Genomic DNA, 72089 nt, shown 5'->3' on the forward strand with positions numbered 1-72089 from the left:
GAAAAGGTTCGTACTAAAAACGGCGGTTTGATAATTTCAGAGACATGACCGGCTGACGCAAATATGAAAAAAAATGATGGTTCAATCGTCAGTTCAGTTTATTTGATGTTAAGGTATTTGAATTCTGGAACCGAATCCAAGAACTCAATTCAGAAACAGTGTTGGTGCTAGATTCAAGCACTGAATTCTGAATTCTACAATAATTTTGGATCTAAATTCGATACCAGGATTCCTGCTCTGAGTTCTGAACTTGATTCCTAGCACTGAACTCTGAACCTGGATGCTGGTCTGCAGCTGAATTTTAGTTAAAGAATTTTGGTCCAGTCTACAAATTATGATTCAGAACTCAGCTCCGAAATTCAGTTCTAGAATCCAGATCGGTAATTGAGTTCAAAAATCTTCAGAATTTAATTCTTGAATTCAGCTGCAATTCTGGAACTGAATCCTGGAAATACTACTGAACTTTGCATCCTATTTTTGATCCTGGATTTTTATCTGAAATTCCAGAACTTTTAAAACCTCTATCAAGAATTTTGGTCCTGAATCTTCTAGAATCTAAGAACTCTGGTCCAGAATCGAAGTCTCGAATTTAGGTTCAGAATTCAGATTGTGCACTTTGATCTCAAATACATATATAGAGGCAGTGGCGTCTTGTCCTCATGTGCATCTCGTGCACTGCACAACTGGTCAAATTGAAGGAAATCACTGCATCCCCTTCCGCATTCAATTGTTTTTTAGATTCTATTTATTCGCCGAAATTGCGTGTATTTACACATATACATCCAATTTAAAATTTCCAGTATCTCTTGTCGCCGTATTAGTGTCTTTTCCAAAGGAAAAAGAATCGCTCAGTTCAGCTTCGGAAATTGTTGTTCTCTCTGGCACGTTTGGCTCTGTGAGAACTTGTATGCACACCGTCAGGAGAGGTAGTAGTGGCTTATGATTATGGCAGATAAAAACAAAATGCTGTCTCTCAGCTGCAACGTTGAAGCGGTTTTATTGATGTTGTTATTGACAGATTTGTTCGACGGAGAGAACCGAATTATTCTGGTATATTTATGATACGAAAAAAGTTTAATAAAAATTATCCCATCCGAAAGTATATCGTTGTTTCGTTGTATTGAAACCCACAAGCCAATATTCATTCCTCGATCTTTAGTTTTCGCTTACAATTAATTGTTACATCTGATATCATACCACAAAAGTAGTGCCAACCCAAAAATTTTGTCCCGAGACGCCACTGCACAGAGGTGAGGTCAAGTTACTCCATTCATGTTCAGGTTCTGAGTCCAAGCAGAGAATACTGGTTCAGGATCAAAATACAGATCCAAGGTCAGAATCTTTATCCAGAATACAGGTACAGAGCTCAGATCCAGAATTAAAGTCCTTAATCGTGTTACAAAATTTGTAAATAAAATCCATGTCCAGAGTTCTGTTCCTGAATCCAGGTTCAGGTTCAGAATCCAAAATCAAAGTTCCAGGTTCTCAATTCTGGTGCATGTCAAATTATCAAAATAAAAAAACTTGTGTAGAATCCTGAATCCAGGCCTATAATTTTGACCATACCTTATGTTCAAAAAAGAACAGGATGAAACTCATTTTAAAAATTTCCCGCGTTTGTCCAATCGGTAAACTTTTATTCTCTCAACGTTGGCAACACTTTTATACACATTCTGTCAAATTTTGACGCATATCGTACGATTAGTTTTTGTTTGGCGTCTATACAAAGAAGTTGAAATATTTTCGTGTGGCGATTTTTATAATATATGAAAATTTAGAACAACGTGCGTGCACCAAATTTTGTGTTGCAAATGAATTTAAGTGTTCCGAAACGTTGAAAATGTTAGAAAAGGCCTTTGATGAATTGTGTCTAGGAAAAACACAGGCATACGAGTGGTATAAACGCTTCAAAGGTGGTTGTACAAGCTTGGATCATGATGAGATCCCTGGCCGCCCAACAGCATCTGTTACTGAAGAAAACATTGAATCGGCGAAGCAAATCGTGCTGCAAAATCGTTCTGTACCGATTAGAGAGATTGCTGTGTTGTTGGGCATCTCTTATGGATCAGCCGAACACATTTTAACTGATGTTTTGGGTTTGGAACGCGTCCCTTCTCGGCTGGTTCCAAAAAAGCTGATTTTGATTCAAAAACAGCGTCGTGTTGATGTGACCAAAGATATGATTTCCAACGCAGATAGTGACCAATATCATCAACCAAGCACCGTACTCTCCAGATATGGCCCCGTGTGACTTTTTCCTCTTCCCTAGACTCAAATTGCCATTGCGGGGAACGCGTTTTGAGACCAAAGAGACCATAAAAGAGAATTCGCTGCGTGAACTAAAGGCCATACCTTCGGCGGCCTATAAAACTTGTATGAAAAATTGGATCAAGCGTTGGCATGCATGTATTGCCGCAGGAGGAGAGTACTTTGAAGGCAATAATAAAGAAATTTATTAAAAATTGAAATTTTGCGGTTCTTTTTTGATCATAAGGTATTTAGACTCAAAATCTACGTCGGTAGTTCAAGTCAAGAAATTAGGTTCAGGTCTAGAATCCGAATCCATGCTTCGAATCCAAGTGCAGATTTCTGCTTCGGGTTCAGAATTTTTCTGCCAGAATTCTGGTTCAAAATCCATGTCAAGATTCAGTATTAAGATCCAAACACCTTGCTCGATAACCAGATCCAGTGTTCAGGACCAGAATACATATCTAGATGGCGCTTAATTATTATTGAGTGAGAGGAAAACTAACATCCTAACAATTATAGACCCAAATACTGACAAAAGTAATACACACAATCATTCACATCTTTATCCCCAAAACCTTATTTTTCTTCGTGAAAGCTTGTGGGCCGCAAATAAACTGTTTGATTTCAAATGTTTTCAGTTTTGTCTCTTACACAAGTAAAACCAAAATAATAAATGTCTCGAAAAGTTACTTTTTGAAGAGCACCTGAAAAAAATTCACAGTGTTGTCTACATACGCCACAAGAAAGCACACCTAAGGCAGAGCTTTTCTCTATTACCCAACAAAAAGACAGACTGAACGATAGACCCAACGAAATTATAACTGATAAAATGAAAATAACGAAATCCAAAAACTGACGTCGCAAGCTCTCAGACACAGTTACGAATCGAATCGTTCTGCCAACTGAACTACTGTGGATGTGATGATGCACAGAAGAATTTTAGAATCAAGAACTGAACTTCAAATCTGAGTTCCGGGCAGGCATTTTCAAACTGTATTCTGGTCTGAAAATCAATTTCATTTTCAGCATTCACTTTCGAGATGGCCAATCCAGAATTCATTTTCGAAGTTAAGCTCCAGAGTCCAGGTCCTAGAGTCAAGTTCTGAAATTTGGTTTCGGTTCTAGACTTCTGGAGCTTCATTTTGGCCTTGGATTATGGAATTCACCTCCAATAATTCTCTATGTTGATCTGCCGGCAAAGTGCCTTGAATTGTCACGACAAACAGGATCTGTATTTAGACAGAACGGAGATGGCTCTCGGCGTGTACAATTTGACTCGGAATCCATTGAGAAGATGAAACAATCCATTTCGGACGGAATCAGTAGGTGCATTTGTAACTCAATGAACTCCGACTCGAATTCCGGACAACCTAACTGAGCAATGCCTTTGACGACTGATGACTCCCACTTGTAGGCTTTCGGTGTGGTTTTGTTGTGTGCCCGGCTTCATTCCAAAAGCGTGAGGTCTTCGATGTTGCTCTCCCGTACGTCTTGCTTCGACAACCGTTACTCAGAAAATGATGGGAAATGGTGGAATGTTCATCTTTTATACCGATGCGATGCAGTTGTACAGTAGCAAATATTTTTTTTCTCTTCCTCAGAACGCGTTCTGACCGACTGGTACTGGAATGGGTCAAATTATACGGGTTTTTAAATGCTGCTTTTCAAAATACGAGAAAGGGAAACTCTTAGATTTCTACCTGCGGCTAACAGAAAATGCGAAAAAATTTATTTCACAAAAGAGTAAATCTATGTTTAATTTCTTTTTGTAAATCCTTAACTATGATTTTATTTTAGGGCTTTGTTAAGACGTAAAGCCGCCTTGAGCTAGTTTTAATATAATCAGTATCTAACGGGAAACAGATTGGAAAACCGACATGTGAACACAACGATGTAATGAAAACCGCGAAAATGTTACCGCAGAGACGGGACTCGAACCCGTAGCTAACTCCTAACCGGGGAAATTGTTTTACCAATTAAACTACCCTGCATATGAAAACACATGAAGAGAAAGTCCAATTGATTGGACGAAACTAAGCATGCTTCGCTCTACTTAGCCACTACAGTATTCACTTACAGTCCCGTATCGACGGAAATAAATTCAACAGAAACACATGTTAACAATGTTTTTCATAGCAGGATCACAAGAACGTTGATATTGTGGTCGACGAACATTCTTCTTACTATTATTTTGCTTACAATTCCACTGGACATGCTTAGCATTTAAGTCCCCTATTACGAAAAATTTCGTTCGATATCTTGTGAGTAGCAAAAGCAAATCGCCTTTAAAGAAATTTAATTGTTCTCCGGTGCATTGGAATGGCAAATATGCTCCAGCGATGAAATAAATTCCATGAATGGTTTCAACTTCGATTACCAAGCTTTCAATAACTTTAGTATTGAAAGAAGGTAAAATTCGATGTTTAATTTGCCGTTGGACAAAAATGTCTACTCCACCACCCATTCCAGTAAACCTGTCAAATCGATGAACCACATAATGTGGATTGCTTTTCAATTTGACATTTGATTTAAGAAATGTTTCTGTCACAATGGCAATTTGAATTTTGTGAACTTTGAGAAAATTATAAAATTCATCTTCACTCGATTTTAAAGATCGAGCATTCCAATTTAAAATATTCAAATGATTATTTAACACCACTGTTAAATTTTAAACTCATTATAATATTATTTGCAAATTGCCATCCGATTTGAAACGCTTCAAAAAGTCGTTAAGTCGAATTCATTCGGATGATCATTTGAAAAAGTTGATCTTGTAGGTAGATCATTTTATTTTCCGTTATATCGCCTAAATCGACTTCGTTTAAAGAAGCGAATGGCATTGAAGGAATATTGGTAGATAGAACTGCCATTAGAAGAATCCGATCTACCTATTAATAAATTGTTTTCGTTAGCAGATGAACTGCAAGGCGTTCTTGTGTTTTGATTATTTAGATTAGAAGAATCAAGTGGAAGATTTCTACCTGTCACACTAGCGTAGCTGACATTAGAAGTAGATGATGACGAGGTCGATCTACCTGTCAATAAATTGTTTTCGTTGGACGAATTGGAAGGCGTACCTGTTTTTTGTTTTAAATTCGAAGAAATAAAGTGACTTAGAAGAATGAGGCGTGGAACTTGTAACGGTTTTTTGATTTTCAGGTATGTTCTGTAAATTTAAGGTCGTTGATTTGACTTGTTGTCTAAGCGAACGAGCGTTTAAATTTTTTCCCTGACAGGACATTTCAAATAATTGGATTTATGATTTCCATCGCAATTTGAACATGAAAATTTATCAATGGTTTCATTCATTGGACAAACGTCTTTCGAATGCGATTTACCACAATTCAAACACCGTATATCCATATGACAATTTTTGGTTCCATGGCCGCAGCCTTGGCAACGACGACATTGCGTTAAGTTTGCAATACGATTATGCCGTTTATAATGTTCCCAATGAATTTTAATGTGGGAAATGAAACGTACTTTTTCTAAATATTACATCACTTCGATTGAAGTGTATTAAGTAAAGTTCATGGGAAATTCCAGAGCGTGGTTTAGAAGTACCATTTTTAATTTCATCAGTACTTTGATCATTTGATAAGCCTTTCAAGACAGCCTTGAAGGGTATGTCTGATTTTATATCATATGAATAAGATTTATGAAGTTTCTCGGGCAAATATCGGATAAGACGTTCATAATCTTCCAATCCATCAACCAAGACTCGACATTCTCCTCTTCGTCCGATTTAAAATGATACTTTTACTTCCGGGAGAAAAGTAGAAAGCTCAGTACGGAATGCTTTGAAGTCGGAAATCATCACCGTCACTGGTAGCATAGATTGTTGTTTCTTCCCAGAACGACAAGCGTCAATTTTGGGAATTTTTGAAGAATTTTCTTCTATGTCGCTACAATCGGATTCAGGAAGAATCTCGTAAATATTGTTAGACGGCATAGAATCAACGGAAGGGATATCCGTCCGTTGTCTTTTATTTTTACATTCAGATTCTATAAGATCGTGAATGTCATTAGAAAAATGTTGAATAACGGATTGTGATTTATTCCGTAGTTTGGACGTAGTTTGGAGTTAATAAAGACTGATTAGTTCGAAGAATAGTTCTTTGAATAGCTAGCCTTAAAATAGGCTGAATATTTTCTTTGTCTTGAAAAAGACTGATTATATTAGAATATCACTCTTTGTATAGCCTTGAGAAAGGCTGACTAATTGTTAGTCTTTAAAAAGACTGTTAGTGATTCAGGTAGACTTGAAAAAGACTGAAGCCTTGAATCAATGAAACTATAGGTAGCCGGAAAAAATTCCAGGAGCCAAGAGCTATATGCGTGCGGTGCGCACTGTGCGACTGTTCAACACCGATTGATCTATGAGCTTTTCAAAATACGAGAAAGGCAAACACGCGTCATAAGTTTTCCTCTTCGATTCTCGTTGATACTAAACATTTCAGAACATTTAAAAAAAATATGATCATATTTCCGATGACATGTAGCAAGAATTATGTTGATTCGTTAGATACAACAAGAGATATAAACGATCAAAAACTTATCACTCTCTCAGGGGGTAAATTTTGAAAAAACACCCCATGCTAAAGTAAGTCTGGGATTAGGAGGGACTTTTTCTAATATTTACTGCTTCCCAGTGAATTTAGTACGAGCCACAATTAGTGCTCAATCCACCATACAAATAAATTCTGATTTGGTTTTATACGAAACTGGCAAAACCTCACGAACTGAGATGGATGAACATTTTTTGACAGCTGTCCGTCGATTGGTTCCATGTTCATTTCGTATCATTTCACTCTGTTCCATGTTCATTTCATACCGTTCCATAGTGTCATTTCTCGCCATTCTAGGATAAACAATTCACTTATTTTTTGATACATGATCTGCTCAAATGTTTTTTTTTGTGACTACAAAATATTATGTTTTATTTCAAATGCTCTTTTCTATCAAATGCTTTGATTTTTCTCTGTGAATATAACCCTTTTGTTTGGTAGTATCCTGTGACATCATCAGTAGAGTGTGAAAGCCAATCCATGCTAAATTTTTAAACACGAACCGGACCCGAATCCGATTGAAAATAAAAATCATTATCCGTACCCTGGTTGCCTGGATTTATATCAGAATGCATTCCGATGAAAACAGTTCGACGATTTTTTGAGATGTAAACCAGAGTAAGAATAAATTTACCACTGATTGGAGACTCCAAATTCCTGTTCTAGAATTTACAAGAATTTTTTTTTTCATTGAGAAAGCGGTTAGATCTTATTGGACGTTGAGCGTTAAACAAGTCTTCATATTGAAAATGGCTCAACAATGGACCGCTGTCTGTTAAGTTTGTTGCACGAAAAAAATGGCACCCGGTTCAAAAGTCTAAGCGAGGACTTCCGTTGGACGTTTTTTGGCATTAAAAATGCCTTACTCTTCACTATACGGGGCCGGGTGTCAATTAAAAGTTCCAAAATTAGCCGCGTAACCTTTTTGTGTCATAATTTTGAACGTTAATAACTCGGTCATTTGTTGATGGATTGTTATAATTTAACAACCAATCGATTCGGAAACTTTTAACTTAAACATGTATGACGACGTCGTTTCAGTATTTCAATAGCATACTATTGAAAAAATGGTTGGAATCGACCTATGTTTTCATCCACCAATCCCTGCTGTACAAAATGACGTCAACTTCTTGTTCGGCATAGGAGGCTTTGCGTCATGCATAAAAAACACCGCATCGTTCTGCGTAGTATGAAGAGAAATCTATAAATATAGGCTGCACAATATTTCTTTGCCTAGTTGATGTTTGACTGCGAATGAAACAAGTTGCTCGTCCAGTGAGCTGATGACTCGATTGTATATGCGTTCACTTGCTGGATTGTCGCTTTTGCATTATGTGTTGGTGAAATTTCCTGCTGTCTGCACAACACCGCTTCGTGTTCGCTTGAATATCTTATATATCATCTAGCTATTGAAGAACCGAATTAGCGTGGTTATCGGTTCTTTTGAAATATCCCATGTATTTAGCAAATTGTTGGTCGATTTTGCCATTAAAAACGCCTTACACTTCGCTTCCCGAGGCTGGGTGTCAATTTAAAACATGCAAAACTAATCGCGTAACATTTTTCTGCCATAATTTTTAACGCTCATACCTCAGTCATTTGTTGATGAATTTATTTAATTCAACAACCAATCGATTCGGAAACATTTAACTTAAACTTATGAGATAACGTCATTCGAATATTTCAATTGCATTTCATTGAAAAATTTATTTGAATTGAGTATTTTATTTTGGTTCTCTGGTAACTATCAGGCTAATTTAGTATTAACGACACTAGATCTAATTCGGATCTAATTTGCAGCGCTTGTTCCTCGATGATTTGTTAATGGATTTTCCTCATTTAAATGATTCCAAAGCTTCAATATTGTAAGCTTAAAAATGTTTTAATTTGTCAACGGATCGGCTTGCATACTTAAATCTCCATTCCCATACGAACAAAACGGTGGCGCGAAAATGAATTCAGTATAAAGTTGTGTTATGATGATAATCATAGATACTTCTTCTTCATTATATGTGACTGAACAAGTTGTTGTCCCACCAGGAATTAAACGCTTCAAAAGATTCAAAATTAAATTCTGAAACTTATCTAAAGCGGCCTCCTCGGTTTGGTAGTATAAATGAGTTCCACAGGCTCACATATACAGTACAATTAGATGCAATATCATATAGTATCAAAGATAAACTAAAGGTAAGTTTACTTGCGATTTTATATGATCAAAATTGAATATAATTAATTATCAAGAAAGAATCTAATTGTCAATTTCATCATTCGCTAACAATCTAAGCGCCTCAACTAGAGCAAGTTTGTAATTAGTCAATTGAAAAAGTTTTTAGTTTAGTGTATCATCATCATTATCATCTTTATTTTTGTATTTATTATGAAGACCCTAGAAACGTTCCATTTTTAATGTTATTGTGCTCGGTCGTATCTTGAATACAACCCTCTAATTTTTTTTTCTTATAGGGTTGTTAAAAGAATGTTTCGTTCAGTTTGCTGAATTCATATACATGTAATTTTGCCATCATTCAATAACCATCACACACACAGGTATATGCACGGTAGCTGTATTTGTTTTTTCGTTGCATGGTTCATCTAACATATTGCATACCCACTTCTTTACAACACCCATACAACATACCGGCATTAGTATTGGTGAAAACGTTGAAAACCCAGCAGCTGCAAGATAATGTGACCCGCCATAAATAGCCTACTACGCTTCGTGGTTTACTTTATTCCTTTTGCGAGTAGTGAACATTCTGGATCGTGCTCAACATTTACAGCCATTTTTGAAGAAATTTTTTCACGTGCCAAGCTGTAATTTCAAATGGTGTTGAAATGAAGTCAACTATTTTTTATGTAGACAAGTGCTTAAACGTCTGCAAAACAGTGTAAGTTGGAACGGTTTGCTTGCAAACGCTTTAGAAAATAGATAGGAATTTCAACAATTTTAATAAACTGAGTTATTTCATGCTTCCAGAGCAATGTGTCGAAGAGGAGTGAATTCAATGACATAGAATAAAAAATACTGTTATAGAGCGATTAGTGAAATGAAACAATGATTTGGAAATACGTCTGTGAATTGTTACGCAGAAAATTGTCGATAATCCAAAATGGCCGGTGCCAATCGATTACTTTACGATCACCAACTTAGGTAAGCAGTATGCTTGAAAATTGAACAACATTTTAAATGCCAACCTAATTGAGTTCTAATTTCAAAATCTAATCTTCCTTCTTTGTAGAGTTTTCGTTACAAACAACATAAAACTGATGGGTTAGAAAACCATAAATGTGGTTAGAATGTCGCCGAAAAGTTAACCGACAAAATGGCATTCATCGATCAACTGGAACGATGACACTGTGGATGACATGGAACGGCTGAACACAAGGAGATCAACACAACTTCATCAGTTGGTATGACTCGTGCAATTTGCATATTTATATCCTGATATTAAGGATTTCAAAAACTTTCAAAGAGTTCCATCGTGATACCGAGGATAGACAAAAGTTTATAAAAAATCGATGTCGCCCGTAAAGTGTGTAGTGTAAATCGACGGTTCTATAGTATGGTGTTTTGGGTTTCGTACTGACGCTAGAAGAAATCAGGGCCATCAAGTTGTGTCATTAAATAGCATATTATTCTTTCAGAAGTAGAAAATCAAATATTCTTCGAAGATTTAGAGACATTTAGGTTAATCTCGATTGATCAGATTGTCTAGCTATATTGATATCTGAACTTTCATTTTGTTACATTCGATAAGAGTGAGGCACATATACTGTTCATCCAAGTGGAAAACGCATACTATTTTTTCTCCAAATTTGTTAGGTTAGGTTCTGAACTATATCAAATATCTCCGTAGTAAGTCAAAAATGTTGAAAGCGCAGTGAGTTTAGGACATTTCTATTACTGTTTTGAATTCGTATGATAATTTCTTGATCTATACAACATAATCAGGGTATTTATCTGCTTCAATAATGGCACCCGAAGTCGCGGTCGCCATATGATGGTCAACCTATTGTTTATAATTGCCATTTATCACAACGAAAAATGAATTTAAAATATTAGTTAAAGTAGATAGCAATGCGCGAACATAAAAGTCAGGATTTTGATCAAGGAGTCAATCAAGGTGCTTAAGAAAAACCGCGTTCGCGACTAAGGGAGAATCGGATTGTCAATGCGGACTATGACCATTCTCTGTCTTGTTCTTCAGAGTTCTCTTGTATTTTCAGTTATCGATGATGTGTTGTACGGTCGCCCAACGATTTCTCCAATTTCTCGTCAGTAGTATGCTTTCTTTCTTGTTTCATTGCAAACAAAAATTGTTTTCTTAGTATTTTAACTCAGTTACTCGCAGTTACTGCTGTTCTTTTTTTTCACTCTAGGCATGCCGGCTCCTTCCAAGTGGTCTGTGACTGAGTGTGTTTTTCAACAGCTTTCTATGTTTTTTTTTTATTTTCATTGTTGAAAGTGCACAGCAAAATTTTTGACACGTGATATTATCACTACGGAATATTATTTTTGTGAACGCAATTGTTCGATTCTTGTGAAGACTATCCGGTTCGAAGGACCAATGTTGGCGCTTGAGAAGAAATTCTCAAAAATGTTTGGGTGTTTACTGCCCAGAAAAGCTAGCAGTTGAAGTGTACGAATGAATCGCTGGAAGCAGGTCATTGTCCTCGTTCGTTGGTTTCATCCATAGTTTCGATTAAATTCCGAAAATCGAGTTCATTTAAATGCATTTCTGCTTAATTTGGACAAAGTTTAACACTAATAATTATTCCACCGCTTTCAAAACATGTTTATTTGTTTTGGGATTCCTTGGTAACTAGTCCATAGCAACTTAAACAGTGTTGCTCGAGAAGATTATTTTTATCATTTACAAGGGGTCGCTAGATTTGTGGTAACTGGCGGTGAATCGTTAGCGAACAGCTTTAATGCTGATTTTTCTTCGGAGTGCCTGGTAGTGTCGTCGGTTCAACTCTATTCATTTAGCCCTCTCTCTCTCTTTCTGAAATGATGAATAATATTCCACGTTTGCAGCTTAATCTAATGAAAATAATGATAGTTTCTGCTCGTTATTACTCACTACACATTTAAAACGTGCGAACTGGGATTTACTGGCATTTTTTTTTGTGCACAGTGGAAATTTTATTTCTGTGATTTTTGACAGTGATTGCTAGAATATGAAATATTTCATGGTTTACCTTATTTATGTTTTTTGGAAGATGCCGAAATTCTATTTGACCTAAGTGCACAGCAAAAGTTTCGACACGTGATATTATCACTACGGAATATTATTTTTGTGAACGCAATTGTTCGATTCCTGTGAAGACTATCCGGTTCGAAGGACCAATGTTGGCGCTTGAGAAGAAATTCTCAAAAATGTTTGAGAGTTTCTTTCTCAGATTTTAAGGAGGCTGGCAGCTTCGTGGACCGGGTGAATTAGGCGACAACTTCTATTGAAGGATACGCGATAACTCTACTGATTGCACGATAGTGCACTGCTTTTTCGGTTTTTAGGTCAGTTTGTGGTCTTCGACCAAAAACCGAACGGCCTAATCTGCTATACTGTTCTAGAAACCGGACGGTCTGTTCTAGATGTTTCCAATGCTATTATGTTAAATTTCACTGCCGATGTGGTTTAACTTTATTCATTTAGCCCTCTCTCTCTTTCTGCAAGTGTGAATAATATTGCACGTTTACAGCTTAATCTAATGCAGATATTTTCTGCCGGTTATTATTCACTACACATTTACTGGCATTTTTATTTTTCTTTTGTGATTTTTGACAGTGATGCAGAATTGCTGGAATATGGAATATTTCATGATTTACCTTATTTATGCAGCGGCATACTTTTTGGAATTTTCCGAAATTCTTTCTTATCTAAGGCACTGAATTGGTCAACAACCAAGTCTAATAGTTTGATGTTTTTCAACCGGACAGCAAAATTTTCGACACGTGATATTATCACTACGGAATATTATTTTTGTGAACGCAATTGTTCGATTCTTGTGAAGACTATCCGGTTCGAAGGACCAATGTTGGCGCTTGAGAAGAAATTCTCAAAAATGTTTGGGTGTTTACTGCCCAGAAAAGCTAGCAGTTGAAGTGTACGAATGAATCGCTGGAAGCAGGTCATTGTCCTCGTTCGTTGGTTTCATCCATAGTTTCGATTAAATTCCGAAAATCGAGTTCATTTAAATGCATTTCTGCTTAATTTGGACAAAGTTTAACACTAATAATTATTCCACCGCTTTCAAAACATGTTTATTTGTTTTGGGATTCCTTGGTAACTAGTCCATAGCAACTTAAACAGTGTTGCTCGAGAAGATTATTTTTATCATTTACAAGGGGTCGCTAGATTTGTGGTAACTGGCGGTGAATCGTTAGCGAACAGCTTTAATGCTGATTTTTCTTCGGAGTGCCTGGTAGTGTCGTCGGTTCAACTCTATTCATTTAGCCCTCTCTCTCTCTTTCTGAAATGATGAATAATATTCCACGTTTGCAGCTTAATCTAATGAAAATAATGATAGTTTCTGCTCGTTATTACTCACTACACATTTAAAACGTGCGAACTGGGATTTACTGGCATTTTTTTTTGTGCACAGTGGAAATTTTATTTCTGTGATTTTTGACAGTGATTGCTAGAATATGAAATATTTCATGGTTTACCTTATTTATGTTTTTTGGAAGATGCCGAAATTCTATTTGACCTAAGTGCACAGCAAAAGTTTCGACACGTGATATTATCACTACGGAATATTATTTTTGTGAACGCAATTGTTCGATTCCTGTGAAGACTATCCGGTTCGAAGGACCAATGTTGGCGCTTGAGAAGAAATTCTCAAAAATGTTTGAGAGTTTCTTTCTCAGATTTTAAGGAGGCTGGCAGCTTCGTGGACCGGGTGAATTAGGCGACAACTTCTATTGAAGGATACGCGATAACTCTACTGATTGCACGATAGTGCACTGCTTTTTCGGTTTTTTAGGTCAGTTTGTGGTCTTCGACCAAAAACCGAACGGCCTAATCTGCTATACTGTTCTAGAAACCGGACGGTCTGTTCTAGATGTTTCCAATGCTATTATGTTAAATTTCACTGCCGATGTGGTTTAACTTTATTCATTTAGCCCTCTCTCTCTTTCTGCAAGTGTGAATAATATTGCACGTTTACAGCTTAATCTAATGCAGATATTTTCTGCCGGTTATTATTCACTACACATTTACTGGCATTTTTATTTTTCTTTTGTGATTTTTGACAGTGATGTAGAATTGCTGGAATATGGAATATTTCATGATTTACCTTATTTATGCAGCGGCATACTTTTTGGAATTTTCCGAAATTCTTTCTTATCTAAGGCACTGAATTGGTCAACAACCAAGTCTAATAGTTTGATGTTTTTCAACCGGACAGCAAAATTTTCGACACGTGATATTATCACTACGGAATATTATTTTTGTGAACGCAATTGTTCGATTCTTGTGAAGACTATCCGGTTCGAAGGACCAATGTTGGCGCTTGAGAAGAAATTCTTAAAAATGTTTGAGAGTTTCTGTGGGGCTCGTTCTTTCTTTACGATTTAAGAGTTTTACTTTTGTACTGCTACTACCATTTATTATTAACAATTTTTGCTTATATACTACGAGTTAGAAAAGACTTACGTTTAATGTTAGTTTTTGTTTTATTCCGCGCTTGCGCATAGCCTGAATTTCGTGTTTCTTACCTTCCTTGGCTTGTGCGCATGCGTGGTTATACTATAAGGAAGAGAGAGAACACAGGCGTTACAAACGATTCCTTATTTCCTTCTTTTTCTTACGTTGCCCAGCTTGCGATCCCAACTATGACAAGTTAAATCCAGCTGTTTCTCCTCCCTTCAAGGAGGTCATTCACTTGTCTCGAGGCATGTGTTTTATGCTATTCCTTCCTTCTTCGAGGAGGTCATAGCCCTGCCCGAGATAAGTGCTTACATTATTTTATGTTAGCCCTTTAAACGACGACATCGGTCGTTGCTCTTATTTCTAACGGATTTTATGATTCGATGTCGTAACCCGGGAGCTCGACGATGCGGGAGATTTCATTTCTCGCTAGCTTAAATTTAGAATCCTAGTATGGGACTTAAATCTAGGCACGCTGGTGAAACTGTCAGCCACAGTTTCTTTCTCAGATATTAGGGAGGCTGGCAGCTTCGTAAACCGGGTGAATTAGGCGACACCTTCCATTGAAGGATACGCGATAACTCTACTGATTGAACGATAGTGCACTGCTCTTTCGGTTTTTTTAGGTCAGTGAAAAACTTATTTCTTTCAAGAAATAAAACTGATGGACTAACCGGCCAATTTGGTGTCTAAAATTTACAAATTTTATTTACATTAAATATGAAATATTTCATGGTTTACCTTATTTATGCTGCGGCATGTTTTTTAAGAAGATGCCGAAATTCAATTTGATCTAAGAAACTGAAATCGAAAATAGATGACGTGATTGAATTGGCTTACATGGACTGATTTTTCTGAATGAAACAGAATTCTCACTTCTGCAAATTGCTCTGCGGTCTCAGAAAATGGCACAGTTAAATTCAATCTGGCCATCATCAGATTCCGAGTGCATCGGTGAACAACCAATTCTAATAGTTTGATGTTTTTCAATCGGACAGCAAAATTTTCGACACGTGATATTATCACTACGGAATATTATTTTTGTGAACCCATTCACTTGATTCATGTGAAGACTATCCGGTTCGAAGGACCAATGTTGGCGCTTGAGAAGAAGCTTTCTGTTGTATCTTGTGTGTGTGGTGGTTGGACAGCAGAGAACAGTATTTGCGTGTCCTTACAGACAAGTAATAAATAGACACATTTTATAACTGAACTACTATACTTTAATAAAGATAAAAGACATACTACAGAAGACACAATAAAAGAAGTTGTCTGTACTGTAGACAACTGCCGGACTGGCGGTAATCTACTGACAGCAACATATGCGTCAACGCAGTGGCAGCATAACTGTCACTCGAGAGCATAATGGCAGTGTAGCCAGTATTGCCGTTTGGTTGGCTGCAACACTTTCGAAATCGTAGAATCTCGTCTACACGCTTCGCCAGCTTATAATCGAATGAGCCCATGAACGATGGGACTACTTCTTTTATAGTGACGTGCTGCCAGAGAGAGGGAGAGAGAGACTGCTACTTGTTTCTGGTCTGACGAGGCACGCCTGCACTCTTCGCTGTCTGATTTTAAAATCAGTCCAGTGTCATTTATAGGTTTTTCATATTTTGCTGCAAGTGAACGTGCGAAGCTTTGAGTGCTGGATCATTTCTTTCAGTTAATTCAATAATGCTTTTCTTGAGGTTACACAATATTTTATTAGTTTACATCTCTACACTATATGTACAATTTTCTCCTAATCTATTACTTCGAACGAATTTAAAACTAATACGTTCAAGCTTCGCCGGAAGACAGTTTGCTGTGTTTCGCTATAGGAACTAAGAAAGGACACAAGGATAATAAAATTGCATTGCCTGTCTGAGTTGGGATCTAATTCCGAAATTTAGACTCAACATTCTATCAAAACGTTATCTCAGACTATTATTCCAGGACTTCAGAAGTCTGGATTTCCCTATTTTTCTTACGGCCGTCTAGTTGGCACCAAAACAAATTGATCATTCGCGATACTACTCTTTTATACTTTCTGTCTGGGCGCAAATACTGGTACCCAAAGTTGATTACATTTTTTCCCGCAAGCAGCAGCACTCTAAACAGTATCTTCCTGATTGAATCGAAAATGCCAATATAAAAAATTTGACAGGAACTTTTTGATCGCACAAAGTCACTGTAATGTCAAATGCCGTTCACTTCAGGGATGCCAGATGAGCAGATTTCAAAAAGTTTTTGCCATCAAACTGTTGCAAAAATGAAAGCTAAATTAACAACATGAAATATGAAATTGAACATTTCATTAAAAGTACAATCCCTCAATATCTGCAGCGTTAATCAAAAATCTGTAAATTCAGAGATTAATCTGCTCAAAATAATAGATGAAAGGTATAGCAGTTATGATAACTGAAATATCAACTACAGAATTAACATAACTTAATTGTTTTCTCTTTCTGTTTTAATTTTTTTTAAACTTTGGAACACATCACATTGCATTTCAAACAGTCGAAAATTGTCGATTTCAGACTCTCAAATCAGAACCGCCACCTCCCGTTTATGATTCTGGCCAGAGAGTTATCGGTGGTTATCGAGTTGATGTTCATTCGAACTTGCTCGCTACCAACAGCAAAGGCAATGAAGCAAATAATGACTTGGTACGATCATTCAATTGACGACTAATTCCGGGAGCTTCATTTGAGTATAACAGCAAAAGTTAAATTTATGAGAAGGGATATGCATAAATTTCATTTTCAAATTTAATAATATTCGATTAAAAATGAAATTTTACCGCATACCGTTTGCTTTAATAATTATTTCGTTTTTCGGTTTTCGTTTTTCCTACTGAAAGTTTCTTTCGTTCTGGAATAATCCAGCGTCGTTGATATTTCTAATTTCCAAGAAGTGTTTCATGTCATCTGCCTATATAAGCACTTTTCGATATTTGAGTATGAAAATGTTACTTATATACATGCAGTATGAAATAAAAATAAGTTAAATTAGTGAGTCTGAATTGTAAATGATTAGAATGACAAGAAGGTTTCACATCTTTCAAAATCGATGAATTGATATGTAAGTGTTCCTAAAAAAAATGGTCTAAATGACATTGACTGTGATTTTCGTCATCCGATTCATCAAGAAAGCTGTTGCTTCTAACCATTGCAATTTCTATAGTTTCTTTCTATCTTTCTATTCTTCCATCGAGCAGTATTCTTAATCACTGATAAATCGATTTCATATCACCACCGCGTTTGTTTACATTCTGTCATTGGCTTTTCTGACAAGTGTTAGAATGTTTCGCCTACAACCTTCGTGTTTATTTTCAGTTTATTATTGAATAAAAACATTATTATTTACCGAGGACACTGATTTTAGCTCAACCTTGAATTCGCTGCAAATCCACGTCGGAGTTGGATTTCATTCCATTTGATAGTACCGCTAAAAACAAATTTCCCGAAACGGATTCGGTAGAAGCAAATGGCACTAACCACTGTGGTCTCCATTGTTTATCAATTAAAATTATCGATAAGTGCAACATTTTATTCCAGAACTATTTCAAACTGTTTGTTTATTTATTCTGATGCTCCTTGGTAACTAGTTCATAGCAACTTTAACAGTGTTGCTCGAATAGTTAATTTAGGTCAAGGGGCAAATCACTCTAAACTTTGTCTGAACTCAAACAAGTTTTACCAGGAGTAAAAAAGTTTAGCAGGGATCTCGCTGGATTAGAATGGGATTAGAGAAGTTTAGCCGAGATCTGGAAAAGCATTATTTTGACATAAGAAGCTGTAAACGTGGGAGCAGAGATGCCAGATATTTTCATAGAAAATCTGTATTGCTTTGTATAAAAATCTGTATTTATCTGTATTCACTAATGAATGGAAATTTCGGAAATAAAATTATGTTTAAAGATGTTATTCCATTAGATTATTGTTATAGAATGGCAGATGCAAGGAGCATTCCTTTATATCGTAAGTCCTTGCCTCACTGACAAGAACATTCAACGACGAAATTTAATTGTTTTTGTTATTAACCACAATTGAATTGTAAATCCATATACTTTTTTCGTTTGAAAATGATGACTTGGAATTCGAACATGGAATTCAAACGCCCAATACGCAACGTCAAGTCAGGTCATACAACTTTTCAGTCTGACAATAAAGTTTCATGACGCCATGACTTCCTTGAACATCAGTTCAAATTGGTTTCAAATTATGATATAAATGTATTTCAGCGTTCATCATTGAACAGCTGCACGAAAAAATTTTCATTTTAATATGGGCAATCAAACACGCTCAGATGGAAAAGTTTCATTATTTCTTTCTTACTTTTTGTGGTATCTGTATAAATCTGCATTTAATTTGAAAAATCTGTATAAAATCTGTACTCTGTATTAAATCTGTATGCGCATGTGCAAATCTGTATAAATGGCATCTCTGCGTGGGAGTTCGAATGACAGATACACTTCAAACAAGATTAGGCAAAATTAGGTTGGATTAGTTTTAAACTACCCAAACTTATCTAGACTAGTTGGGATTAAATGAGATTAGAGAAAATTATTTTGGAATGACATGAGTTCATTAGTATGATATTGTCTAGAGTTTAGAGTGATTTGCCCCTTGATTTAGGTCATTTTCAAGGGGCCGCTATATTTATGGTAACTGGTGGTAAATCGCTCACGAACACTTTTTATTCCGATTTTTCTTCGGATAGTCTGGTCGTGTCGTCGATTTAACTATCCTCAACTCACCTCTTTTTCAAACCGTTCCCACTTAAATCCAAAGGACGAAACTCCAGTATCATCAAGGCTTCTCCAATTCGTAAAATAGGAATTTCTTTCACTCTCAATCTTCAGGCAAACAGAACACTTGTGTCTGCTAGCAGCTTTCAACTAGTAATGCAGTCTCGAACTGCCTATATTTTCTTTTTCTATTTCTGACCGCACAGTCGTGGCGTTACGAAAATTCCATGATGATACACTGAGGGTGTACACATCACTCATGTATGTTTGTTTTTATCTGAAACTATTTTAGTTCCAAATCTGCAGCTAAGTGTCAATCAAGTGACTGAAAATATATTTGTTTATATTTAATATCACAACTGGGCAATCCAATTGTATGGCAGTTTTAATCATGCGTTTTGGTTAATTTTAAAAATAAATGTGATCCGATTGAACGAAATTATTAGTTGACTTACAACTAAACTTATAGTTAAATCAACTTTCACATTTTCATCTCCGTGTTTGCTGTGTCATGCATAAACAACCCACCCCACATTATCGAAATGACGGAATGCGTAATGAATTCTTACTCGACTGCATGATTTTTCAGTGCTCGATCGGTTCAGTGCTAGAATTTTCGCCTGAGTTGGCAGCTCGATCAACCTGATTGACAGTGACATTATAAATGTCATTGAATATTCGCTCATTTTATGAATGTGTTAGTGTGAAATTTAAGCGACTTAAGCCATTTCACTACACTCCAGCTAGAGGAATGGATGATGCTGACTAAGGTAGGCCGTTTTGTTAATTTCCAGCGAATTTCAATAGTTTATATTGGGATTCTAAGAAGAACTGGTTATTTACTAGTTCTGTATATCCGAAAAACATGAAGTTTTAAATTTATATATTCAGTTATATAATGTTTTCGTTTAAAAATAAACTGAAAATCAGCACGAAAACGTGCAAAATCAGGAAAGAAGAAGAAGAAGACGAATTGACAATTCAGTCCGCATCTTCTCACTCAATTCCGAATGATTTCCGAATCAACCGGTTGTAGGCGAACCGGTTCATTCGGAATCGGTTGTTGCACTGGAGTTGGAATTGATTCGGAATCCATTATGATTTCCACATGAAATTCCGAATGAAAAATTCTCGCCGATTCGTAATTGATTCGGAATCCATTCGGATCTGATAATGTGGGACAGTGCAACAACCGATTCCGAATGAAATATCTCCAACAACCGGTTCGTTTGGAAATCATTCAGAATCGAGTAAGAAAAGCTAAATGAATTGACGTTTAAGATTCTTCTTCTTTCTTTTTATTTTGTTTCGATATATATATATATATATATATATATATATATATATATATATATATATATATATATATATATATATATATATATATATATATATATATATATATATATATATATATAATACAAATAGAGCAAATAGAGGTTGTATTTCAACTTTATTTATTTATACATAAATTCATAATAACTGCAAAATAACATGTTGAGTTTATCTTCCCATTTCTATTTTTATTTAACACGGCTCTACGTTGATCGAGTTAGGTAAAGAAGGGAAAATACCTTGGCGAAACCATTTCAATAGATCATTTACTGCTATTGTTGATATATTGTAATGTGAAGACCACGATATGAGTTTGTTGGCTACATCATACACTTCTACAGTAGCAGATTCATCATCCGAATCACTGTCCATTACGTATTCATTCTCTTCATCCCGATCCAATAATTGATCCATTGAAATTTTCATTGTAGACAACAATGTCGTCCATTAGCACAGATCTTTCGTCATTACGTCTATCGATTTCACGTTGCACTCTTCTATATCGGGTGCTACTCGACATTTTTATAACTAATATAGAGTTTTATAATCATAATAATAATAAAAATCAAAATTTACCTTCGAAGCTTTTTTTTACTTTTTTCACGTTTTTCACATGTAGTTAATGACGTTTAATACAGTGGTGTCAGACGAAAATTCTAGCACTGAACCGATCGAGCACTGAAAAATCATGCAGTCGAGTAAGAATTCATTGCTCATTCCGTCATTTCGATAATGTGGGAAGGTGCTACTATCATGACATACAATAATGAATAAAGACTTACATTTCTTCTACTCCAATCCGCAATTCAATTCCAAACAATTTCCGAAAGAACAGAATATTTTGAAACCAACAAATTTATTTCTTCATCTCCACTATCGATTGCAATTCCGAATATTGAATAAAAAAAAGCGGTTTGCAAGCTTTAGATGGTGCTCATTTAAAACGACGGTGTCTTCGTTTTCCATTTTTATGGCATGGCTGTTTTTAGAAGGAATAATTATGACATTTTCACAAGGTAGACTGTTATGTAACCATAAGTTATGTTTTAAGGAATGCTTATGTCATTGATATTTCCAATAACTTTGGAATACATGAGATAATAGTTGTTCCACGGTAGTTCCGAATGTTAGATTTTGCACCAGACTTAAATATTGGTACTAGAAGAGAGGGGTTCCATGTATAAGGAAAAGTACATTTATTAAGTGAGGAGTTGAAAAGTAGTTGCAGTGATAGTGTAAGCTCTTCAAATGTCATGTTTTGACAGATAGTTTACGGAGATGGGGTTGGAAAATTCAGAGCATAAAAGAGAACGAACAGTTTCTGAATACGATGAATACGATTGATTTGCAGATTTCTATACTATTTTGCCCTACATTTCTGTCGATTTGCGATGGAAAATTGAGGCTTTTCAATTGAGCCTTTGGGTATCTAAAAAAGGTTTCAGGACAAGTCATTTATTTCGTTTTCATATGATGTGTTGTTGGCTATCTTGATTTGATTGTCTAGATCATTTCGAAGATAAGCGTTGCTTTTCTTATTTTCTTTGTAGATTCTGTGTTCTTTTCGCTTTCTCTTTTTTCAGTTGTGAATTGAACCAATTACCTGTAATTGGCTATTATGAGTTTCTGCTAATTCATCGTTTATAAAATGATAGAATTTGCGGTCCCACCTCATACTCCTACAAAGGTGTCAGCAGAACGAGTTATCTAAATGATGATTAATATTTTAGCACTTATCTTAACCAGTGAACAAAAAAACGATCTGAATTATATGCGTCGAGGTCTGCTACGGCTTCATCCGGCTTAAGTCCATATTTCTGATGCACTTCATGTATGCTAAATACAGTCGAACGATGTTATTTTCTGGGCGATGGACTGTAGTTTAATGTTACTGCCTACAGCTGGGTTTTTTCCGGTAAGGGTTAGTTTTATCGCCCGTTCTAAAGTTTACAAATGTTGAGATAATACAGCGGTGAAGGTGAACTAATTTCATTGTTATTGCAGGTGTTATTTGTCATTTTTTACTGTAATCGATTGTTTTGTTACTGTCGCTTTTACCCAGTTAACCAGTAAGCACTAATAATGGCATGAAAATAGCCTTTTATGAACACCAAAAATGCTTATAGCTCTATACCTGCAATCTGAAAGCTCGTCCGTTTGTAAATCAATCAGAATTCAGCTTTCAGAATGCACACTAGCCATAAATAACCATAATCTATGGATAGCCGCATATGTTGCCAAAGTCGGTCTTATCTCAGTCTCAAGTGCGATTGAAGTGCTAATTAGTGACGTACCTATTTCTACCATCTTCCTTACAATACTACGACGCAATCCTATCAAATCTTTTGTCCTTGTTTCTACACTGCGTACGGTTAAGCCGTTTGGATCCTAATCATTGTTTACAATTCTTTCCCGCCAACTGCGCAATTCGACTATGTCGGGTTTACTCACGGTTAGATATTTTGACAATCTTAGTTTAGATTAACGTTAGATCGTTAATATCTCTTGTTGCATTCAATGCAGCAACATAACTTTTTCTCCATACTATCGAAAATATGGTCAGTAATTTCTGATTGAATAAGTAAGTAAGTAGTATGAAATAATCATAAATAACTCCCAATTGAAATTTTCTACTATGTTTGATGTGAAATTTTCAACCGCATGGATTGAACGAATCATCGCACAAAGCGTATCGAGCAAAACCGACACAAAAATATGGAATATTTTCAGTGATTGAGTGCAGCGGTTATAAACCATGAGTATTTTTAATTAACTAATATGAGGGAGACACATTTATGTAAGTTGTTTAAGACGGTCAATTTAGTCATAATATTTATAACCATATTCTCGCATATTGCGAAAATGTTTACTCTTTGTTACAGGCCAAAGTCTTTGGCATGTTGACAACTCTTCAGTTAACTGATTCTAACTATGCATCATTTTATATGAGAACTGAAAAGTATTATAAGTTTTTTATATATACTTACAACAGACTTGTAAGTGCTCACTAAAAATATCTAATTTGTGAAGTGCATACCATATCGGTATATAAGTGAAAGATACGTTATTTTTTCTTATGATTTTTTTTGGAGGAATTATAGATGCCTTTTGACGTGAATACGTATTACTTTTACTCTCTGGAAGAGTGATAAGTTATTGATCGTGAGTGCCTCTTGTTTGATTAAACGTATCAACATATTTTTTTCTCCACTTAATCGGAGATATGATTGGCAATTTGTGATAGAATTTTCAGTAGTAAGACAATATCAAATAACTCGAAATTAACGTTTTCTCAGTTTCAAAATTCAACACCAAGATTTTTTGTCATTTTCTAAAGCCTAGCTCTAAAATACAGTTCCTCGTGCAGAATTTAAGGCCAGTATCGAGTACCGAACCCAGTGGAACTGAAACCGAATTTGGAACAGAATTCTGGATATTGATTCGACACTTTGACTTTGGATCTGAATTTTGAAACTGTATTTTGGATCTAAATTAGAGGTTCAGACCAGAATTCAGTTCTCAAATTCGTGTCCGGAATTCAGGTTTAGAATACAGTTTGAGAATTCTGAACCAGAGGCTCTTGAACTTCAGACCGCAATCCAGGAACAGAATTCAGTCCCAAAATTAATTTGTGTTTCATTAATTCAGTTCTAAGCTGCTTTCCAGAGACCAGGTTCAGAGTTCTAGACCAGAATGCAAGTCTAGAATTTGGTGCCAAAGTTCAGTTCTACAATACTAGAAATCTCACTGAATTTGGGAACTTAATTCGGAAAATTTCTGAGCTGAATTCCGGATCTTCTGAGCTGAATTCTGGATCCGAAACGGAATCCTGTATCGAAATTCCAGAGCTCAGGGTTTGGAATTAGGTTCAGAATTCAGAGCCGACCAAGAGTCCTGGGTTCGAAATCAGTTCCACCACACATGTTCAGTGAACAGTTTAACACGTCTGAATTCAACCATTCTGACTTAATTTACTGAGTTCACGTTCAGAATTTCATTCCCGAATCTAGCATAAAAATTGAGTTACAGAATTCAGTTCTAGCGCTCGGTGTCTGAATTCCAGTTTCAGTTTTTATTCGTATTCACGTCATCCAGTTATGTCTCTGACAATACTCACCCGCCTTTTTTTTGAAGCTGATAATTGCGTCCGTTTGAGTCATCTGAATTTATCGATGGGGTGTCAGTTTACTCAGAAGAACATCCCTTCCAAATTACTATGCTTATCAATATACAATTATTTATCTAAACATTTTTTTTTTTGAAAAGTCGAGAAATTGAATAAAGTTGATTTTGAGGGAAAGTTTTTAAAGTTTTATTTCAGTTTCTCTTTCCGTGTGGATCGAATTTACGGGGTTTTCTTTCCTGCCTCGAAGAATCAGATGCCCAACTTTCTGCTTTTCTTCAATGGCTTCAGTGGGCCATTTAGCGCATTCCACAAAGCAAGACATACGACTTACAATTTGCAAATTGAAATACGAACGCCATGATGAAAAATAAACAAACTACGAAATATCTTACCAACACTCTACAAAGAATGAAGTTTGGCAGCCATCTTGTGTTGATTGCAAAGGAATCCTCTGACACGCAATTGTTTTATGTTTTGTTGAAGCTAACGACGTCTTTCCGTGCAGCGGGAAGGATGTTTTAGCTTCAACATTTCTACTAAATCTCTCGAGTTCAATAAGCGGGAATCAATCTAGTGAAACATCGAAATCGTAGTCTATAATCATGTATTTCAATATATGCTAAGTATTTTCTTCCGACTGTCTTGAAGCGTCGGTCTGTGTTAATGCACAAGACCCAAAAGCCGAGTTTTTGATTGTTTGTGTACCACTTGGTGCAATGCCATGAACGGAGTTCAATCCAAACATAGTTTTTGGAACGGAGGAAGAGTCATTGCCTTTGTGAAGGTTGAAGCCAAGGCTGAGTTTGACTAATATCTACCAGTTTCTCCGTTCAGTTTATTTTTACTATCATTTAAAACCATCGTTCTGCCTTTCTGAAAAACAGTGAGAGACATAAATCTGCAAATAATTACGGTAACGCACCTCAAGAGCCAAACTGTTGGCATTCCAGATTAAAATAAAATGACAGAGAAATTTCTTAGGATGTCGTCATCATAACTGTACCCTTTCTTAAGCAGCCTCAGCAAATGGAGAGTTGTGACCAACACAAACGCTGTCACAGGGGTTAAATCAAATACAAATAATAATACCCCTAAGTCTCATACAAACGAACCGCCAATGTTTGGTTCACAGCCTGAACAAGTAAGCCTAGCAAATTACTTCCTTTCATTGCGATAGTTTGAAAATGTGGAAGGAGATCGTTTCTGGCAACGCTTTATGCTAGTTGCTACGGTGCAAAACAAACTTGTTTGTTTATGTTTATCGTTGCTGTATTGAACTGTAACAATCAGTCTAAATATCACCGGCACTAGCACAAAAGATGAAAAATGAACACAAACACCCACGAATCTACAAATATCAATACATTCATGGTGACTTAACCATTCTAGATTATTGTTTAACTTACATTTCGCTTGTGATCTTGATTATCAGATAAAAACTGTTTGTTTATTTATTTTTCACTATAATAAACAGTAACTATGGTGAACTTGTTCTTACCCTCCAGTGTTGCTAGTTTTATAGAAAACTCGTTAAAGTACATTGTCACTCTGACAGTGTATCATGACAGTGTACCGCAGTGTATTTGGTTAAATGACAGAAACCATTACTCGTGACGCAAACCCTTCGCAAAATTCGCTGGTATGGTCTCTATGGTTTTCCCGACGACACGACCTGCCACTCGTCTATCAAAACTGTATCGTAAATTTAACTCCCCTCAGTAACTGGAAATGTCAAATCGAAAACGCTAGTGAATTTTTTTAAACTGGCAGCACAAGTTGATACATTTATTGATTTTGAATAACAATCGCCATAACCTTGGTAACTGCATATCGAAGGTAAGATGAATGTAAACAAAATAAATTTCAGATCGGTTATTATATTACGGAACATTTTAATGGATTTACCTGACTCGATCGGAATGTAAAAATTGAGGAGTATGAGTTATGTCTTTTATAAAGCCAAGTTCAAAATTCAGGTCTTGACTTGAAACCGTTGTGTGAGAAGGAAGACATGGAAATGACCGACGAGCTGAGCGAGGCTAGTGCTCTGCGGTACCTGCATAACGCACGGTAAAATGATTTCTTTGTGGAATTCCACTAGTAATTCTCGAATAGTGGCCAACAAGGTGAAATACTGTTTCCACTACTGGGCAATCAATCGACACAAAACAATTTTGACACCGGTATATTACACCGAATCCTACTGCCCAGAAAAGCTAGCAGTTGAAGAGTACGGATGAATCGCTGGAAGCAGATCATTGTCCTCGTTTGTTGGTTTCATCCTTAGTTTCGATTAAATTCCGAAAATCGAGTTCATTTGAACGCATTTCTGCTTAATTTGGACAAAGTTTAACACTAATAGAACTATTCCACCGCTTTCAAAACATGTTTATTTGTTTTGGGGTTCCTTGGTAACTAGTCCATAGCAACTTAAACAGTGTTGCTCGAGAAGATTATTTTTATCATTTACAAGGGGTCGCTAGATTTGTGGTAACTGGCGGTGAATCGTTAGCGAACAGTTTTAATGCTGATTTTTCTTCGGAGTTCCTGGTCGTGTCGTCGGTTTTCCAGCAAACAAATCTATTGGAAAGAAAGAAAATTTTGTTATACAATCGGATACTTCACCAAACTCCAAATTTGACTAATATGTATGTGCTTTTAACCAGCTATACCACACCGGGACTATCCGGAAAGGGGTTTCTTTTACTCGCTAATAATTCACGTCCTGTTCATTCAAGGTGTAGATTCAGAAGTGAATATTAGCTTCATTCATTAGAGAAAGCTTAAAAGACAGCAGTGTTGCGCGGAGCGCTAATCTGTTACTGAATACACTCTAAAGTGTAACTAGTTATAGTTATGCTTATTTCGAGAAACCGAACCACCTATAACTGTTGAAAACCAAGATGGACAACCAAAGGGTTGATACAATATTGAAACTATTTCTGAAAAGCGGAACCAGAAAGTCTCCTTTGGGAGAACACTCAAAATCGAGGGCTGACAACTTCTTTAGAGTCCGGAAAACGGTATAAAGAAGAGTGTCTATGTACTAAATATGTTCATGTTATAGAAGTTAGGCTAACTTGTCACATTCGATATTTTTATGATTTATTCGGTACCCTTCTCTGTACATTTACCTTATGGCTAGTGACGTCACTAATAAATTTAACTACTTGCGCTTTTGATGGGTTTTTGTTGGTGTAGGGCTTTATCACTAATTCTATTCATGCGCAGTTTTGATTTTTCTTAAACGCTTTATTTTTTACACTTGATGAAGATAATCATCACAATCTGTTTCTCTTTGCTAATATGTACGTTTAAGAAAATGTTAACTCTGCTGTAATAAAATTCAAAACGCATGTTTTTGTTTCCTGACATTGATCTCCTTGGCGAATTATTCTTTTTGAGTTAACCTAGTATGAGTCAACTTGTACGGGGTCGTGATATTATCGGCCGTGATATTATTTTTATGTTTCTCTGCAAGTCGTCATCATATGACCAAAGGTCGCATGAGTCATTGTAAGCGCGAGTTAAACAAATCAGAAAAATTTTCGCGCTAATGTCATCCTAATAGATTTTCCTTGCATTTTGTTTTCTAATGATTTAGCGCTCACAATAAGTGCCAACATTCAAGTATGGGTAATTCCTTTTAAACTTTGAGTAATCAGAAAAATAATGGAGACTCACCATACTAATACTGCTTCGCCCAACATCCTCAATCTAGAATTCCTATTCCGTACTCCTGACGTATCCTTGCTGAGCGTACCGCGTCTTTCTTCTTTAGGTTCTACGAACTGGAACTGACACTGTACTCACGTAAAACTGACTGTCCGAATAACTACCGTTCACTCTTTAAAACTGAACTAACTAACTTGTCCACGGGCCGAGTAACTAACTGACTACGCGAAACGACTACTTAATTTGTCTACGGGCCGACGCCCGAGACTTATGGCTATTTACCGCGCACTTTTTGAAACTTAACTAACTCTTAACTCTTCCCAACTATGGGTTTTTAAACTCCTAACATTTACTTTCGGGTGAAGCCCGAAGATTTTAGTACAAGCCGAGCTTGTGATTTTAAGTAGAAAGTTCATCCGACTTTCTCCCGAAGTTCTACCGAAAGCCGAGACCACTGTCACTATGCCAGAGGGCAGTGACCAGTGTCCGTGAAAAAAGTAGCTTTGTTTTTACAACATTGCTGCGCTGACTAATGCCCGGAACTGTCTATGGTTTTATAACAATAGCTTCTTAAACATCGTTGCGATGACTAATGCTCGAAAATGTGCACGCTTCTATAACAAAGTTTATACATGAAGGTTGCAGCTACGCTGATATGAGAGTTTCCTTCACAATTTCCTACTTTTTCTGCAATACTAGCAAATTCGAAGGAAAATTTGCTAAGGGCGCTGCAATAGAAAACCGATTCGGATAGTGTTGTATTTTGTGTGTTTAGATGGACAGCAGCGAACAGTATTTGCGTGTCCTCCCAGACAAGTAATAAATAGACACATTTTATAACTGAACTAGTGGACTTTAATACTTAATAAAGACATACAACGCAAGACACAACAAAAGAAGTTATTCTCTTTGATTTATCCTAGTATGAGTCAATTTGTACGGGGTCGTGATATTATCGCTACGAGATATTATTTTTACGTTTCTCTGCAAGTCGTCATCATATGACCAAAGGTCGCATGAGTGCGTATAGAAAACCGATTCGTATAGTATTATTATATGCAATATTGTTAAAAACAATGGGCTTATTATATTAAGAGGAATCAAAAACTGCAATAAAAGATAGTTGCATTATTATAAAAACTTTGTTATTTATTTTTATCATTTCATAATAATTTCGTTTTTACACTTACGTCTATCGTATCGTATCGATTTTCTGTGATCGCGCTGTTCTTTCAGGATTCGAGCTTTACTACTGGTGAATCCCTGGAAGCACTTTTTGATATTAACGGTAAAGAAGTGTGAGCCCCAAAGCTAATATATAATAAATAAATCATTTCACTAGTCAGTAATGAAAAAATGGAACATACCTTATTATTTCATGATTCGTAAATATATCCTTAATGGGTGTTGAAAGATCTAACGTGTCTGCGATTATAAATTGCTTTATGATGCAGAAATCCCAGGTGAACTGCCTGAAGCAGCTGATGAATATCGAGGACTCACCACATACATTACGAAATGGGATAAGTTCTATCGAGTTTTCATATAATTTTTTATGTGATATTCTTATCAATTCATTATTTTTACACTAATTTAGACTTCATGTACATTCTTAATAAAAAATATAAATTTCCATATGGCTTCAATGAGTTATACGATGCATACGATTCATATGACGAATCTAATGAATATAAAAAAGATTTTCATTTCAGTGCATGAGTGCGTATAGAAAACCGATTCGTATACCGATTCACAGACAAATAATAAATAGACACATTTTAAAACTGAACTACTGGACTTTAATACTTAATAAAGACATACAACGCAAGACACAACAAAAGAAGTTGCCTGTACAGTTAGACAACCGTTCTGAATCTCAGTCTAGCCGGACTGGTGGCAATCTCCTGACAGCAACATATGCGTCAACGCAGTGGTAGCTTAATGTACGATTCAGACGATCCGGCTTCTTCCGTCACCGTCACCGGAACGTCAGCCTCCGTCAAAATTAGTCAAACGAGTTTTCCCTTTGCGCATTCACACGATCCAGCAGAGATCCGGAACGTCAACGTCCGTCAACGGCAAGCTCCGTCAACATTTCTCCAAAAGAATATTTGACGGACTGTGATTATCGCACACATGCACGATTCATATGATTACGGTATTGAGCTGACGTTTGTTATGAATGTATTCGGTGTCAAGATCCCACTCTTAAACAAAATATACCACATATAGGTAATTAAATTTATCAGTAGATTTGCAAAGTACGTTACGTTGGTGAGTGGAACTCATTGTTTTGTTTTTTTCCTCTTTCTAGCTAATTTTTAAAGTTATTTATTCAATTAAAAGGTAGGAAAACAACAGATTGATTGGCTTCAAAAGCTCCCAGATTTTGTATTAGTGGAATAAAATTGTGCGGAACTAAGTTCTTAAAATTCTGCGTGTAAGAAAATGACATGACGGACACGGGTAGGAAACCGGATCGTGTGAATTAGGATGACGGTGACGGACGTTGACGTTCCGGTGACGGTGACGGAAGAAGCCGGACGGTCTGAATCGTACTTAACTGTCACTCGAGAGCTCAATGGCAGAGTTGCCAGTATTGCCGTTTGGCTAGCTGCAACAGATAGCACTTTAAATTGCGAGTTCGTTTCTTTCTTTCCTTGGCGTGTGGAAAGCTCGAATAGCTTCAAGTCTTGCATTATATGTTTCTTCGTTCTTTCGCTCTCTGAACATTTCTGCTGCTTTTACCTTCGTGTGATCTGGGGTTTGTGCAAGATTTAGTCTTAAATATTCATATTACATGGTCTGGAATGTGTGAGGAGATTTAGTGTTAAAGGCTCGTATTACAGGACCAATTACGGTGCTTAAGAAAAACCGCGTATGTGACTAAAGGAGGAATTACCCCCTGTAATCCCAATTTGTTGGTTGTACATGATTGACACTCCTTCTCACACTACTACTACTACCGTGATTACCTACTTGGGTTAAGGCGAAAAATTAATAGGGTAAACTCATTATAATTTGACCATCGAATAACGCACTTCGCTGAAATAAAATTTTGCAAAATTGAACCATTTCAGAGATGTACTTTCTTAGAAAACATGGAATTTTTAGGATTTAGGTCCTTTAACTCGATGAACATTTCCCTTTTATTTGTTACGTCTCACTCTCACAACGTTCTCTCACAAGACCTTGTGTCTTCTTACAAGCTTTTCTGTCTTTTTCAGTTCAATTTTTTCATCTCTTTCTGCTTTGGCTGATGCTTCTTTTTCTCTTTTCAACCTACAACGTCACTCCACCCTACCCCCTGTGGAGTGGCGACCGACCCTGCGACAGTGACAGCTCCCTCACACGTCTGTCTACTGGGTCCACCTGGTCTATTGTTATCTGACAAGCTTCTTGCATTCCTTGGAGTCATGGAAACTGATGAGATCTTCACCCCGGTAAGCTTCGTATTCCCCTGCTCTCTACGGTTTGCCGGAACTGCACCGATACCTCCCTGCTACTAAGCTGCTAAGACAACGGTAGCCGATACTAGCGCCTTTCAGATATTATGAGGCATAACCTTAATCGTCTAATGGAGATCCTTCGGTTCCATAGCCTGCCATTGAATTTTACCCGGATCGAACATCCAGTTCGAGAGTAACGGGGTGAAAATGCAAAATCAGCCCATAGTCCGGTTCTCTTAATTTCCCCAGAGTTGGTTGAATAGATTTTCACAAATTTAGATTCGAATGAAAGATTTTATGGTCTCATAAACTCCTGTAAACTTTTGTTTGGATGTGGCTCAACGATGTGTTTAAAATTTATACCGTCATGTGCAGCGACAACGCAAAAGAAAACGAAGAATTCTTATAAACTAGGCTAATTTTTTTTTTTAATTTGCAAAGGTTATGCTAGTGTATGCTCAAACATATTCTTATTGAAGATTCAATTAAAACTTGTTTGTGGAATTCTTTAGTAATTTTATGAACATTTAAGTTATATGAGAACGGAATCATTACTCCACTAAGTGGATGAGCCGTTGCGTTTATGCTCTCCGTGTTTGCAAACCATCCCGTACTTGTCTCAGTTTATGGTTCATCATCATCTTCTACATCACAGTCGATATTCTTACGTTTGGTAGAAAATACAACAACAACTTTTCTGATGATGCGAACGACGCAAAAAATATTCTCCGGAATAGTGATGTCTGATTTTTCGTATTAATCGATTATTAGGTATTCGATTAATAAAAGTAGAGTCGATTAGTGTAATCGATTACTATAAAGCATTAATCGATTAATGCAATTAATCGAGCAAATTATTCTAAACAGAATCTGAGCTGCCAAATGAAAATCTGTGTTGAATATCAAATCTTTACCATTAGTGTATCATACAGCAAGCAAAAATATAAGAAAATGTGGTTGAAATGTCTAGAAAATTCAATAAAATCTATGATCAAACGGATGGTAAAATGTATGAACATTGTAACCGTGGGCAGAATGGATCAAAAATCACTATTTAAACTGAAATTCATATTTCCTTGAATTAAGACAGATGAAACTGCAACTCTCATCATAGCAACGTTTAGCCTTAAGCTGCATACAGAGTGAGTGCGAGAAGCTGAGCCGAGCTTGGTGCTGACCAAAGCAGGAAACGTACTTACAGCAAAACAAAGGGACCCTGTCAAAGTGAAAGCTGAGCCGATTGCTCACTTGTACTCTAAGTCCTTTTGATTAGCTACTAGTGTCATTCTCGCTTTTGATTTGCCAATGTTAGTCACCAGCTCGGCTGAGCTTCTCGCGCCCACTATGTCTGCAGCCTAAGGCTAAACGTTATCTACTAAGGCTGTGAACCATTTCGCGGTTAACTTTAACTGTTGGTTGAATTTTTTCAGTGTCGGAAAATAACCATCAATCTATCAAAAATAACCATGCTCTCGAACAGAGTTATTTTTGACAACATCAAAATAACCACTCAAGTGTCAGATTTCGGCCAAAAGTTAAAATTAACCGCGAAATGGTTCACAGTCTAACTGATATAAATCTCGATTAATTGATTGCTATTAATCGATTAGCTCGATTAGTGGCACTGTTGTTAATCGATTACAAATAATCGATCACTTTAGCCTTTTAATCGATTATTTTGATTAATCGAGTAAAAAAATACATCACTACTCCGGAAATCATCAACTTATAACAGTGATATTAAAACTACGAAATGTCTCTCCAATGCTTCCTTCTAAAATGATAGAAAGTGCAGCATTATTTTGACACCCTTTGACAATATGATAATTGGTGGCGCCATTCAATAATTCGACACTGGAAAAGAAAATTAAATCCAATGGAACAATAAATCATTAACAACCGAGCGCCTTAGGGATTAAAAGAAAAACTTTATTTATTAGCACTGAAACCAGTAACCATTACTCTAATTTTTACTATACTGACTCCGTTCTGTGTAGACAGGTGCCGATGATTGTGACAACTGTCACAATGCAAAAAAAGGGACCCGCCTACTGGGACGAATTCTGTGATTGATACAAATGTGGCTGAAGAGCAGACACAGCCGGAGTATTTTTTATGCAGTTGCAGAAAAGAAGTTTACTAGATAAAAAAAATTTATTAACACGTGGAATTGTGTTCAGTTAGGATCAAAAATGTATTCTCGAAAAATGTCAGAGTATTATGACGATCATAGGTATAAGTCTCCAAATGTATTAGTAGATTGTAGAACAAACGATAAATATTGTGTAGAACTAAGAACTTACTTTAAAATTACAGCTGTATAATAATATGAAAATACTGACAATAAAAACTATCAATTCAAAAGCAACATTTTTTATTATTTTATCTATCACAAGTACCATAACCGATTATTTCTGCCAAGTTTGGATGTTCCGCTATTGAATCGTGCTTTGATTTCTTAATAAACGAACTATTCAATAACTCTGGGTGAGTATGCTGTTCTCAGTCTTCTCGAGTTCGTGGTGGATCCTGAGACGAAATAGTCAACTGGTATGTATAGTACAATACTTCCAGACTTTAGATCCAGTTTTTATCTGTTCCATAGGACAAATGAATAAAAAGAGACATTTCAAGCAGCAAATGATGAGGAGAAGATGAGTAGATGAAAGTTTATAGTTGTAAATGTTGTTTGCGAAGTGAGATTGTACATCCCGGCGTTGGCGCACGGTTTTCGACCGATGAAGACTGCTGAGATGTGAGTTCGAAAGTTAGCGACTGCTGTGAACGATTATCTCGTATCTGTCAGCAGACACCATCAAGAGGTCGATGACTTTTTCTTTGTTTATTTTTACTAAGTTGATATATTTATTTGTCTATCATTTATTAATTTAAAAAAATCTAGATATAAAAACTCTCATTGAAGTTTGTTAGTCTGTCTCTTCGGCTGAGCTGAAACTTTTTCATCTTTCGTACTGACAGATTATTTACATTCAAATTATACCATAAATAATTTCAAATAGATACATCACTCGCAAGAAATATTCACGATCAAAAACGTGGATTCAAAAGTTCTTTGACGTCTGTGTAACACAAAAATTTGCTGGAGTTCCAATCTCACGCTCCACGTTTGTCGAACTACGTGGGTTTAACGAATCCCGAATCAAGACGAATCCTGAAACATTCTAACTAACCCTCAAGTTAAACGGTAGTACAATTCATTGGTTTATGATTCAAGTATTATCACCTTAACCATAAATAAAGTACATCTTGATTACCCAGTGAAATAGTAATGTAGTTGAGCAACTCGCAACACCAAAAGCGCCAACTGGTGAAAAAAGTACACACGTTTCTCACTAGAGGTGCTGTCAGTGTTTCCGTACAGTGAAAAATCTGGCTTTATTTGATTTATGTCTTAACATTTATCGAAACGTTCCCGCTTAAATTCTCCACGCCAAAAAGAATACAGAAAAATTATTCCAACACATCCACGCAGCGCTGCCCATAGAACAATGTCAAAAATTTTGTGAAAAATATGAAAAATTTTGACAGGTCTCACGTGAATTGTGTATTTATTTCTTTGTCCGATTTTCTACCTATCATGAAGTTTTATCTACCTGTTCGAAAAATTGCAACCTACTGGATGCTAACAATCGACATTGGTATTAGTGAAATTTTTTAGATATGCCCTAAATATCCTGATGTGATGCAAAGTCAGCACTATTTATTAAGCGAAATATTGAATATTGATTGTCATGCTATCAATTAAGCCTACCAGCCGCTATTTTAGGTATAAAAATGATCTGAATAGGATCAAAATCATCGTTTGTCAGTGCCAAAAATTCATATGAAATATTAAACCCAGGTTAATCTTAATGAATCCGATTTCAAACAACATCCTGCTGGATCAAGTAACCAACGGTTCAAAACCGTCACCGAATTTCTCGTCCATTCGTCTGCATCTTTGCATCCCATGAATGTATTATATCTACCTGTCCGCAAAATAACAATGGACACTAGTGTGAGTGAACTGAAAATTGCAACCGGCCGGCTACCTTCGACATTAGTGTGAGTGAAAGCATCTACCTACCGGTTGTGCCATATATAGCCTACTGTGCTCCGATGTGAGTATCATTCGAAGAATTACCATTCGTTAAGTATAATCAACGAAACAGTGAACGTCAAATTGACAAAAGTGTGCATGAATAAAACTTCAAAACTTGGTGTCAGCAAATCGTTAATAATGTGTGCCGTGAATTTTGCAGAAAATTCCGTGTTTAGGCTCTCAGTGTACATTTGTGTAGTTCTAGTAAATAAATAATCGAATTGAAGAAAAATCTGTATTGGTGATCCACCTTGTTACTCGTGGAAACCTCATGATTAGGGATTTTGAACAGTTTACCATCCATATCAAATACATGAGATAAAAAAACTGCAACCAACTTCAGACTGCTGTCATTTCTAAACCGCTCGTCCCACAGCTGTCAGATTTATTCTAGTGACAGTTCATTATATTATTTACAAGCGCACAAAAGCATTTTGGTGGGAATTTTTCAGAAAAAAAGTTATTTGTGATGGAATTCAAGCGTGATAGTGTGATTGCTTTGCATTTGGCTGGAAAACCACAAGTGGCTATCGTTAGAGCCCTCCAGCATTTAAAAGTGAATAAATCTTTTGTGTCTCGTACCATCGCTCGTTACCGTGATACTGGTAGCGTAGCCCGACGTCAAGGAAGTGGACGAAAAAAAACAGCAACATCGGCAGAAATGGTTCAAAAAGTGAAGAAGCGAATTGAACGAAATCCGCGTCGCAGTGGCCGAAAAATGGCTCGTGAGCTGAACATATCGCAATATGCCATTCGGCAAATATTGAAAAATGAGCTTGGACTAAAGCCATTGAAGTTCCAAAAAGTGCAAGATCTTACTGATGCGCAAAAAAAAGTTAGACTCGAAAAAGCTAAAGAGTTGCTTCGCTTGGCCGAAAGTGGTGAACTGCCGAATTTGGTTTTCTCCAATGAGAAACCATTCGTTATCCAGCAGTTTGTAAACAAACAAAATGATCGTGTTTACTTGCCAGAGAGGTTAGCTGAAAATTTGCAACTTCGGTTGGCCACCAGAACTCAAAAGCCGGCCATGGTGATGGTGTGGGCCGCCATAACAGCCGATGGTCGCTCGCCGCTCGTATTCATCGACCGTGGGGTCAAAAGAAATGCGCAAATCTATCGCGAAAATATTTTGGAGGGAGTTCTGAAGCCCTGGGCACGCAAACATTTCGGCCGCAGACCTTGGACATTCCAACAGGACTCAGCACCATCGCACTCAGCACGCGCCACCCAAGAATGGTTAAGAAATGAGGTTCCTCGCTTCATTTCCACCGCACAATGGCCACCAAAATCTCCGGATGCCAATCCGTTGGACTATTGTGCCTGGGGTATTTTGGAAAGCAAGGTTGGCACTAAAAAATACCAAAGTGTCGATCATCTCAAGCAAGCGCTTCGCCGAGAATGGGACAAAATACCGCAGAGCCACTTTCGGGCAGCGTGTGATGGTTTCATTGGCCGTTTGAAGGCCATAGTTCGTGCCAAAGGTGGCCAATTCGAACAAATCTAAACCGATTCTCAAATTTGATGTTATTTCCGACATTTTTTGCTTTCATTCAATAAAATTTAAAAAAAAATGAAAAAATTATGGCGTTTTACTTTGTTGCAGTTTTTTCATCTCACCTTGTAGTAGTAAATTTGAGAGTGCTGCACAATGAGGCAAGTGTTCAGAAAGCATCTATTCTGTTGATGGTTCTTGATTCATTATTGTGATCTTGTTTTTGTTTACTTTTACAGAACGTTACAATTAAAACTGATCTACGTTAAGATGGGAGTATTCTCGCAGCGCCACTACAACGTTATCACCATACGGATAGGAAAAATAGTGGAAACTCGTTTACCAGCTCGAACTACGACTACTGTAGCTTGATTTTGCCATCATTCGAGCCGGTCGGCTGCATAAGAATAATGCCAAGTGAAAATCATTCTACACCCTGCTCCAGCATTGGCAACGCATCATGACAATAAGTTCGCATTCAAAGGAAAGTAATCTCGCATGAGAATAAGTAATGATTTCTTGAGAAATCGAAATAATTGGAGACAACAGTAACATGTCATGTTCAAAGCAAATAAGGGACTTACATACTCTATAGAAGTTTCTTTAAAAGTCGTCATCATATGACCAAAGGTCGCATGAGTGTGAGTCTTGTAGAGTAGGTTCATTACAAGTTCTGGTTAATGTGCTTGCAATACGCATCATCAGTCCAACCGCTAAAGTTTCTCTATATATTTCTATTTACAATTCGTATAGTAATAATGAACGAATTTGTCAATCTCTTCAAAACTAGGTCGTTTTGGAATATTTCAGTTACTATAGATAACCAATCACTATAATTTCGGATATGTTTTAGAAATTCGTTTTTTGCACAAACCAACCACTGAAGTTTCGAAGAAATTCTATAGTTTATCCTAGTTTGAGTCAAATTGTATGGAACCGTGATATTATCACTACGGAATATTATTTTTAATGTATATCGGAGAAATTTCTCTGCAAGTCGTCATCATATGAGCAAAGGTCGCATGAGTGCAAATATCACCACTGTAAGTTCTTTTTAAGTTCTATTTCTATTATTTTTGAAAAATTTGCTACAACCAAGCTCTGAAATTTCTCAATATTTTCTATTTCCTATTCGTATGTTATTTACCATATGAACATTTTAAATTTTCCAAATGAAAATTTCTTCCTACACGGAGTAGGGATTATTTTTTTAACTCTTGTTTTCCCTTGTGAAAAACGACCTCCTTCCGAACGAAGGGATTTTTTTTCGTAAAAAAAACTCACGAGTTGTTTCCTAACTAAAAACAGACTCCTTTATTATTTTCATCTTAAAAATATATGTACACTTTTCTTATTCTATTACTACACTTCAAACCTCAAAAGAGACAGACAAATATGCTAATTTTACCTGCTGCTTTACCTTTATCTTTGCGCGTCTCAATAGAGACCAATTGATATGGGTTTTCCCATTCAGAGGAGATGCAAAAGAAAAAATATATCTATTGCCTGTCTATACTGTGCGCCGCTTTTATCTAGACGCTACATCCTAACAAAACATTATACAAATTTTCTAACTCAGCCTATTATTTGAGGATCGGCCTGATTTTACGATTTTACTGACGGCCGTCTCGTCAGAAAAAATCTTCCATAAATATTAGAATTAATTCGAGCGTCCGTGACAAACATGATACCAGCTTGCTGTGATTTCTTTCAAATTCTATTTCAATTTTTTTCAAGGAGAAGAAACAATGTTTTTGATACGTGAAATTATCACTACGGAATATTATTTTTATTGTATATCGGTAAATTTTCTCTGCAAGTCGTCATCATATGACCAAAGGTCGCATGAGTGCATATATAAAGCCAACAACCACTTTAATTTCGGATATGTTTTAGAAATTCGTTTTTTGCCTCTTCAAGGCAATTTCTCTTTGAGTGCCATCAAACATGCACAAGAGAAATGAAAGACATACGACTTACAATTTGCAAATTGAATGAATAAAATACAGATACTTAAAAAGTCGTCATCATATGACCAAAGGTCGCATGAGTGCAAATATCATAACTGTAAGTTCTTTTTAAGTTCTATTTCTATAATTTTTGCAAGATTTACTACAACCAAGCACTGAAGTTTCTCAATATTTTCTATTTCCTATTCGTATGTGATTTATCATATGAACATGATACCAGCTTGCTGTGGTTTCTTTCAAATTCTATTTCAATTTTTTTTTCGAAAAAAGAAGCTATGCTTTTGATACGTGATATTGTCACTACGGAATATTATTTTTGTGTTTAGAGATCAAACCACTGCAGCTTCACAATATTACAATATGCATTACAAATTTATGATAATTGAAGTCCGCGTAAGTCATCATCATATGACCAAAGGTCGCATGAGTGCGTATAGAAAACTGACAACGACTTCAATTTCGGATATGTTTTAGAAATTCGTTTTTTTTTTCCTTGGGACCATCTCAGTTTGAGAAACTATGCACAAGAATAATGAAGGACATACGACTTACAATTTACAATTTGAATAATTTTCACTAAATAGTCGTCATCATATGACCAAAGGTCGCATGAGTGTTTGATTCTTGAACTGTAGGTTCTTCGCAAGCTCTTGTACACTTTTTTCAATACAGCATTGTCACTGAAGCTTCTGTATATATTTCAATTTACAATTCGTATAAAAGTAATTATTGAATTTGCCAATCTCTTCAAAACTAGGTCGTTTTAGAATATTTCAGTTAGCTTTAGCCCTATGCTCGTCGACTATCGATGGAATATTTTTGTTATAAGCTTGTCTATTCACCTTTGCTTTCAGGGTGTCAACGAATTGCACAACCTTTCTAATTGCCTTTCCAACAACTTGCCAAGAAGTGGAATATAAAAACAAGGCATGTTTCTTTTCGTTCTTCTTTATTGTATCGCATTTCTCACGTACATCAAGTATTGCGATTTTTACCGCGTGTCGATTAATGACACTTTTCGCGGTTTTTATTGTAGTGGACCTTAATCTGTAAAAGTGGCAACACTGTTTCGCATGGCATATTTTCAAAAGACACCCATACTAGTATAAAGATGTGTTCTATATCTATACTTCCAGTCGTAATTGAATGTGTTAGTGACAGTGCAAACTTTGTCTACCTCCATTTTGATAAATCTGATGCTTTTGGTACGAAAGAGACAATTCAACTAATTCTTTATGATGATCTGTAGCACTGAAAAGTTCTTTGAATTGTCACTACCAACAGGATCTGCATTTTGATCCGAGATAGTTCTTTGCCTGTACACTGATGACTTCAGCTGGCAGGCTTCTGGTGTGGTTTCGCTGTGTGGCCGGCCCGATGTTACTTTCGTGTGTGTCTTCCTTCTGTAACCGTTGCTCACAAAATAATAGAAAAAGTGACAAAATCCACTTTTATATCACTGCAGAAGCACATATTTTGTTCTCTTCCTCAGAACCTGTTCTGATTGGCTGGTGCTGAAATGGATCAAATCAGACAGGCTTTTTAATAGTGTACCGAAACAGTGCCCAACGGATATTGTCCTGATTGCTGGCCTTTTGCTATAATTTTTTTTATTTAGAGCACTAACCGGCGAGCTAGTTGAACCATATATCATAACTTGCATAACATAAATATCGGGTGATCGTGATGAATCACAATCTGAATTAAAAATCAGCTTTGGGTTTTATTAGATTATCAAAATCTTCAATATTCGCCTTTTCGTCGACCTGGAGCTGTTCTTTATATTGAAAGGTAATTTTCCTAGCAATCTCCATCACAAGACAATGATATTTATTGATAATTTCGTTGATTTCGGATGTTTGGTGCTGAAAAGAAACGTTTCTCTTGACAAATGACATCTCATCGTGTTGGAACAAGTCTTGAATGATAAATTATATTTTAATTCATTTTTCGCTCCAAGCAAGCAACTGTTTTCGACGCGTGATATTTTGTCACACTTCTCACTAAACCCTATAGCTCTTGGTGGCGATTGAATGCGATTGTTTCGCAGCCGGATAGCTCTCGTAGCGGTCTATCCACCTTGAAATCAATTTCACTTGTTTTCGGATGAGTAACAATTTCCCCCTGACTGCAGTGAATTGCAAGTGTTTTATTTTAACAAAATCTTAACTATATATACAAGTACTTTCCTTACAACAATTGTAAATGTTGCGCAACATTCTCGGTTTTCCTTTTCCATCCCATTGCGGGATCCTAGCTCTCACGGATACCTAGCTATGTCAGCGCGAGCATCTAGTTTTACCTGCTTGTTTACAAAGGTATTATTTACTTCATACATTCGGGTGCGCGGCTCAGACCGATCCTGTTGTTTACATATTTTGGCCCTTATCGAATGTCTAGACCCACTCTTTGAGCCATCGGATAAAATCCCTGATTTGATTTAATTATAAACTGATATAATTGAATTATTAAACTGGTCCGTAACAGGCCTCTTCGAATCAGGTGTAGCGAAATCTTGACTAGTGCTACCAGCCTCTCCACTTATGCCAACTTGTGACAGGAGATTATGAGAGGGGGCGCGTTTTAGCCGATTGTAGGCAGCATAAACTTGAATCGCCATGGTTTTACGGCCAGAGTCCAACCAAACGTGGAAAATGACTTTGACCTAAGCCCAACCTATTTCAGTGGGCAGAGGTTGGAAAATGCGCTTTGATGCAAGTTCACACAACACTAAAATTAGCAAGTCTCGATTTGCTCCAGACTAGAGCCAAAGCACAACTTGCGACAGTGTCGAACTTGAAGAATTCACTACACGCGAGCATACGCACACGGTGGTCACTGATGTTATACTGATTTATTAACAATTTCTTAAAGCTATTTATAATAAGAAAAGTGTTGCATTGAATTGGAACGTTGCGCAACATATGTCGCAACGTATTGTTGTTTTCTCTTTCCATTCCACATCGGGAGTCCTGGCGGTTCGTCCGCGTCCCTAGCTATGCATATGCGCACATCTGGTTTACATAGTTTTTCTGTCTGCTTATCTTATGCAGCTTGTTTACCGCCTACATCGTGCTGTCTAAAAAAGCCTAGCGCGCAGCGTTTGTAAATGATCCTGCCTGAGTGCAAAGTCTGATTCCTTTCTTAAGTGGAACGTAAAGGTTTTATTACTGTGGTCATAAAAGGGAGACCCTAATCTAGAGCAAACGTTTTCTGTTTTCTGACGCTTGGTGCTGAAATGAAGCATTTCTTTTGACTCGGATTTGAATCTGATGAAATGAATGAAATTTAATTTAATGTAAGATCTGCTCATGCAATTCGCTAATTTCAAGCTGTGTTGGAATAACTGCTTTATTTACAAGTTTTTGATTAGTTTACACTTTTATTAGGTCTGTGTTAGTTCCTTAATCTATAAATTTTCCTCTCATACGAGAGTTTTCGAAATAACGAAATAGATGTGAGCGTGAGATTTTACTCAAAATTCACCAAGGCGAAAGGAAAATCCAAAATAGAGAGTGATTCTCTTCTCACCACTCGATTAAGAATCTAGGCTGATAAATATAGTCCAGCTTAGATCCCTTCTTATGCATAGGCGAATAGAAACATAAGGAATCTATGCCATAAAGATTTTTTCTGAATATCATATTTCTTTTTTCGGGCCATTAACATTAGATGAAATAAAAAAAACGAAATAACTTTTATTGCACCTCACGATGCTGAAACAGTCTACCCGTAAACATCCTAGCGTCGGTCTATTTAATCTGTTTCTCTCCGGATGTTTATTTAGGATATCCTGCTTTAGCTGACGATAAGAAATTCTTCCGATTCGTTACAGATAGGATTCCAACTGGAAGTCTACTACATTTTCCATGATTTCATTTGCTATTGTTTCCGACACAGGAGGATTAGAGTGTAGAGTTTACCCTGTAATCCTAAAGGAAATTAGAATGTAGAGTTTACCCTGTAATCCCATTTGAATTTGTTGGTCGTACATGATTGACACTCTTTCTCACACTACTACTACTACCGTGACTTCCTGTTGGGGTGAAGCAGAAAATTAATAGGGTAAACTCATTATAGTTTGACCGGATTTTGGGATTTGGGTCTTACAATTCGGTCCCATAGCCTTCCATTGAATTTTATCCGGATCGATCATCCGGTTCGAGCGTAACGGGGTAAAAGTGCAAAAACAGCCCACTGCTATTGATTTTCATCAATTTATTACAGTGATATTATAACTACGAAATATCTTTTCAGTGTTTCTCTCTAAAATGATAGAAAGTGCAGCATTATTTTGACACGCCTTGGTAAAAAACAGTCGAAAAATATGATGGTAATTGGTAGCGTCATTCAATAATTTGACACTGGAAAAGAAATTTTAATCCAATGGAACAATAAATCATTAACAACCGAGCGCCTTAGGGATAGAAAGAAAAAAAATTAGCACTGAAACCAGTAACCATTACTCTAATTTTTACTCCGTTCAGTGTAGACAGGTGCCGATGATTGTGACATCTGTCACAATACAAAAAAAACGGCACCCGCCTACTGTGATTGATACAAATGTGGCTGAAGAGCAGACACAGCACGGAGTATTTTTTATGCAGTTGCAGAAAAGAAGTTTACTAGATAAAAAAAACATTTATTAACACGTGGGATTGTATTCAGTTAGGATCAAAAATGTATTCTCGAAAAATGTCTGAGTATAATGACGATCTTAGGTATAAGTCTTCCAATGTAGTAGTAGATTGTAGAACAAACGATAAATATTGTGTAGAACTAAGAACTAACTTTAAATTTACAGCTGTATAATAATATGAAAATGCTGACAATAAAAACTATCAACTAAGAAGCAACATTTTTTTATTATTTTATTTATCACAAGTACCATAAACGATTATTTCTGCCCAGTTTGGATGTTCCGCTATTGAATCGTGCTTTGATTTCTTAATAAACGAACTATTCAATAACTCTGGGGGAGTATGCTGTTCTCAGTCTTCTCGAGTTCGTGGTGGATCCTGAGACGAAATAGTCAACTGGTATGTATAGTACAATACTTCCAGACTTTAGATCCAGTTTTTATCTGTTCCATAGGACAAATGAATAAAAAGAGACATTTCAAGCAGCAAATGATGAGGAGGAGAGGAGTAGACGAATGTTTATAGTTGTAAATGTTGTCTGCGAAGTGAGATTATACATCATGATCAATTTAATGCGTTGGTGTACGGTTTTCGACCAATTATTTTTTGTATCATTTATTAATTAAAAAAAAATCTATGATAAAAATAACTCATTGAAATTTGCAAGTCTGTTTTTCTGTTGAATTGAAACTTTTTCATCTTTCGTACCGACAGATTAATACCTTTTTTTATATATAAAAAATGGGTACAGAATTCGCTCATACTTTAGAAAAATTTTCCGAAGCCAATCGATTCAGCTCGACGAACTGAGCAAATGTCCATGTGTGCGTGTGTGTGTGTGTGTGTGTGTGTGTGTGTGTGTGTGTGTGTGTGTGTGTGTGTGTGTGTGTGTGTGTGTGTGTGTGTGTGTGTGTGTGTGTGTGTGTGTGTGTGTGTGAGTGGGTCTGTATGTGTGTTGTCAACAAAGAGGTCCAGATCTCAGAGATGGCTGGAGCGATTTTGATAAAACTGGTCAAAAATGAAGGGTCTTCCCGTCACCCAGAACGCTATGGAATGGTTTTGAGATCGGATGTTTACTTTTTGAGTTATACGCAGTTTTATGTAAAAATTTTCTGTATTTTGACAATATCTGTCACAATTGACCTTGGAAACCTATTCTAGACTTAGATTCCGCACGGTAATAGCTATCCAACAAGCCATAGATTGTCAAAATCCGTCCATTTTTGACGGAGATATCGATATTATTGTGTAAGTGACTAAGTACCAAAAAGTCTGTGTACAGTATACTTTTTCATAAAATTTTGTCTCGGACCGATTTTAGCACGGTTCGTTTTTGGCAACATCATTGTTCGAATATGACACATGTAAACCAGATGATGGCAGTATTTTCGAGTTGATAGCAATTCCATAATTATATTGATTTAAACTGCTTACCGCATTAAATGCTGGAAGAACATAACACCCATATACCATTCGAATCAGTTCGACGAGATCAGCAAACACTTGTGTAATGAATAATTTCACTCAATTTTCTCGGAGATGACTCAATCGTGTTCTACAAACTCAGATTCATATTAAAAGTCACATTCTTCGAAACAAGTTTCCTGAATTACGTTTGGATCCGACTTCTGGTTCCGGAACTACAGGTGTGTTACTCATTTTTTCTCGTAGATGGCTAAGCCGATCTAAGATTCAAGTGGAATCTAGGAACCATAAAAGATTAAAATGAAAGGTCTTAAGATCCCATAAAACATCTCGCTTCTTATTCAGTTCCAATTTCTGGTTTGTGTGATACAGGGTGATTAGTATAAAAATGTCTATTTCACCTAAAGGTATCAGGTTTATCGGGTTTGTAGATTTGCATAGTCGATAACCAAATAAACTCATTTCAGTTTTCGATTCGGCAGGTACCCAAAAGTTTAATTCGCACTACGATTTTTCAAAGATGTCTACACTGATTTTCAAACTGTTTGAATCAAACGTAAACTATACAGCTCCTGAGGTGGATTTAACTGACTTCGGCTACACCGATTTTAGAATCCCAGTTCCAGTATGGAATCGTTTCTCAGAGCTCAATCGTTTTCTCAAAAAAGGCACAATCGAATTTCAAAACCAAAAAATTCAAATTAAAGGATTTATGTCCCATACAAAATAATTGAGCTTTATTCGATTCTGGAATTACAAGGTGATGAGATTTTTAAATTCATACCTATATAGAATATGACAATCCAAAAAAGTTTCAAAGTTGGACTCGAAAATATTGCAATTTATTCGTCACATTAATTGATGGCCATACGAATCGTTTTCGGTTATGCTAGTTCCTGGAAACCGGTTCAGGTAGTACCGTAAATTCTAAAGTGGAACTTATTTCGACATCTCATGGAACGTTCAATCGATTATTACTCGTCTAGATTTAAATTCGAGCCGATTTGCAGTTTTGACATTGCCGCTTGAAACGACGGTCATTAAAATAATGTCATGAGCAGTGATGCGAACGGTACCGGTAAAATACATTTCTTTCCCTACATTCTACACACTCTGAGTGCTACCGCCTGCTACAACTGCTGGTAGATACATTTACTCTAGAGAGTGTACCAGCGACGATGAGAACGGTGAAGGTAAAAATATATTTTGTTCTGCTTCATTCTACTCTTTCTTAGGTTTACAGCATTCTACAGTAGGCTGGGCGATACATTTGCTCAAAGCTACCGCCGCTTTTAAAAATGTAATATAGCTTTCTACCGCCGTCGAAAAAACTTTACATTGTTCGCTCAAAATGGTAGCGCACGTGTTTACATTGAACGTTAACAAATGATTACTAGTTATTTAATATATAAACATTATGTGTTGACGATTTTTTTGTATTTTTCAAAACCAGATTATATTTTATTTAAATAGTTGATCGTTTGATATTCTTGATGATCTTCCCGAATGGTGTAATGAATTATTTGTTTTCAAGGCCCTTTTCAAATGAAGAATTCAATGCTTTGCTGCATTGAAACGTACTGATTAGATTTTAGCAGATGAAAAAGTAAACAAAGAGAAACAATTTACTTTTGTGACCTTATGAAATGGTTACGTCGACTTGTCATTTTTTTCCCTTCATTAGCAGTGAACGTTGTTGCTCCCAAAATCGTTTTTTTTTAAAGCAATTCGTAATCGTGAAAAATGACTGATTCATCGAAAATAAAGCGTTTTTATCGGGACATAGCCAATGATTGTTATAAGTGTGAAGATGATTATATAATTTGTAACATCGATTCTACTCGAATCTGCACGTACAAAAAATTAAGAAGTAGTTATGATCCCGGAAATTTTGTTAAGCATTTACGAAATGTGCATCCGTAAAAGCCTCTGGAATACGGACTACTGAAGCAAGGATATGCACCAGAAAAGAAAAGGAAAATTCTTAAAACATCAATAGCACTCGACAGACAAGCTGGGGTTGAATCTTTGGTAAAAATGGTATCACTTCATCACTTGCCCCTATGCGCCGTTGAATGGGAAGGTTTTCGAGAACTGCTAGATCCAATTTGCGAAGCACTTAAATTTAAAATCAATCGAGACAATATCTCTCGTCATATTGAACAATGCGCAACAAATATTAGGGAAAAAAAGGCGGGTGAGTAATGTCAGAGACATAACTGGATGTCGTGAATACGAAAAAACTGACACGCTCCCATCACTTTTCCGAATATCAGTTAGTTGATTGATTGTATGAATTGTGCAAGCTTTCCTCTTTTTCACTAATAGAATTTGAAGCGATACACCTACATTAAAGTACAGTTTAGTTACATTAAACAGCTACTATTCTACAACTATATATTCCAAACTTGAAACAATTCCTTTTTAATTTGCTAATATAGGAAGCTAGGTACGACAAATTTGTAGTTTATTTTTATTGAAGCTATGAAGTTCGAAGATATCTGATTCTTCTCGAAATTTCAGTACGAGACAATTGCAATGGCCTGGTCTGAAATGTATCTACGATCTTCGGTATGCAAGAGTGATTCTAATAATAATAATAATAATGATAATAATAATAATAATAATAATAATAATAATGATAATAATAATAAAAATAATAATGATAATACAGATTGATCTGTATATATGGCAACCCTGTTTCGCAAGGCATATTTTCACACGACCCCATACTAGTATAAAGATGTGTTCAACATCATCATTTTCGCTTTCGCATTGCCGTTCGTAATTGAATGTGTTAGTGACGGTACAAATCTGCTTTTCTACCTGTCTTCGGAGCCATCGTTCTGACGGTGTCTCGTACGTACAGAGTAGCTGCTTTAACTTAAATGACGCTATTTCTCACATCACATTTCCTTTTATACGTGCTAGTGGTAGCACGGTAAGACGTCCCATTTGTTAGAATTCCTTTCCTATACGCAGAACGGGAAACAGTGAAACAATATAAAAGAGAGAGTTAGCAGAGCGGCAGCCAGTAATACTGAATGGGTCGTCGAGCTGTGGAGGAACAATTAAGGGCAAGGCAAAGTCCCGCTCAAACCGTGCTGGTCTGAAGTGCCCAGTTGGCGGCAGAATCCATCGTTTGCCTCGGAAGGGGAACTACGCCGAGCGTGTCGGTGCCGGTGCACCGGTCTATCTGGCGGCAGTGATGGAGTACTTGGTTGCCGAAGTGTTGGAGTTGACCGGTAACGCTGCCCATGACAACGAAAACGAAAATCATCCCTCGCCATCTGCAGCTGGCCATCCGTTGAAAACCCCGTCCTTTTCAGGATGACCACATCACTGTGATAAAGAAATATTTAGAATTGCTTTAAGTTTAGCCAGTTCTGATACGCCTGGAAAGTAGAATGCGCAAATCAAGTGGAAACATTTGTTCTAACAATTTTTGTTTTCGGCCGCATACTAAAGTACTCGCGACAAAAATACATATTGATCTGTGGCAACTCTGTTTCGCACGGCATATTTGTAAACTAGTATAAAGATGTGTTCAAAATCATCACTTTCGCTTTCGCATTGCCGTTCGTAATTGAATGTGTTAGTGACGGTGCAAATTATTTTAACTCCCATCTTGATGAATCTTTTGGTAGGAAATATTGAGATCTGAGATGGTTCTCGTGTGTGTCTTGTTTCGGTAATGGGCCTTGCTGGACTTTTTGGCTGCCTTTTTCGGTGGCATTGTGCTGACGGTGTCTCGTGCATTCATATCGGGAAACAATGAGACGACAGGTCCTCGATGTTGCTGTCGTGTGTCTTGTTTCGGGAAGAGTTGCTCAGCAAATGATAGGAAAAGTGAACCATTCAACTTTTATATGGATGCTCTTGTATAGATACAGACATCTCGCGTTCTGATTGGCTGGTGCTGTCATGGGTTAAATCAAACAGGTTTTTCAATAGTGTACTATTGAAAAACTTCAATATTGTTGTAATACACGTTCAAGTTGAATATTTTCGATTCTATTGGTAGTTAGATTATACAAATCCTTCTACAGATCACTGAGCTATGAGCTTTCAAAATACGAGAAAGGCAAACGCGCCATATGAATTATCCTCTTTGATACTCGTTTATACCAAACATTTCAGAAAAGTTTAATTGTGAACTATTTAAGAATATGTCACACAACTGAAAGTTTTATCATAAAATTGTGATCATATTTCCGATGGCATGTAGCAAGAATTATGTTGATTCATTAGATATAACATGAGATATTCACGATCAAAAACTTATCACTCTCTCAGAGGGTAAATTTTGAAAAGGCGCCCCATAGTAAAGTAAGTCGTATTCACGACAAAATTGCAGCTGAAATGCAAGGTCGATTAATATGCATTAAAGTCGACTCTGCGACCCGATATGGCCGTCATGTAGTGGGCATAAATGCGCAATTTAATAAAGATGATACTGTGATTATTAGAACCCTAGGTAAGGCTATTTTGATTTGGCCAAAGTAGTATAAGCATATAAATGATTTGTTTTGTAGCAATGATGGAAGTTAACTGTCGCCAGACTGGTAAATTCCTAAAGTAAAAATTGATTATGTACTGAAGATGTACGGAGTCGCACAAGTCATTCCTATTGTGTATTTCGATGAGGTTTGAGCTTTCCATACAAAAAACATCACTTGTTCGAAATGCAGAATCACATTTTTTACATTAAATCAAAACATTTCGAAATGCGGAAAATGGAAATCTTTCACTCAATCTAAAAACTTTAATTCGATCTAAATACCAAAAAAAATGATTTTTTTATCTTCATTTATATAACGGTTAAAATTATTTCACACCGGAGAACGAATAAATTATTATTTCCGAACGAATGGCCCTTCTATTTGATTCGAAGACTGCGAGAAGCGATCTAACCACCTCAAAGATATCGATGTTAGTTTCATTTGAAATCTTCTGTGACCATTACTTTTTAGGCTTCCCGAATAGGAAAACGGTAACCAGTATAGCCGAGTTCAGTTTACTTGTCCAACCAACAAGCCCTTAAAGCATTCATTGACTAGTCACACGTGCGAATACGTGAAAGTCATCTTCAAAATAACGAACGAAATAGGCAATGTGCAGCGCCTACCGTAAAGTACATTTTCTATCGCACTTATGTACACTTTTCTACAACGGCAAAGTACTTTTTTCTACCGCCACGAGCTACTTTTTTTGTGGTACAGTAGCGCGAACAAGGAGGCAGTAAAATGTGGAAAAATATAATTTCTACCTACTTCGAACGGCTATGATTCCAGCCGTAGTTTTTTACGCGATACTGCTTCGCTCGCCTACTGTAATAGAATTTTAGTTTGGATGCATCAACGCGGTACAGTAAGAAAAATTAAAAACCCTTCTTAATCCACCTAGTGGTGTGATAATGCCTTTCTCTTCTTTCATGACAGTCTCATGAAAATATGTTTCATACATTTATAAAATAATTTTAGACGCCAATTGATTCAAATTGATTCGAGTAGTTCACAAAAGCATGCTTCAGTGTTTATGTCACACAGTCAGCATCATTTTTCCAAACTAGTGCTTGACATTTGCGATGCCTATTTGTATGAGAACAGTGATGCTAATCTAAAATAAAAAAAGCCTTCTTAGTCCACTTAGTGAAATTTTCATATATCTTGAAAAATCACCATAGGGGGGAGTACATGAAATTTTCGAAATCGAAAAAAAATTGTTGATGCCAAAAGGCTTAGAATTGCATGAAACGTCGAGATTTAGTGTCATCTCGAAAAAATTTTTTTTTGAAAAAGTCGACTTTTTGGGACTTAGAAAAAATATGAAAATTTTTCTAAGTCCCAGAAAGTTGATTTTTTCAAAAAAAATTTTTTTCGGGATAACACTAAATTTCGATGTTTCATGCAGTTTTAAGAGTTTCGGCATCAAAAAAAATTTCGATTTTGGAAATTTCATGTACTCCCCCCTATGGTGCTTTTTCAAGGTCGAAAATTGTCAAACCTTTACCACCGGGCAGCACCCCTTACGCATGTCCGATTTAGGTCAAATTTTGCATGAAGGCTTTTTTCGAGGTGCTTAAACTTTTGAGCACTAGAACTTAACGAAAATAGAGGTGATCCTAAAATTTTGGCACCCATATATATATAAGAGCGGTAAAAATCAATGTGTTTTGTCGGTTACGTCACTTATACCATCATATATCTGGAACCAAAAGTCACAACCATTTGATCTTCGAACTTGATCAATGGCCCGACAGTAGCTTTCAAACGAGCCCAAGTTTGTTAAAATCGGTTCAGTTATCTCTGAGAAAATTGAGCGCGTTCAAATACAACGCTTTTTGTCGGTTACGTCACTTATACAATCATAACTCCGGAACCAAAAGTCACAACCATTTGATCTTCGAACTTGATCAATGGCCCGACAGTAGCTTTCAAACGAGCCCAAGTTTGTTAAAATCGGTTCAGTTATCTCTGAGAAAATTGAGCGCGTTCAAATACAACGCTTTTTGTCGGTTACGTCACTTATACAATCATAACTCCGGAACCAAAAGTCACAGCCATTTGATCTTCGAACTTGATCAATGGCCCGATAGTACCTTTCAAACGAGCCCAAGTTTGTTAAAATCGGTTCAGCCATCTCTGAGAAAATTGAGCGCGTTCAAATTCAACGCCTTTTGTCGGTTACGTCACTTATACAATCATATCTCCGAAACCAAAAGTCACAGCCATTTGATCTTCGAACTTGATCAATGGCCCGATAGCAGCTTTCAAACTAGCCCAAGTTTGTTAAAATCGGTTCAGCCATCTCTGAGAAAATTGAGCGCGTTCAAATATCTTCTAAAAGTGCACACACACACATACACACACACACACACACACACATACACACAGACATTTTCCGATCTCGTCGAACTGAGTCGAATGGTATATAACACTATGGGTCTCCGAGGCTCCGTTCGAAAGTCAGTTTTTCCAGCAATTCTAATACCTTTCTATAGAGAAAGGCAAAAAGGTAGATGTGGGTAAGCAGACTACAGTAATAAAAATGGGAGGCAGTTTGCATCCTTGGTCATGAGAACTAAAACACCGAAGAATATTCATGCAAAAAACACATGCAGATGATAAAAAAAAGCGTATCATCTCACTGCTAGGTGGATTAGGCACGTTTTTACAATTCAAATTATACCATAATTAATTTCAAATAGATACATCACTCGCAAGAAATATTCACGATCAAAACCGCGGATTCAAAAGTTCTTTGACGTCTGTGTAACACAAAAATTTGCTGGAGTTGCAATCTCACGCTCCACGTTTGTCGAACTACGTGGGTTTCACGAATCCCGAATTAGGACGAATCCTGAAACATTCTAACTAACCCTCAAGTTAAACTGTAGTACAATTCATTTGTTTATATTTCAATGTTTATCATTTTAACCATAAAAAAATACATCCAGATTCCCCAGTGAAATAGTAATGTAGTTGAGCAACTCGCAACACCAAAAGCGCCAACTGGTGAAAAAAGTTGACCCGTTTCTCACTAGAGGTGCTGTCAGTGTCTCCGTAAAGTGGGAAATCTGGCTTTATTTTATTTATGTCTTAACATTTATCGAAAAGTTCCCGCTTAAATTCTCCACGCCAAAAAGAATCCAGAAAAATCATTCCAACACATTTTCGCAGCGCTGCCCACAGAACAATGTCAAGGCGTGCAGATAGAATTAAAATCCCAACTTCCAAAATTTTGTGAAAAATATGAAAAATTTTGACAGGTCTCACATGAATTGTGTATTTATTTCTTTGTCCGATTTTCTACCTATCGTGAAGTTTTATCTACCTGTTCGAAAAATTGTAACCTACTGGTTGCTAACAATCGACATTGGTATTAGTGAAATTTTTTAGATATGCCCTAAATATCCTGATGTGATGTAAAGTCAGCGCTATTTATTTAGCGAAATATTCAATATTGATCGTCATGCTATCAATTAGGCCTACCAGCCGCTATTTTAGGTATAAAAATGATCTGAATAATATCAAAATCATCGTTTGTCAGTGCCAAAAACTCATATGAAATATTAAACCCAGGTTAATTTTAATGAATCCAATTTCAAACAACATCCTGCCGGGTCAAGTAACCAACGGTTCAAAACCGTCACCGAATTTCTCGTCCATTCGTCTGTATCTTTGCATCCCATGAATGTATTATATCTACCTGTCCGCAAAATAACAATGGACACTAGTGTGAGTGAACTGAAAATTGCAACCGGCCGGCTACCTTCGACATTAGTGTGAGTGGAAGCATCTACCTACCGGTTGTGCCATATATAGCCTACTGTGCTCCGATGTGAGTATCATTCGAAGAATTACCATTCGTTAAGTATAATCAACGAAACAGTGAACGTCAAATTGACAAAAGTGTGCATGAATAAAACTTCAAAACTTGGTGTCAGCAAATCGTTAATAATGTGTGCCGTGAATTTTGCAGAAAATTCCGTGTTTAGGCTCTCAGTGTACATTTGTGTAGTAAATAAATAATCGAATTGAAGAAAAATCTGTATTGGTGATCCACCTTGTTACTCGTGGAAACCTCATGATAAGGGATTTTGAACAGTTTACCATCCATATCAAATAGTAGTAAATTTAAGAGTGCTGCACAATGAGGCAAGTGTTCAGAAAGCATCTATTCTGTTGATGGTTCTTGATTCATTATTGTGATCTTGTTTTTGTTTACTTTTACAGAACGTTACAATTAAAACTGATCTACGTTAAGATGGGAGTATTCTCGCAGCGCCACCACAACGTTATCACCACATGGATAGGAAAAATAGTGGAAACTAGTTTACCGGCTCGAACTACGACTACTGTAGCTTGATTTTGCCATCATTCGAGCCGGTCGGCTGCATAAGAATAATGCCAAGTGAAAATGCTCCAGCATTGGCAACGCATCATGACAATAAGTTCGCATTCGAAGGAAAGTAATCTCGCATGAGAATAAGTAATGATTTCTTGAGAAATCGAAATAATTGGAGACAACAGTAACATGCCATGTTCAAAGCAAATAAGGGACTTACATACTCTATAGAAGTTTCTTTAAAAGTCGTCATCATATGACCAAAGGTCGCATGAGTGTGAGTCTTGTAGAGTAGGTTCATTACAAGTTCTGGTTAATTTGCTTGCAATACGCATCAACAGTCCAACCGCTGAAGTTTCTCTATATATTTCTATTTACAATTCGTGGAGTAATAATGAACGAATTTGTCAATCTCTTCAAAACTAGGTCGTTTTAGAATATTTCAGTTACTATAGATAACCAATCACTATAATTTCGGATATGTTTTAGAAATTCGTTTTTTGCACAAACCAACCACTGAAGTTTCGAAGAAATTCTATAGTTTATCCTAGTTTGAGTCAAATTGTATGGAACCGTGATATTATCACTACGGAATATTATTTTTAATGTATATCGGAGAAATTTCTCTGCAAGTCGTCATCATATCACCAAAGGTCGAGTGCTTATAGAAAACCTACAACTACTTTAATTTCGGATATGTTTTAGAAATTAGTTTTTTGCCTACTCAAGGCAATTTCTATTTGAGATGTGCTATTAAACATGCACAAGAGAAATGAAAAACATACGACTTACAATTTGAAAATTGAATGAATGAAATACAGATACTTAAAAAGTCGTCATCATATGACCAAAGGTCGCATGAGTGCAAATATCACCACTGTAAGTTCTTTTTAAGTTCTATTTCTATTATTTTTGCAAGATTTACTACAACCAAGAACTGAAGTTTCTCAATATTTTCTATTTCCTATTCGTATGTGATTTATCATATGAACATGATACCAGCTTGCTGTGATTTCTTTCAAATTCTATTTAAATTTTTTTCGAAGAGAAGATGCAATGTTTTTTATACGTGATATTATCACTACGGAATATTATTTTTGTGTTTAGAGATCAAACCACTGCAGCTTCACAATATTACAATATGCATTACAAATTTATGAAATTGAAGTCCACAAAAGTCGTCATCATATGACCAAAGGTCGCATGAGTGTTTGATTCTTGAAGTGTAGGTTCTTCTCATGCTCTTGTAAATTTTATTTCAATACAGCATTGACAGTCACTGAAGCTTCTCTATGTATTTCTATTTACAATTCGTATAAAAGTAATTAATGAATTTGCCAATCTCTTCAAAACTAGGTCGTTTTAGAATATTTAATACCTGTTCGCTTCTAGTCAGTGACGATATCCTGCGCAAATAATCCGCTAAGAAACTAGCAGCGCATACAGCGGAGTACGACTTTATGCTGATTACGGTTCTTCCGCGGACAGTACCTAAGGAAGGTGAATAAAGTTTTATTTAATCGATTAATGATACTTAGCCAATTCTCTTGTTCGAGAATTCCTTTTGTCCTTTTATCCCGATGTGGTCCTGGCGAGCTGGCTTCTTTGTACGATGGCTGGTGGTGACGTCCTTTCCAGGACTTGATACTTTTGAAGAGCAACAAAACTACCCTTTTGGGTTCTGATCTAAGACTGACTCACTTCTTGGATGTGAAAATTAAGACTGACTCACTTATTGGTACTTTGTTTTCGGCCAATCTATTTCTGGTTGTTTTAGGAATTCCGGTCCATGATACCATATACTTTTTCCTGTCACCTGTTTCGTTGCCTCGTCGGCAGGGTTTAAGTTTGATGGTACCCATCTCCACTGCTGCATAGTTGTTGTTTCTAATATCTCACCGATTATGTGTGACACGAATTGCTTGTACTTCCTTTGCTCGCTTCTTATCCAGGCTAGAGCTGTTTGTGAGTCTGATCATAGCGTGGAATTTATGACTTTAACTCGTAGATTGTCTTTTACAGTTTTTAAGAGCCTGCAACCCAGCACGACTGCTTGTAGCTCCAATCGTGGTATCGATAGCGGTTTAATCGGTGCCACTCTTGTTTTCGCGGCGATCAATGTCACCGTGGTTGCCGTTTTCCCGTAAATGCTAGCGGCAAATGCTTGCTCGGAGGCATCGACGAACGTGTGGAGTTCTATTTCATTGGAACATCCATCAGTAATACATCGCGGTACGTTTTTATTCTCTGCTTCTTTAATTTTGCTTATCCAATCCTCCCACTGGTGGAGCATGTTTTCCGGGGTTGGCGTCTTCCAATCGTGGGATGTTATATGCAAATTTTGCATTAAGATTTTCCCTTGAATCGTTATATTAGCTAATATGCCCAAAGGGTCGAACACGCTCATTATACATGATAATACCTCTGCCTTTGTTGGAAGCCTATTTTTGTTTCAGATATCTTTAGGTAATTTATTCAAGTTGATGCGGACTTCAAGTTTGTCCCTTTCGGTATTCCAAAATACGCCCAGTACCTTTTCAATTTCGGACTCGCTTTCTCCAAGGCATTTGATTTCCTTTTGCTGCACTCTATCGACCGGGAGACTAGTCTAGTTATCCTTTTACTGTTTGATATGAAATTCCGAATGAAGAACTCGTGAATCTCCATCACTTCATAGATTCGTTGAACGGCTTCCGTTTCGTCGTTGAAACTATCTATATAATCGTCGACATCGTGTTGCTTGGTGACGGCCTCTACTGCTTCCGGGTACTGGTTTTTAAATCGTTCTGCGTTGTAGTTTTCTACCGCTTGTGCGCATGCTGGTGATGACATTGAGCCAAATGTCATGACTTGCATCACGTATACAAGTCCGGTTCTCGGTCCTCACAACTCCTCCACAAAAAAACGTTGGGAGTTTTGGTCTTGTTGCCTTATTCGCACTTGATGAAACATTTCCTTGATGTCTCCACATACGGCGAACGCTCTCTCTCTAAATCTTAGTAATACTCCAAATAGAGATGTTGTTTGGTCCGGTCCTGACCACTGGACTGAGTTTAGTAATTTTCCTTGTATTTCAGCCTTTGCGTCGAACACCATGTTGATAGTAACAAAGTGCGGCAAGTAGAAAATTCTTGGAGCCGGAGTTGCAATATCCTCTTTTGTTAGCTTCCGAGCGTAGCCTTTCTTAACGTATTCCTCAAATGTGACTTTTGCCCATTCCATAATATTGGCGTCTCTTCTCAGGCCCCTTTCCATGGAAGATAATCGCTTCAGTGCGAAATTATAACTTTCCGGAAACTGAAAATCGTCGTTTTTCCATAGTAGTCCGACTTCGTACCTTCCGTTTCGATACTTGAGTGTGTTTTTTTCATAATTTCCTTACATCTGATGTCGTCATTCGATTCAGGTAAATTTGGCACCGGTTTCACACCAAAGTCTTCCGTGGTGAAGTAATTTTGCAATGTTTTATGTATTTTTTCATTTTCTTCGTCGTGGATCATCATATATCCATTTTCCACGGTTCTGGAGATGTTGCCGAATCCTTCCCCTCCAAGACGTCTTTCAACCGGTGCTAACAGATGACTGTGATTTAATCCAATCAATAGCTTTGGTTGCGCGTTTACGTTTTTGGTCCGTTTTTCAACGTTACTGGAACCACCTGGTACAAGATTTCTGACGTTTTCCCATCATGGTGTTTCACTGGTTCTTCAATCGTATCCTTATGATACGGTCGCTTCGTCGGACATTTCCATGCGGTATGATTTTTGTTTAAGCAATCAAAACACACACGGTTTTTCTTTGTGAAGTGATGCTTTTCATTGATAAATTTTTAAATTCATCGCATCTTCTGAGGTAGTCACAATCCTTTTTGTTTTCTTCTTTGGCTGATCTTCGTATCTTGCCGGTTTTCTTCCGCAGCGTGTGTATTCACCCTACGACTTTTCACCTCGGGTGTTGATTCGTTCATGAGTCGATTAACCCTTCCGTGTGGCTCAAGCCACCGATTGAAATCCTCAAGAGTTGGCGAGCCTATGTTTGTTTGGCATGTCTCTGCCCATTTGGCCTGGATCGCGTATGGCAATTCTTGCACCATTTCCTTTATTAACCTGTGGTCGTGCACGTATTCTCTTCTACCCATTTGATTTATGTTGCACACCAGGTTGTCGAGTGCATCTGCCATTTCACAGGTCACGGACCTACTCTCTTTCCGTATCCGTGCTATTGCTTGTAGAAGCTCGTTATAAATTAATTCGGGTCTCCCGAATACTTCTTCTAATCTTGCGATTATTAGCGGTACGTTTTCAGCATTCATCATGAGCTGCTGTACTCGCTTGTAAGCCTGACCTTCCAGGACTTGTTCTAGGCGGTTCAGATTCTCTAAATTGGAGAATCGACCTTCCTCTGTTGTAACTTCGAATACGTGCTTAAACTTTGGCCACGTATTCGCGGATCCGTTGAAACGAGGCAATTGCATAAGTGCCTGCCGTTTCAGATAAATAACCCAATCTTGGTTATTATCATTTATTACTTCTGAAGTGGAGGATTTCGGTTCCGCTTTGGTTTCAGCGTTTTTTACGCTTACTTCCATATTGAACATCTTCTTTCCGGTGCTCATGCATTTAACACATAACCACCTTTCCTCTTGTAGTGGTGTATGTTTCAATTTGGCACAACTTAGGTGGAACCAGCGATCGCATTCGTCGCATTCCACCATCTTGTCCTTGCCATTTGGTGCCGTGCAAAGTCGGCACGCCCCATTCGGGTTTTCTACGAAACCGAACTTTGACATTGTTACTCTTCATGGAGTAATCGACAAACCACTTTGCGAATTTCTTCTATCGTTTCGCTTCTTTGAGTCTTAACTTTCCGTGAATCCTTGTCTCGCGGAAATTCTCTACGCTCCTGCGTGAGTTCTTTGCTTGGTCGTGAGTTTCACCCCCAATGTTAGAGTGGATAGAGTCCGCTGAGGCTCCTCCTCTCTGGAGCCACAATGTTTTGGAGCTCCTATTCCTGGTGGGGTCAGAAACCGCTTAGAGGGAGGCTGGCAAGCTTCGTGGACCTTCAATAACAAGCTAGTGCCTCCAATGGTTGGGGTTATGCCTGATGATTTCCGATTGCACGATAGTGCATGGCTCGTTCGGATATGAATTTTCGGAGTGTTTCGGAAACGACACTGCACTAGCCACTTTCAGTTATTGACCGCAGAGATTCCTTTCTGCAGGCACCAATATTGAGGGGTTCTCGCTCTCGTAGCGGTCTATCCACCTTGAAAATCAATTACACTTGGGCTGGTTTTCGGACAAGTAAATTACCCTCTGACTGCAGTGAATTGCAAGTTTTTTATTTTAACAAAATCTTAACTATATATGCAAGTATATTCCTTACAACAAATGTAAATGTTGCGCAACATTAACCGCAACATTCTCGGTTTTCTCTTTCCATCCCATTGCGGGATCCTAGCTCTCACGGATACCTAGCTATGTCAGCGCGTGCATCTAGTTTCGTCAGTACGGGCAAACAAATTCCTATCTACCTCACTACTACATAGAATTTGGGATTCAATGATTGCACTTGCATTTCGTGCTATCCTTCGCTATTCCCTAACGGCTGCAAGTGCCTTCCTAGAAGGCTCAAGTTACGAGATCAAATCTTGCTTAGCCGCTTGAAAAGCATGTTAATTATTTGACCAAATGTTTCCATGACGGTTGCTAGATCGTCGATTTATTGCATCCTTCTTCAGAGTTGCATTTATGACTTTATTACTTATTCTTCAAACTAATTATCTCCTTACTAAAGGCTTTTTCCTGCGTAACTCGGAATATAAACTCTTTAGCGCTATGCTCGTCGACTGTCGATGGAATATTTTTGTTATATGCTTGTCTATTCACCTTTGCTTTCAGGGTGTCAACGAATTGCACAACCTTTCTAATTGCCTTTCCAACAACTTGCCAAGAAGTGGAATATAAAAACAAGGCATGTTTCTTTTCGTTCTTCTTTATTGTATCGCATTTCTCACGTACATCAAGTATTGCGATTTTTACCGCGTGTCGATTAATGACACTTTTCGCGGTTTTTATTGTAGTGGACCTTAATCTGTAAAAGTGGCAACACTGTTTCGCATGGCATATTTTCAAAAGACACCCATACTAGTATAAAGATGTGTTCTATATCTATACTTCCAGTCGTAATTGAATGTGTTAGTGACAGTGCAAACTTTGTCTACCTCCATTTTGATAAATCTGATGCTTTTGGTACGAAAGAGACAATTCAACTAATTCTTTATGATGATCTGTAGCACTGAAAAGTTCTTTGAATTGTCACTACCAACAGGATCTGCATTTTGATCCGAGATAGTTCTTTGCGTGTACACTGATGACTTCAGCTGGCAGGCTTCTTGTGTGGTTTCGCTGTGTGGCCGGCCCGATGTTACTGTCGTGTGTGTCTTCCTTCTGTAACCGTTGCTCACAAAATAATAGAAAAAGTGACAAAATCAACTTTTATATCGCTGGAGAAGCACATATTTTGTTCTCTTCCTTAGAACGCGTTCTGATTGGCTGGTGCTGAAATGGATCAAATCAGACAGGCTTTTTAATAGTGTACCGAAACAGTGCCAACGGATATTGTCCTGATTGCTGGCCTTTCGCTATAATTCTTTTTGTCTAGAGCACTAACCGGTGAGCTAGTTGAACCAAATATCATAACTTGCATAACATAAATATCGGGTGATCGTGATGAATCACAATCTGTTACAGGGCTGAATTAAACATCAGCTTTGGGTTTTATTCGATTATCGAAATCTTCAATATTCTTTTTTTCGTCTACTTGGAGCTGTTCTTTATATTGAAAAGTAATTTTCCTAGCAATCTCCATCACAAGACAATGATATTTATTGATAATTTCGTTGATTTCGGATGTTTGGTGCTGAAAGGAAACGTTTCTTTTGACTTCTTTGCTTCAAGTAAGCAACTGTTTTCGACGCGTGATATTTTGTCTCGTTTCTTACTAAACCCTATAGCTCTTGGTGGCGATTGAATGCGATTGGATTAATTGAGAAAGTTGAGTTCTTTACTCTTCTCTGGAGTGTCGCCAAATGTTACGGCGTGACAATTGTCGTAATGAAAGTGGAGGCTGGCAGCTTCGTGAACCTTTCAAATTGGACGACACCTCCTATTGAGGGATACGTCGATAATTCTTCGGATTACAAGATAGAGCGCGGCTCGTTCGGATATTCTTTTGCGACTATTTCGGTATGTTCCACAATATACTTATCTTTCCGGGTATCAAGACAAACTTCCAGGATCTGTTCGAGTGGTGCACTTTCCGGACGATTTTAGACTTTGAAACTTGATGGATTCTGAATTATCACTGCTGTCTCACTAATTTCATCAGCTTGCTGTGATTTCTTTCAAATTCTATTTCAATTTTTTTTCGAAGAGAAGAAGCAATGTTTTTGATACGTGATATTATCACTACGGAATATTATTTTTATTGTATATCGGAGAATTTTCTCTTCAAGTCGTCATCATATGACCAAAGGTCGCATGAGTGCGTGTACAAAATCAACAACTACTTTAATTTCGGATATGTTTTAGAAATTCGTTTTTTGCCTCTTCAAGGCAATTTCCATTTGAGATGTGCCACCAAACATGCATTAGAGAAATGAAAGACATACGACTTACAATTTGCAAATTGAATGAATAAAATACAGATACTTAAAAAGTGGTCATCATATGACCAAAGGTCGCATGAGTGCAAATATCATCACTGTAAGTTCTTTTGTCGTGAATACGACTTACTTTACTATGGGGCGCCTTTTCAAAATTAGCCATATGGAAGAATGGGCAGAACTTAATCGTGAATATCTCGACTTGTATTAATCGCAGCAACATAATTCTTTCACTATTTCATCAAAAATATGATCAGGAATTTAGGATAATATTTTGAACAGTGTGAGATAATTACAAACAATTCAAAAATTAGGTTTTCTGAAAATTTTGAAACAATGCGGAAAACTCTTTACTTTTGCTTGGGTTTTTCGCGCAAGGACGACGATTTTGAGGTAGTCAGGCACATATCTTCAACTGAACGTTATAAAAGGGAAACCGACGACACGACCTGCCACTCGTCTATCAAAACTGTATCGTAAATTTAACTACCCCTCAGTAACTGGAAATGTCAAATCGGAAACGCTAGTGATTTTTTTTTTAAACTGGCAGCACAAGTTAATATATTTATTGATTTTGAATAACAGTCACCATAACCTTGGTTACTGCATATCGAAGGCAAGATGAATGTAAACAAAATAAATTTCAGATCGGTTATTATATTACGGAACATTTTAATGGATTTACCTGACTCGAGCAGAATGTAAAAATTTAGGAGTATGAGTTATGTCTTTTATAAAGCCAAGTTTAAAATTCAGGTCTTGACTTGAAACCGTTGTGTGAGAAAGAAGACATGGAAATGACCGACAACGAGCTGAGCGAGGCTTGTGCTCTGCGGTACCTGCATAACGTACGGTAAAATGATTTCTTTGTGGAATTCCATTAGTAATCCTCGAATAGTGGCCAACAAGGAGAAATACTGTTTCCACTGCTGCGTAATCAACCGACACAAAACAACTTTGACACCGGCATATTACACCGAATCCTACTGCCCAGAAAAGCTAGCAGTGGAAGTGTACGGATGAATCGCTGGAAGTAGATCATTGTCCTCGTTCGTTGGTTTTATCCATAGTTTCGATTAAATTCAGAAAATGCATTTCTGCTAAATTTGGACAAAGTTTAACACTAATATTCCACCGCTTTCAAAACATGTTTATTTGTTTTGGGGTTCCTTGGTAATCAGTACATAGCAACTTAAACAGTGTTGCTCGAGAAGATTATTTTTATCATTTACAAGGGGTCGCTAGATTTGTGGTAACTGGCGGTGAATCGTTAGCGAACAGTTTTAATGCTGATTTTTCTTCTGAGTGCCTGGTCGTGTCGTCGGGGAAACCGTGGTCGAAAATCGATAATTTCTTCTTGTGCGTTGGATGAAAGCAGAGGTCGGGGCGAGAAGACGCATTCAAACAGCGGCATCGGAGAGCGCACCTTCTGCGTAGTTAAAAACCTCGAACGCTCAGGTCGTAGTTCTCATTTGCCTTCCGGTCGTCAAGGCGAGAACACGTATTCACGACATCCAGTTATGCCTCTGACATTACACACCCGTACTTTTTAAGTTCTATTTCTATTATTTTTGAAAGATTTACTACAAGAAAGCTCTGAAGTTTCCCAATATTTTCAATTTCCTATTCGTATGTGAGCATAATACCAGCTTGCTGTGATTTCTTTCAAATTCTATTTCAATTTTTTTCGAAAAGAAGAAGCAATGTTTTTGATACGTGATATTATCACTACGGAATATTATTTTTGTGTTTAGAGATCAAACCACTGCAGCTTCACAATATTACAATATGCATTACAAATTTATGAAATTGAAGTCCGCGAAAGTCGTCATCATATGACCAAAGGTCGCATGAGTGCGTCTAGAAAACCGCCAACCACTTCAATTTCGGATATGTTTTAGAAATTCGTTTTTTGACACAGCCTAAATGTTAAATGTCATGAATGCAAGTTTTTTTTTGGTAATAAACACACTCGGACTAACCGTCCGGCATGAGTTCTGAAATACAACTACTCTATTTACAAATTTTGAAATTAGTTTACATTTTTCTTATGTCTATGTTAGTTCCTCAAGCTATACATTTTCACTCCATTAGAAAGTTTTCGAATTACGAAGAGTATCGAAGATTAACCGAGGAAAAACTAGCGAATTTGAAATGAAGCGAGAGTGATATGCCACTCAATTGAGAACCGGCTTATATCCTTTATGCGGACTTAGCGGACATCTTGCATGAAGATAAGGTTACAGATTAAGTTAATATTACAGCATGCAATATCGTTATACTAAGAAATACTTCTTTCCGGAGTAATTATGTCACTGTAAATTTTATTAGTAAAATTTTTATTAGAAAATGTCATAAAATAGGTTATTCCGAGATCCTTACATATAAGTTCTATATGCATAAGCTTCTTTCACATCTGTTCTATGGTTAAGTTTCGCAACAAGGTAGAATAATCACGAAATGACAATAAATCGCTTGAAACAGAAAAAGTGTTTACCAAGTTTTCATTTATATCACAGCTCCAATTCGTTTAACCCGTCAAGAAAAACAAAACATGGATAGTATGAGAATATCGCATTCTCTAATATTGGTAATTGGTAAGTTTACTGGTGGCTCCATGCGAGTTTTCGCAATGTCAAGGTAAGTTAAAAAGAGATTGAGATAGTGAGTTCAGTTCTTGAATTCTGAAACTGAACCCACCATCAGATTTCAGATTCCGAATTTAATTCTAGAACTGAATTCCGAACCTGAGCTAAGGAACTAAATTCAGCTCCCAAATTTAGTTCTAGAACCCATGTTTTAAATTCAGTTTCAGCATGCAGGGTTCTGAATTTTTATTTCAGGAAATGAGTTCTGAAGCTGAATTCAGGAATTAAATTCTAGTTCAGAAGTCAGTTTCAAATTTGTGCTTCGGATCTAAAGTTTTGTTCCAGGACACTCAAGTTAAATTTCTTAATCTGAATGCAAAATCCAAACCTAAATTAAGGCATTAAGTTCGGTTTCAAAATCTACACAAGAAAATCTAGAATTAGGATTCAGCTTTAGAGTCTTGGTTTTGATATTTGAACCTGTATTCTGGAACTAAATTCTAGACCTCAAATAAGGTCTAGAATTCAGGTAGACCAGAGTCCAGGTTCTAAATTTAGATAGAACCATAACAGGCTCTACACCGCGCAGGAAGTCTGCAGTTGCTTCTGTTAGTAGAAGGTCCTCATCAGTTCAATTTAAACCGCTAAGCAGACGCAAAATTTGCACTTTTTATGCAACCCTTTAATAATATTGCACAAGTGCAATATTATTTCTTACATCTCAGGCGTAAACGACCCTGTCTATCTATTACTCTACTAGCTGAATTACCCGGCGTTGCTCGGAAATGTTTCGTGAAGGGAAGGCCAAAAAAAAATTCTCGAAGTTGTCCTGCTTAGTGAAATACTCTTGTAGTGAAACATAACTTAGACGGAAACCCGATCGAACAATACAAAGTTCATGTTCAGATTGCGAATGATCAGTGTCCCATCTTAGATCTCACAATAATCATAATTTTCATGGTATTCTTGACAAATTGGGTCAGTTTTATAGTTGAAATCTGTTAGAAACATATAAAACTCCTTTTTCTCTATGAATACCATCTTAGTAACCTCCGACTTTCATATGTATATGTGCTTGTAACGCACTTCCGTACTTCCTCGTCACAATCGATCTACAATACCTTTGGCTTCCATGGATATAAACACTTGCTACTCCCTCTTCTTTATAACAATTTTATGACATCATGAATTGTTCAAAATTTTCCATCTGATAATGATTATTTTATAACGAAAGGTTGTTTACCATCATAACTACATTCGTACTATTGAATAACGTTGTTATATAATTTATTTTACCAAGATTTTAACCATTTTGGTCGTTCATCGTAGAGGAAAACCTATAGAATAATGATTCAGTTTATACAAATGTTGTTGTAATCCTATTTCCATAACCTTGAGTCGACAGTTTTCTCAATTTACATAATAAAATGCACATTGATTGTATGATTTCGTCAATTCAGTTCAATGTTGAGAATACTTATTTCCCCTTCCTCTTGTGAATACTTCTGTGAACATCTCTCATTTGCTAGAAATATACTGTACTCGTAAAGAAGTACCAATTTTTCGTAAAACCCGATCAATTTTACCTTTCACTTTCCATGTTCGGGGCACTTGCTACTCTCTCTCTCTCACGCTCAAAATAACCTTATAGTCTATTTTGATTCAACTTCCTTTTTGTCAGTGAACTTAGTACAGATCTCCTTCATGATTACCCTGAGTAGTGTAGAAAGTACCTTTGCTTTTCAAAAAATATCGATTCCCACCTTTGGTACACGTCCCAAACTTGGTGGCGATTCATTTAGTTGTTTCGTAGTTATGCTGAAACTTAAAAACACTCGCGTTCATAGACAGATTATTTTCCATTAGTTCTTTGAATTCCCCGGCAAAATGGAACCAGATCCTTTGAAATTATTCAAAGAAAAATACGACGTTGAAATTTTTGCCACTCTCTTGTTTTATAAAAAATGGGAGATTAAAATTTATTTTCAAAAACCCCTCCTTCTAGTCTAAATGTCGATTCTATTCTAATTTCGTCATTGACCCTCTCCCCCCATGTTAAGGACACTTCCTACACACTTTCCTCCCTGAAAATGTCCTAATGATCATTTCTGAAGAGCAAGAAGTATCTGTGCCAAATTTGATAGCAATCCGTTCAGTAGTTCCTGAGTTGCGCCGTTACAAACATTACATCCCCTTTTTAGAGGGACGTACTACATCCACCCCACACGAATACCCTAAGTTGCACAAAATGTATCTATGGTCTCCAAAAAGTTTCGATTCTCGTCAAATTAAATAGTTTTTTTCATGACCCCTGTTAAGGATAGTTGCTACGCTCTCTCCCCATAAATATAAAAAGCAGCTATGCCAAGTGTGATAGCAATCCGTTCAGTAGTGTCGGAGTTATGCCGTTACACCTCCCTTTTTTAATGCACTTGCTACATTCACTCCCCACATCTAAGTATGGAAAATGTTTGCATGATCTTCAAAAATTATTGATTCTTGTCTAATTTTATGATTTTTTCTTCTTGGCCCCTCCTGTTAATGATACTTGCTACGCTTCCTCCCCTATAAAAATACCTTTATGACTATTTCTGAACAGCAAGAAATAACTGTACCAAATTTTACAGCAATTCGTGCAATAGTTCCGGAGTTATGCCGTTACAAACATTGCACTCTTTTTTAAGAGGCACTAACTACATCCTCTCCTAACAGAATATCCTTATAATCTTATCTAAGTTGTGCAAAAAATGTCTTCAAAAAGTACCGATTCTCGTCAAATTAGATAATATTTTTATTGACCTCCTTTGTTAAGGACACTTGCTACGCTCCCTCCCCCCATGGAAATATTCTTATAACTATATCTGAAGAGCAAGAAGTACATGTACCAGGTTTAATAGCAATCCGTTAAGTAGTTTTGAAGTTATTCCATTACAAACACTACACCCCCTTTTTAAAGGCACCTGCTGCATCCATCCCCCATTAAATTATATCTATGGTATGCAAAATGTTTCTAAGATCTTCAAAAAATATCGGTTTTCATCAAGTTATATGAATTTTTTCATGACCCCTCCTTGGTTATGACACTTGCTACGCTCCCTCCCCCCATAAAAATACGCTTATGACCATCTTTGAAGAGCAAGAAGTACATGTGCCAAGTTTGATAGCAATCCGTTCAGTAATTCCGGAGTTATGCCATTACAAACATTACACCCCCCTTTTTAAAGGCACTTGCTACATCCACCCCCCATATAATCATATCTAATATATGAATAATGCTTCTATGGTCTTAAAAAAGTATCGATTCTCGTCAAGTTAGACAAAATTTTTCATGAGCTCCCCCTGTTAAGAACACTTACTACGCTCCCTCCCCCCATAGAAATACGCTTATGACCATCTCAGAAGAGCCAGAAGTATCTGTGCTAAGTTTGGTGGCAATCCGTTTAGTAGTTTCGGAATTATGCCGTTTTAAACATTACACCCCCCTATTTAAAGGCACTTGCTACATCCACCCCCCATATAGTCATATCTAAAGTATGCAAAATGGTTCTACGGTTTTCAAAACGTATCGATTCTTGTCAAGTTATATGAATTTTTCAATGACCCCTCCTTGTTTATGACACTTGCTACGCTCCCTCCCATATAAATATACTCCCTAAACCATCTCTGAAATACAAGAAGTACCTGTGCCAAGTTTGGTGGCAATCCGTTCAGTAGTTCCGAAGTTATCGCGTTACAAACATACAAACTTACATCCATTTTTATATATATATATATATATATATATATATATATATATATATATATATATATATATATATATATATATATATATATATATATATATATATATATATATATATATATATATATATATATATATATATATATACAAGGTGAGATGAAAAAACTGCAACAAAGTAAAACGCCATAATTTTTTCATTTTTTTTTTTAAATTTTATTGAATGAAAGCAAAAAATGTCGGAAATAACATCAAATTTGAGAATCGGTTTAGATTTGTTCGAATTGGCCACCTTTGGCACGAACTATGGCCTTCAAACGGCCAATGAAACCATCACACGCTGCCCGAAAGTGGCTCTGCGGTATTTTGTCCCATTCTCGGCGAAGCGCTTGCTTGAGATGATCGACACTTTGGTATTTTTTAGTGCCAACCTTGCTTTCCAAAATACCCCAGGCACAATATTCCAACGGATTGGCATCCGGAGATTTTGGTGGCCATTGTGCGGTGGAAATGAAGCGAGGAACCTCATTTCTTAACCATTCTTGGGTGGCGCGTGTTGAGTGCGATGGTGCTGAGTCCTGTTGGAATGTCCAAGGTCTGCGGCCGAAATGTTCGCGTGCCCAGGGCTTCAGAACTCCCTCCAAAATATTTTCGCGATAGATTTGCGCATTTATTTTGACCCCACGGTCGATGAATACGAGCGGCGAGCGACCATCGGCTGTTATGGCGGCCCACACCATCACCATGGCCGGCTTTTGAGTTCTGGTGGCCAACCGAAGTTGCAAATTTTCAGCTGACCTCTCTGGCAAGTAAACACGATCATTTTGTTTGTTTACAAACTGCTGGATAACGAATGGTTTCTCATCGGAGAAAACCAAATTCGGCAGTTCACCACTTTCGGCCAAGCGAAGCAACTCTTTAGCTTTTTCGAGTCTAACTTTTTTTTGCGCATCAGTAAGATCTTGCACTTTTTGGAACTTCAATGGCTTTAGTCCAAGCTCATTTTTCAATATTTGCCGAATGGCATATTGCGATATGTTCAGCTCACGAGTTTTTTTTCGTCCACTTCCTTGACGTCGGGCTACGCTACCAGTATCACGGTAACGAGCGATGGTACGAGACACAAAAGATTTATTCACTTTTAAATGCTGGAGGGCTCTAACGATAGCCACTTGTGGTTTTCCAGCCAAATGCAAAGCAATCACACTATCACGCTTGAATTCCATCACAAATAACTTTTTTTCTGAAAAATTCCCACCAAAATGCTTTTGTGCGCTTGTAAATAATATAATGAGCTGTCACTAGAATAAATCTGACAGCTATGGGACGAGCGGTTTAGAAATGACAGCAGTCTGAAGTTGGTTGCAGTTTTTTCATCTCACCTTGTATATAGATTAATTATTTTTAAAATTCAAAACGCGTACGATCACTATTTCTGGAAATAGTGAACCAGTATGACTTAAGAGAGACTATCTACTAACAAAATCTACAAGTTTTTCAACAGGAAATTCGTTCGTTCGTTTTCTCCCGACACGGTCGTTTCGATCAGTTTGCTGAATTCAGGTACTCAACCGTTCCAGCATTGATGAAAAAAAATCAACGAAAAGATTGCCGCGAAAATTACATTCTGAATAGCGTTAGGCGTATGTGCTCAGGCAAGAAACATATGAAATCAGCGATGCCAGATAGTAGTAGTGTCATTTCCGTATTTCTCGTAGTGATGAGCTTTTTTTTGCTCGCCAGATTTCTGTTGATAAATTCAAATATTTCCGGAGATTCTCGTACAAAAAATTCTATTTCCGTAGATTTTGTCTACGGATTCGTAGATAAACGGAGATTTTCGTAGATCTGACATCACTGTATGGAATGATATCGTATATGGTTTTTAGGCGCAAGAATTTGTTTTGCGAAATATCTATGACAAACATAACTTCTCTCAGTATATGAGAAAAGTTAGGCTCGTCATAGATATTATATTATTTTGGAATTCATAAGTTGTTTGTATGAAAACTAAAATAGTGATAGATGAGATGTATATTGCAGAGTCATAAACATTATAGTAGAAGTATATTTTTCACATTGATCTTTTGAAATATTGATTTTTTTGCATCATAAGATTTGCCTTCTGATTTTCACTACTCATTTTGCCTGAATGTAACATTGATGTTGAAAATAAGTGAAAATATAGATTCATGGACATAAAACATGAACAAAATAAACGTTAGTTAGAAAAATAATAAAACAAATCCGGTTTCCGCTCAAACGTTTCAGGCCAAACCGCCATCACGAAAATGTTTCGTTCAATTTGCTGAATACAGTAAACTCTAACTTGACGAATTCTTCCAAGCTCTGCAAGCACTACTACAACCACAATCGCCATTATTGTCTGTCAAGATATATTATACCCATAAGCAACCTCACAAAACATTAATTCGCAACTGTTACTGGTAGAATGTGTAAATTCAGGTAGAAAGTGTATGCTTCTTTTAACCAATTCTCTTCTCAAGCTACCTAATACATATCATACCAACTTTGCTTACGAAATTACAACCTAACGAAAGTTGCCGTTAGTAGTATTAGTGAGCACATTTACCTGCCAACTGTCCCTCATATAGCCTACTGCGCTTCACAGACAGTATCATTTAACTTCGAACTGTGGAAAAGTGAACATCGGGAATCATGCGTGGCGTGATAGCTATTAAAAATCAATATCAGTGGAAAAAATTTTCTTTTACAAACGGTTAAAAGCAGTCTCTATAAAATGATGAAATAGCATTGCTGATGCTGAAACCGGTGGCACAGCGGTTCCAACCAAAGGTAAGGATAAATTATTGTTTCAAAATCTATCTATGTACAGAATGTTAAATCAATAGTGAAAATTACATAATCGGTTTTTTATATCTATTACAGACCATCACGCCACAGTAAATGTTTCACTAAACCACTAGAATTTGCCATAGTTCTGAGATTTGAGTTGCTGTTGGTATGCAACGAAACGTGTGCAATTCAAAATGGCCGCTCATGGCTCAGGCTGTAATGGAAAATTTTTCCCCTTCATTGGCAACAGTCGAGGTACGATTTGCTTCATAAATTATTTTAAATAAGCGTATTGTTATAGCGTTTTCACTTATATTTCAGTACATTCAATCACTGGTTGGCATGATAATTCGTGAAAAACGTGATAAAATTATGCAGCCCAATGGAACGACATTGCACATGTTGATCTGTTCCATGTCTGCTGGATGACATGGAAGCCGTTCTAAAAAGAGAGCACGATTGCAGAGATCCCCGGCACCGATTGATCGATAATTGGAACGTTTCACGCTATCGTCTGGGTTTAAGCCAAGCAATTTGGCATAGGTGAGAAGGTATCCCGCATAATGTGTCGCTTGAAAAATTCTATAGTTTCATTATTCTCTAGTGTTAAGGGTGAACAAAAGTTCTTAAACGTTTACAAATTTGGAAATTGATAATTCGATGGGTCGATTTCTCAAATCAATGGTAATTGCGATCCATGTATAGTTTAAAAAAAAAATCAGTGTCTAACTAGTGATATAATGCAATCCATAAATCATGATTACATGAAAGTTACGCATGCGCGATAGTTTAATTTTTAGTTTGACTCACGATAGCCGTTAACTGAGCAAAAGCTCTTGCGAAAGCTTTCAACTTTTATTTTATTAATAATTCGGAAAAGCTTCAACGCTGATTCAAACGGTTTTCAATGAATGGTTTTAAAATTCGTGACGGAAAAGGTTGGATATTTGATAGATTTTGATAAATTGGAGGAGCGAACAGAGACTATTAAGGTAAATTCAGTCATCAGT

The 72089-nt window shown here is 36.9% G+C and overlaps 2 long non-coding RNA genes across 2 annotated transcripts in view; both read left to right on the plus strand.

Moving 5' to 3' along the window:
• The first annotated feature begins 9511 nt into the window (after positions 1 to 9511).
• Positions 9512 to 34158, plus strand: LOC131426633 (uncharacterized). Its single transcript, XR_009229134.1, has 4 exons — positions 9512 to 9706; positions 9796 to 9969; positions 10058 to 10229; positions 33788 to 34158. It is a non-coding gene; the product is annotated as an uncharacterized LOC131426633 (long non-coding RNA).
• Positions 34159 to 70930: 36772 nt separating this feature from the next.
• LOC131426635 (uncharacterized) overlaps positions 70931 to 72089 on the plus strand; it is a 3855-nt gene continuing 2696 nt past the window's right edge. Inside the window, exons 1-3 of the long non-coding RNA XR_009229135.1 lie at positions 70931 to 71079; positions 71173 to 71334; positions 71401 to 72089. The exon at positions 71401 to 72089 is cut by the window's right edge and continues 2696 nt beyond it. This is a non-coding gene — a long non-coding RNA (uncharacterized LOC131426635). The remainder of the gene's footprint in view (positions 71080 to 71172; positions 71335 to 71400) is intronic.

Source organism: Malaya genurostris, chromosome 1, assembly GCF_030247185.1.
Source record: "Malaya genurostris strain Urasoe2022 chromosome 1, Malgen_1.1, whole genome shotgun sequence".
Lineage (NCBI taxonomy): Eukaryota > Metazoa > Arthropoda > Insecta > Diptera > Culicidae > Malaya > Malaya genurostris.